At 37.0% G+C, this 72089-nt stretch overlaps 3 protein-coding genes and 1 non-coding gene across 4 annotated transcripts; 2 read left to right on the top strand and 2 right to left on the bottom strand.

Annotated features, from left to right (window-relative positions):
- Window positions 1–20025: 20025 nt before the first annotated feature.
- On the bottom strand, window positions 20026–20132 carry LOC133787416 (small nucleolar RNA R71). Its single transcript, XR_009872440.1, has one exon. It is a non-coding gene; the product is annotated as a small nucleolar RNA R71 (small nucleolar RNA).
- Window positions 20133–30486: 10354 nt separating this feature from the next.
- On the top strand, window positions 30487–32423 carry LOC133783223 (cytochrome P450 71D11-like). The gene is made up of 2 exons (XM_062222769.1): window positions 30487–31466; window positions 31593–32423. Exons 1-2 carry the CDS (start codon window positions 30573–30575, stop codon window positions 32226–32228), a joined length of 1530 nt encoding a protein of 509 aa, XP_062078753.1. The 5' UTR covers window positions 30487–30572; the 3' UTR covers window positions 32229–32423.
- A 3865-nt stretch (window positions 32424–36288) lies between these two features.
- LOC133783224 (cytochrome P450 71D11-like) lies at window positions 36289–38243 on the top strand. Its single transcript, XM_062222770.1, has 2 exons — window positions 36289–37320; window positions 37444–38243. Exons 1-2 carry the CDS (start codon window positions 36427–36429, stop codon window positions 38071–38073), a joined length of 1524 nt encoding a protein of 507 aa, XP_062078754.1. The 5' UTR covers window positions 36289–36426; the 3' UTR covers window positions 38074–38243.
- A 532-nt stretch (window positions 38244–38775) lies between these two features.
- On the bottom strand, window positions 38776–40644 carry LOC133783222 (cytochrome P450 71D11-like). Its single transcript, XM_062222768.1, has 2 exons — window positions 39672–40644; window positions 38776–39497 (listed from the first exon to the last, which is right to left on the bottom strand). The coding sequence occupies exons 1-2, from the start codon at window positions 40578–40580 to the stop codon at window positions 38859–38861; spliced, it is 1548 nt and encodes a 515-aa protein (XP_062078752.1). The 5' UTR covers window positions 40581–40644; the 3' UTR covers window positions 38776–38858.
- Between the last annotated feature and the right edge of the window lie 31445 nt (window positions 40645–72089).

Raw genomic sequence — 72089 nt, 5'->3', positions numbered from 1 at the left:
ATCTGAACATTAATTTGGACGAAGGACAAATAATGAAGCTGGACGCCGGAAGACATGATTTTCTATGACTTAAATTTCTGTCATGTAATTCTATTCATGAGGTTTTCTTTTTGGTAGTTAAGAAATAGACTAATTTAAATACCCACCCATAAAGTGCGTATGTAGTTCCAATCAATCTCTAAATAGAACTTTAATTTTTGGAATATTTTTATAAGGGTTATTAGTGACTAAATTCTTTAATCTTTTACAATTGTAGTATTTAAATTTATTATTATTATTTTTTGTCAAAAGTCCTTAATATTAAATAATTGTTGTATATTTTTTCCAAACTGTTATCCTTCCGTTAAATGGAGACTAAAGATGAATATTATGAACTATTGCTGTTAAAAAATAAAAGATAAATGACTTAAATGCTTTAATTTTGAAAGAATAAGGACTTTAGCCACTAATTTCTATATAATTTTTTCCTTTCAAGAAAATCAAATACTCTATAATTAACGTATAAAAAAAATATTTCTTTGATTTTTAAAGGACTATTGACTACCATAAATAAGTTGTGGTTCTGTCACTATATATTCTCATATTAATTTTTTTAAATATAAATTAAGACAATAATTTTTTTTTACAATATATCAATTTCTCTATTTTTTTATTTACATTATTTAAATATTATATCTTTAAACATTTTTATTAATTAAAATAATAAGAGAGAGAAAGAAAATTGAATAAATGATTTTAAAAAATTGTTTAAATGAGCTCTAATAATTCCTTATCTACATTTATAGATTGGTAGAGCTACTTTAAACATTTATTTTTTAAATTATTCAATTTTATCTCTTTCTCCCTCCAAATTTATTAGTTTTTATTTATTTATTTCTATTATTTCAAATAAAAAATATTTAAAGATATAATATTTAAATGATATAAAGAAAAAAAAATAGAAATATTGATATATTCTAAAAAAAATTATTTTGTCTCAATTTTGTTATTAAAAAAATTAATGTGAGAATATAGTTTTTTTTTATTATATCTTTAACAGAGGTAGAACCACAACTTATCTGAATAATCCCTTAAAAAATCTAAGAAATAGTTTTTTTTTTATGTTAACTATAGAGTATTTGTTCTTCTTGAAAAAAAAAAGTTACATGGAAATTGGCGGCTAAGGGCTTGATTGGTTCAGTGTTCAAAAACAATGTATTTGGATAGTTAAATTGATTTAAAAATACTCATTTTGAAAATAATATTTTCACTTTTCAAAATTTTGATTGGTTAGTCATTTTATATTAAAAATAATGTGGGCCCTTCTGAAATGTAAGAAAATGATAGGAAATGAGAAAAAATCGTTTTCAATTTTTATGTGTAAAAGCATACTCATTTTTCAAAACTTGTTTTGGATTTGTTTGTTAAAATAACCTACCAATCAAAGATTATGTGAGATTTTTATATTTTAAGGATTCAAAAACATAAAATTGCATTTGAATGACAAACCAATCACTCCCTAAGGTTCCCGTTCTTTCAAAATTGAAGCATTTAAGTCCCTAATATTTTATGTTTTAGTAGCAATAGTCTCTAACATTCATGTTTAGTCTACATTTTAATGGAGGGATAACAGTTTGGGAAAGATATGTCCAATAATTATGTAACATTAGGATTTTTGCGAGCAAAAAAAAAAAAAGATACGAGACTTAAATACTATACTTATAAAAAAAAATAAGGACTTTTGCCACTAATAACCCTTTTTATATCTCTTAGGTGACTTTCAACAAAAAAAAAAGTATGTATTTACATATACCATCCATACATATATATATGATAATTTTTTTATAGGGGCTTTACTTTAAGCCGTATCGCGGTAGAGCTCTCAGTGTTTCTTAACCTGTGAACAGTTTTCGACGCGACTTTTTTTATGACCGTGTATATTGTAGCTATTTAGAGCATCCTGCAAATTTTCAGAAAATTTCGAATAGTTTACAGTACCGAAAACTAGGTTCAAACATGTTGTTTTCCACTCGCATAAAAAAAATTAGTCACGCGTGCAACATGTTTGAACCTAGTTTTCGGTACTGTAAACTATTCGGATTTTTTTGAAAATTTGCAGGATGCTCTAAATAGCTACAATATGCATGGTCATTAAAAAAAATCGCGCCGAAAACTGTTGACGAATTGTAAACACTAAAAGCCCTACCGGTAGGACTTAAAGTGAAGCCCTATAAAAAAATTCTCTTATATATTTCCTTTTCCCCTTTTACAATTTATCTTGGTTTTCTTTCATTTTTACTGCACAAACTTTCATTTTTTGGGCAATAATTTATTGCCTTCAATACACTTTTACGAGGTCGTTGAAGTGGATCGGTGACGAAGATGGACTGTGAGCAATAATAGATGGATTGCTGATTAATTAGGACGTAGCGTATCATACAATCAATTTACACAAACAATCTTAATTAGTATTTATTTTGGGTTGGAAAAATCTTGTATGAACACAAATTCGACCAATGAGCCAAAAGTAACGAAGCTGGATCCCAAAAGACTCTACTTTCTATAGGACTTTTGTGACATGTTATTATTGCTACTCGTTTGGTCTTATGTTCACAAACATACTGTGGTGTTTTGGTCCAGTCAACTATGCTGACGTGGATTAGTTGACTGACTGCCTAACTGTCAAAGTTTACTATTTTTGTAATGTTTTAGTTTTATTACTCGGCTATAAAAATAGAGTAATACTCATATATAAAGACTGACGAAACGTACAAAATTGATTTAGTTCTGTACATGTTTTAAAACATTCCAGTAATAAAGATTGAGATTCATTTTTCATTCTTGTTCTTTTTGGAGTATTGTGATTGTTCAACAGTTCTTGCATGAAAGTTATAGTTTGATTGAATATAGTGTGACAAACTAAACTGTAAGTATTTGAGTTTCACAACAAGTGGTGCGGCAAGCGTGGAGGACAGTCTGAACCATGGCATCAGCAAAGTACGAAGTAGAAAAATTCACAAGCCAGAATGATTTTGGCTTATGGCGATTAAAGATGAGGGCTCTGCTTGTTCATCAGGGTCTTGAAGAGGCGTTACAAGGAGAGGCAGCTCTGGATTCAAAGCTGGATAAAAAGGAAAAGAAGATCTTGATGGACAAAGCTCACAGTGCGATAATCTTGAGTCTTGGAGACAAGGTTCTGAGGCAAGTCTCGAAGGAGAAGTCGGTAGCTGGTATTTGGTCAAAACTTGAAGGGTTGTATATGACCAAATCACTGGTAAATCGTCTTTATCTCAAGCAGGCCTTATATTCATTCAAGATGCAAGAAGACAGAACAGTGGAATCACAGGTAGACATTTTCAATAAACTGATTCTTGATTTAGAGAACATAGATGTGACGATTGATGATGAAGATCAAGCCTTGCTATTACTATGTGCTCTGCCAAAGTCGTTTTCTCATTTCAAGGAAACACTTTTGTATGGAAGAGAGACATTGTCTCTGGGTGAAGTACAATCAGCATTAAATTCAAAAGAACTAAATGATCGAAATGAGCAGAAGGCTTCTGCAAGTGGTGAAGGGTTACTAGTTCGAGGAAAATCAACCAAGAAAGACAAGAATCAGGAGAAAAGAAATACCAAGATGAAAACTGGAAGTAGTGGTGGCATGACTAATCTACGATGTTATCACTGTAAGAAGGAGGGGCACACTCGGAGGTTCTGTCCAGAAAGGCAAACCAGATCTAATTTCCAAAAATCATATGAAGGAGGAAAGGCAGCAATAGCACAGGATGGCTATGAATCAGCAGAGGCATTGATGATTGCTTTTGGGTAAACAGATGGAGAATGGATCATGGACTCGGGGTGCTCTTTTCATATGACACCTAATAAGTCCTTGTTTGATAAGTATACTGATCTTGAGGGAGGATCAGTATTACTTGGAAATGATGAACCATGCAAGATTCATGGTATTGGATCAATACGGTTCAAACTTCACGATGGAGCTGAAAGGATAATCCAGGAAGTGAGATATGTCCCTGACCTTAAGAGAAATTTGATTTCTCTTGGTGAATTAGATAAAAGGGGTTATCTGTTCAAAGGTGAAAAGGGTGCATTGGAAGTCATAAAGGATTCAAGGGTGGTCATGAGAGGAGTAATGAAGCAGGGTTTGTATTCATTAGAAGGAGAGGTGGTAATTGGGTCAGTAGCTTCAGTGACTGATAAGGAAATGTCAAAGACTGAGCTGTGGCATAGGCGATTGGGGCATGTAAGTGAAAGAGGTCTGGTGGAGCTCTGTAAACAAGGCCTTCTGGGTGGTGACAAAGTGGAGAAACTAGAGTTTTGTGAACACTGTGTCTATGGCAAGGCTTGTAGAGTGAAGTTTGGAGTTGGACAACAAAGAACAAAAGACATCTTGGATTTGATACATGCTGATCTATGGGGCCCTTCAAGGACATTATCACACTCGGGTGCAAGGTATTTCTTGTCCCTTGTAGATGATTTTTCAAGGAAATTGTAGATCCATATTCTCAAAACTAAAGATGAGGTGTATGAGAAGTTTAAGGATTGGAAGACAATGATTGAGAATCAAAAGGACAAGAAAATCAAGAGGTTTCGAACAGATAATGGCCTGGAATTCTGTTCAGATTTTTTCAATGATTATTGCAGAAAGGAGGGGATTGCAAGACAGAAAACAGTGGTGAATACACCCCAGCAAAATGGTTTGGCAGAGAGGTTCAATAGAACTATACTCGAAAGAGTAAGATGCATGCTCTTGAGTGCTGGGGTCCCAAAGATTTTTTGGGCAGAAGCTGTAACAACAGCTTGTTTCCTAATTAACAGATGCCCATCTAGAGCCTTGAATATGAAGACACCAGAGGAGATTTGGTCTGGTCATCCCCCCACTTATGACAGACTAAGGGTGTTCGGGTGTGTTGCCTATGCACATATAAGGCAAGATAAATTGGAACCAAGGGCATTGAAGTGCATGTTTATTGGTTATCCAGAAGGCATTAAAGGGTATAAACTGTGGTGTTTAGTAGATGGGCACAGGAAATGTATAATTAGTAGGGATGTGGTGTTCAATGAGTCTGAAATGGCTTATAAGACAACATCAAATACCAATAAGGAGCAATCAAGTTCAGTTCCAGAAAGTGCTATGTTTGAGGTAGAGCCTGCTGAAACTTCCCAAAGAAATTCAGATAGCAACAATGCACCTGAAGCAGAAGAGTTGGAAGGGATGCAATCTGAAGAAGAAGAAGAGAGAACTGACTATCTATTGGCTCGAGACAGAACCAGAAGACAAATTAAGCCTCCTGAAAAGTTTGGATATGCTGATCTTATGAGTTTTTCATTTGTAGCTGCCAGTGAGGTGTTCAATGATGAACCAAGGAGTTATAAGTCAGCAATGTCAAGCAATGATAAACTTAGATGGAAGGAAGCAATGGAGGAGGAAATGAAGTCACTTCTTGATAATCACACTTGGGAATTAGTCAAGAAACCAGCCTGTGCAAAACTGGTCAGTTGCAAGTGGATCTATAAGATCAAAGAAGGTATTCCAGGAGTTGAACAAGGCAGATTCAAGGCAAGGTTAGTGGCTAGAGGTTTCACACAGAGAGAGGGCATCGATTATAATGAGGTGTTTTCACCTGTAGTAAAGCATAGATCAATTAGAATACTGTTGGCAATGGCTGCAAAGTTTGATCTAGAGCTGGAACAGATGGATGTGAAAACAGCCTTCCTGTATGGAGAACTTGAAGAGGTTATCTACATGAGACAACCTGAAGGGTTTGAAGAGAAGGGAAAGGAAGACTATGTCTGCAAACTACACAAATCCTTGTACGGGCTGAAGCAATCCCCCAGGCAGTGGAATAAAAGATTCAATGATTTCATGTCAAGGATTCATTTCAGCAGGAGTAAGTTTGACAACTGTGTTTATTTTAAGTTTGTCAATTCAGATACTTTTGTAGTCTTGTTACTTTATGTGGATGATATATTGCTTACAAGCAATGACAAGGCTGAGATTGCAAAAGTGAAAGGAGAACTTAAAAGGGAGTTTGAAATGAAAGACTTAGGTGCTGCCAGGATGATTTTGGGGATTGAAATCAAAAGGGATAGGAAGAAGAAGTACCTGTTTCTGTCTCAAGAAAGGTACTTGAGGAAGGTGTTAGATAGATTTGGTATGACTGAAGCTAAACCAGTAACACTTCCTATGCCCCAGCAATACAAATTAAGTAAGGATTTGGTACCAAACTCAGAAGAAGATAAGGAAGTTATGGCTGAGATTCCTTATGCAAATGCAGTAGGCTCGTTAATGTATGCCATGGTTTGTACACGGCCTGATATAGCATACTCTGTAAGTTTGGTAAGCAGGTTTATGTCAAATCCAGGAAAGGTGCATTGGCAGGCTTTAAAATGGATACTCAGATACATTAAAGGCTCTCTTGGAAAGGGTCTATTGTATGGTGGAGCAGATTGGAATAAAGCAGATGCAATAGAGGGATTTGTGGATTCAGATTATGCTGGTTGTCTGGATACCAGGAAATCACTTACAGGGTACATATTTACTGCATTTGGAACAGGTATTAGCTGGAAAGCAAGCTTACAAAAGGTAGTGGCATTGTCCACGACAGAGGCAGAATATATAGCACTTACAGAGGCAATAAAGGAGGCACTGTGGCTTAAAGGAATAGCAAGGGAACTTAAGCTTCAAGATCAGATTATCACAGTTCATTGTGATAACCAAAGTGCCATACACCTATCAAAAAATCAAGTCTATCACGAGAGAACTAAGCACGTGGACATAAAGTTGCATTTTATTAGAGAAGTTATCTCAGAAGGAGGAGTACATGTTCAGAAGATTGCTACTAAGAACAACCCATCTGATATGATTACTAAAGTATTACCAAGTAGCAAGTTTTATTACTGCCTAGACTTGATTCAACTCAAGTAAAGATCTCATCTTACATAGTTACTGTACCAAGGTGGAGATTTGTGGTGTTTTGGTCCAGTCAACTATGCTGACGTGGATTAGTTGACTGACTGCCTAACTGTCAAAGTTTACTATTCTTGTAATGTTTTAGTTTTATTACTCGACTATAAAAATAGAGTAATACTCATATATAGAGACTGACGAAACGTACAAAATTGATTTAGTTCTGTACATGTTTTAAAACATTCCAGTAATAAAGATTGAGATTCATTTTTCATTCTTGTTCTTTTTGGAGTATTGTGATTGTTCAACAGTTCTTGCATGAAAGTTATAGTTTGATTGAATATAGTGTGACAAACTAAACTGTAAGTATTTGAGTTTCACAACACATACTAATTGATTGAAACACTGACCGATAAAGTAATCCAGAGAATCCAAATGGAATTTTTATCAAGGATGCGTGAAGACTTTTATGAATTCGTGTTAATAAGTGAGTGTAATATCTTATTTTACCACACATTTAATATCACTTATTCGTTTGTATATTTCATGTTGTGTAAACATTATTTTATTCATTTGATAAATATATAATTTTATTTACATTTTTGGAAAAATAAAACAAGCACTACTGCTTATTGTTTTTAAGAACTTACCAAGATTACTACAAGCTGGTGCAGATTTCCAATGTGTGGTTCTAAATATATGAACAATTTCTTCCACAAAGGTTCATGGTTGATCAATCAATGCCACATTAACTAAAATTAAATTGTTTAAAAAGGACAGAGAGGTGAAAAAGTGTACCGCTTTTTGTTTTTTGTTTTCACAGTTTCTAAGCTATATAAGTTCTTATTTAATGGCATTTATAAAATTGAAATAATATAAATTAGTTAATATATCTAAATGGTCTTCAAAGTTATATAAGCTTAACTGATTAAGAGATGAACTGCTTTAAGAATTTAAATGAAATAAAAATTCATATCATGAATAAAAATATATGGAAGCACTTTTTTCTTCTTGTTCTTTTTTTTTTTTTTGGTGTTTAATTTTTAGCCATACAACTATATACAGTGATATTGTAAGACAGAGAGTTAGAACTATTGCAGAAACAAACTGAGATTCATGAAATGAAATGGAAGGCCAGGACCGGCCGGTGAAGATAGAGTTTAAATTTGACAAGCATTGTCGTTTTGGCGGTGATTTCAAACACTGGGCCTTTCACAGATATGTAATGAAATGCCCTTAGCAATTAAGAGAGTTGAGTTGAGTTTAAGATTTATTACTTCAATACGATTTTATCATGAATTGTCGTTTTGCTATGATGTTATGTTTCTCCTGTTTAAAGAAGTCATGTATATATTTGTCGTTTTGTAGGAGGGGTCCTAGCTATGTTTGTGTTCTCACAAATTATTAGGTCTTGCAGATGTATCTTAAATTGCAAGGCTTTGTAAGAATCCAAACATGGACTAGGACCCATCTTACAAAAGGACAATAATATGTTCTATGACATTTTCTTTTGGGAACAAAAATAAGAAATACAACATAAACTATTAAAAACAACGTTATCACAACCAGAAGAAAATACGACAAAAATTATAAGCAACGATATTAATATAAACGACGTCTTTAGGCAAATATGACATTCAATATGCAACTGAACAGTCAGAAATACGTCATTAAATATGCTCGTTAGTGGAGACCAAGGAAAATATCTATTATTGTTGCCATCTAGCAAAGTAGAAACTATATAAGAATATTACCCAGAAAAATAACAAAGTGTTTGTTATTAGCATAAATTGTTCGAGCATAATAAGTAAGAAGAATGTTGTTCTTTTCACTTTAAACTATTCTAGTAGGACTATCATCAAACAAGTGGTGAACATATAATCAGAAATATCTGCTTTGATAGTACCTATAAAAACACACAAACATATAGAATGATAATGAGAAAAAGAACAAAGCATAAGAAATAGATTTGATTATTCCTTTTTCACAACCCATCTTGCAGCCAACCTATATATACAGAAACATTAAAATTCTCAAAACCTGCATGCAAACAAATTAACAACCCATTAGAAGAGAAACAAAAAAGGTACCCTAAGAATTGAGAGATTCACGAGAGCTCTATTCTAAGCAAAAGGACATTAATTCTTACATGGACATTTCTTCAAACATATGGTACACGTATAAACAAGGTAAACATTAGCGAATTGCATGCTTAATAAGGAGCTTAGTTGCTACATTGTCGGAGGAGTTAGAGGCTTGGAAGCCATCGATGGTGATGAGTTAACAACATAACTGTTCTTGTTGAACTTTTGAACCTCTCCTCATTGCCCTTTTTTAACAACATCCAAGAACTAGTTGTATTGTCATTGGCCGCCATCTCAAAGGAGTATAACAAGACCAGGGCTTTGGGGCAATATAACAGGACCAAGGTGAATACTTGATTTGCAAGGTTGGGTTTCAATTACAGATGGAGGCGTTGGAGGGTTGATGTGGTCTAATGACAAGCTTGTGGAGCAAGAAAGAGAATAGGGGGCGATGCAGTAAGTTGTGAAAAAAGGAAAAGATAGAAGAGGCTAGGGCATAAAATTTGCTAGGGCTAAATGTTGGTATTCAGTGATCAAATAAGAGATACGCAGCAAAATATGTGGGCCCATTTTTATATTTGTCAATACAGCCTGAATCATATACATATATAAACATTAAATCATATACAAAATAGATCATGGATTACATCTTGTAGCCTATCAAGTGTGATGAGGACATCAAGACTAATGATCCAATTCAAGTTCCAGTTGGTCCGGTGACGAGGGCGCGAGCTAGGAGATTCAAAGAAGAGCTTAACAACTTAGTCCGGAGAATTCTACAACAGGAAGAGATCGAGTTCACTACTGAGGGTGAACAAAGGCTTGTGCTGCTCATTCAAGTTGATTCAGTTTAGGAGCACTACTACAAATATAGGGTTTCTCTACGTTTTTTTTTCAATCTAAAATAAAAAGCGCAGAGAAAATGATGGAAGGACACTTAGGAACTATGCTACTGCGGTTTTTTAAAAAACGCAATGTAAAGTAGGAAAAGTGGGAAGTGAAAACTTTTTCTCTGCGGTTTTCTTAAAAAAAAACGCAGAGAAAAGTTGCACTACTTTTCTCCGCGGTTTTTTAAGAAAACCGCAGAGAAATAAAGACTTTTCTCTACGGTTTTATTGAAAAAACCGCAGAGAAAAATATTGTAATTTTTCAAAACTTTTACCAAGCATAACTTTGTGCTTGATTGTCCGTTTTGAGTATTTTTTTTTTAACTTTGATATTTTTTTCGAGATCTCTCCTAAGAAAATCGTGGAGAAAAGGTTCCAGACCTATATATAAACTCATTCTTCCCCACAAGGTTCGTAAACCTACTTCATTTCGCGAAAAACTTCTTCAACAGCGGCGGTATGTCTTTCAACCTTAATCTTACTATTTTTTTTCATCATTTTTAGCTAAATCTTAGTTAAAAACTGAAGTAGATGCTTGATATTTGTCTATTTTCAGGTTTTTGGTAGTAAAAATGGTTAGGATTTGGTCGAAAAATTGTCCATTTTCACTGTATTTTTTGGCATACATTGTGTTCTTGAGCTTCAAAATAGGTAATGATCTATATATCTTTGTGTTGTATAGTTTTTTGTTTTTTTTCATCATTATTTTTAGAGTTTATTTTGTGTGAAATAGACAAATAGAAATCAAAAATTTTGAGAGGTTTTTCATAAATCATTAATTTGGTTGCTGAATTTTTTTTTCTTCAGATTTTTCGGTGACAAAACCTGAAAATTTTGTTTTTTTTTCTTCAGGTTTTCAGATTTTCTTTGTATGCAGATAGATATATCTCGAAAAAATACCAAAGTTTAAAAAAAAACACCAAAAACAGACAACTGAGCACAAAGTTATGCTTTGTCAAAGTTTTGAAAAATTACAATACTTTCCTCTGCGGTTTTTTCAATAAAACCGCGGAGAAAAGTACATCTTTCTCTGCGGTTGGCTTATTACAACCGCAGAGAAAGATGTTCTTTCTCCGCGGTTGGCATACCACTTTTTTCTGCGGTCGAATACACTGCGTTTTTCAATACTCTCGAAAACCGTAGTGTATTAAGTAAAAAAACCGCAGAGAAAAGCTTTTTTTGTAGTAGTGGAGTTTGATTAAGATTTGGCTTATTTGTAACCTTACTTTAATTATTTGTTTTAGTTTGAACTATATTTTTCATGTTTTATTAGAGTCTTTGTTGGAGTCAAAGACATGTCTTCTGCCTAGGTTTTTTTTGGGCTTTTTCCTTAAGGGTATTTTAGGGTTATTATATGTCTAAAACCCTCATTGTAATTTTCGGCCATATTAGGTCTTGTGGACGGTTTTTGGAATTCAGATAGTTTTTGTTAATGAAAAAAAATTGTGAGTTTTCTTCTTGAGTTCTTGAAGAAACTTTCGAACTTATCAAGGATTTCCTTGTGGCGTTTAAGTCTAACTTATCAAACGGATAATCCATCCCCGTTTGTGGCGTCTTCACCATACCAAGGTTTGTGCTTTGCTAAGCATTGGGTCGCGGCTTCCATTCCAAATTCGAGCGTTCTTGAGTTGTTTTCTAGATTTGGTTCGGGTTTCGTCACAATTGTTGGCGTGGTTCGTATCAGTTGGTATCAGAGCCTAGGTTCATACGGTTTGGCCTATCCTTTTCCTTGTTTTTTTTTTCTTTTCGTTTCTTTGTTCAATCCGTGTGTTTGAATTAGGGTTTCTGAAAATCCGTCTAATTTTTTTTTCTAAAATCGTGAATTAGGGTTCTTATTGTGAAATCCGAATTTGCATTGCGTTTCTCTTGTTTCTTTTGTGAAATCCGAGTTGTTCTTGTTTTCGAATCGTTCTAGTTCCACAAATTCTGATTCTCTTGTTTCTTGTAACTGCGTTTGAGAAATCAAAAAAAGAAAGAAGAAGAAAAATCAAGGGGATCCGAAAAAAAAAAAAAAAAAAGTCTGGAAACCTCTCTTAAATTTTTTTGTTCTAATCTTGTTCCTTATGGCCTACAGGCTCTTTTTCCAAATCCTCATGCTAGTGTATCAAAAATCGTCAATTTTTTGCAAAAAAAAAAATATATTAATTTGGTTTGTTTTGGTTTGAATTGCTACTTAAATCCTCCATAATATCGTTTGATTAGTTTTGAAAGAGCTTAAAGAAGAATACGAGTGGAAAAAAGAAAGAGGTGCGAGCTTATTTGAGGGTAAAAGCCATTGAAATTGAGTGAAACACGAGTGGATTTGAGTGAAAATATTGTTCGAGTGAAACACGTGAGGGAGTGTGGTGACTCTTCTCCATATTGTTCTAACCTTATTTTGCAGATTTCCATCATGGCACAAAATCCAGAGGGAAATGTAAGCAATGAGATTCCACCACCTGTGGTTCTGAATCTACAAATTCAAGCATTAATGGGGGAGATACGAAGGATGATGAGGGTGGAGTGTGAACAAATACATGCGAGGTTGGATAGGGTAGAAGAGGGAACGCAATGGAGGCCACGGAGGAACAGGATGCAACAACGGGATGTTGAGGGTGAAGGAAAGTTTGAAGGGGAAGATTCAGATGAAGAGTTATTTGATAGGATGTCAGAGCGTAACCATAGGAGGTATGCCCGAGATAGAGAAGCTAGGAACTGGGTAGATAATAATTTGGGAGGTATCAAGATGAGAATCCCCGCATTTCAAAGGAAGAGTGATCCCGAAGCATACCTTATTGAGTGGGAAAAGAAGATGGAGTTAGTTTTCGATTGTCACAACTACTCTGAAGTGAAGAAGGTAAAACTTGCTGCAATTGAATTTACTGATTATGTTATTGTTTGGTGGGATCAGTTGTGCATCAACACGAGGCAAAATGGAGATCGTTCTATTGAGACTTGGGATGATATGAAGAGGGTGATGAGACGATGTTTTGTACCAGCTCATTACTATCATGATCTATACCTTAAGCTGCAGGGTCTTCGTCTACAAGAGTGTTGATGAGTATTACAAAGAGATGGATATGGCTATGATTAGAGCCAATGTGGAAGATCGCGAGGCAACAATGGCAAGGTTTTTGAATGGGTTGAACCGAGAGATTGCTAATACAATTGAGCTCCACCATTATGTGGAATTGGAATATTTGGTGCACATGACAATCAAAGTTGAGAGGCAACTCAAGAAGGGTAGTACAAGTTCAAATCCGAGACCAATCCCACAAAACCCAAGTGCAGCACCTTGGCGGTCAAACTATCCAAAGAAAGAAGAAAACCCTTTTACTCACAAGCCTAAAACCGAGCCAAAACCAACCACCACAACCTCAACCTCTCAAGGTTAAACAGCCCATACTTCGTCCCGTTCTAGTGAGATTAAGTGTTTCAAATGTTAGGGGAGAAGACACATAGCTAGCCAATGTCCAAACAAGCGAGTTATGGTAATTCGGGAAAATGGCGAGATAGATTCCGAAGATGAAGATGATCTTGATGACATGCCACCATTGGAGGACGCTTCTATGGATGATGAGGAGTTTAAGGCAGAATATGGTGAGATGCTTGCACTAGTCACACGATGAGCCTTAAATTTGCAAGCAAAAGAAGAGAAAGAAGAGGTGCAGCGGGAGAACATCTTTCACACTCATTGTCATGTGAAAGACAAGGTATGTAGTGTTATTATTGATGGTAGTAGTTGCACTAATGTTGCTAGTTCTTCCATGGTTGAGAAGCTGGGGCTTACAACACTTAGACATCCTCGTTTATACAAGTTGCAATGGTTGAATGATAGTGGTGAAGTAAGGGTTACAAAGCAGGTTGTTGTATCATTTCAAATTGGCAAATACGAGGATGAAGTACTGTACGATGTGGTTCCAATGCAAGCTGGACATCTCCTTCTAGGAAGACCTTGGCAATTTGATCGGTGGGTGCAGCATGATGGCTTCACCAACAAGTACTCATTCACCTTCCATCAACGGACAATCACTCTAGCTCCGTTGACACCAAAACAAGTATATGAAGATCAAGTGAGGTTGCAAAAATTGAGTGATAAAAAAAATTTGAGTGAGCAAAAGAAAGAAAGTGAAAAGATGAATGAGAGTGAGGGAAAGAGAGACAAAGAGAGAGCAGGGTCGAATCAAGTGAGAGAGAAAAGAGAGAGAAGAGTTCGGCCAAGGAGGGAAAATCAGAGAGAAAACAAAGAATTTTTTATGCAAAAACAAGTGAGGTTAAGCGAGCATTGATTGCAAAACGGTCGATGATTGTACTCATGTACACGCGCAAAAAAAATTAGTCACGCGTGCAACAACATGTTTGAACCTAGTTTTCGATACTGTAAACTATTTAGAATTTTCTGAAAATTTGCAGGATGCTCTAAATAGCTACAATATACACGGTCATAAAAAAATCGCGCCGAAAACTGTTCACAGGTTGTAAACACTGATAGCCCTACCAGTAGAGCTTAAAATAAAGTCCCTACAAGAAAATTCTCATATATATATACGCACTTTTCAATAGGATTCTCTACAATGATTGAAAATAATAACTTGGAAATCTTTAGCTACACACTCAATATGAGCAAAGTCAATACCAAGCGTGGCAAATGTTGCTGTTGACAATGGCCTTGCACACACGCAAGCAATCCAGCTCCATACTCTAGAGTAGCGACAAGTGGGCAATATCATCTTTTGTCGTTTTTGTTGGTTTATAATAATTGAGTTGAAAATAAAGAAAAAAAAAAATATTGTACAAAATTTTTTGGTCCACCAATTTGCATACTGTAAATGAAATGAAATGACATGGCCTATATTAATTTTTTTCTTTCTTCTTTAAAGGTTAAATGTGCCACGCCCTCGGCTCGATGTAACTCAGTGTAAATGAAAGACTCAATTATTGTGGAGTAATCCAACAAGTAGTACATATATAAAATTTGCATATTCAACCATAACATTAACACCACCAAGCAGAACAAATATCATTATAACGAGAGCAGTGACAATGAAAGTCTCTATTGCACTTTTCTTTATTTATGCATAATATATGTATATTATTTAATTTTTTTTATTTTAATATTTTATTAAATTATTAGTAAAATCTACATATTATTTATTAATTTAAAAAAATATAAAATAAAGTATAATATAGAGTGTATTTAATATTTCTCTTATAATTAATAGTCTGTTATCAAAAAGAAATTTCACTATTTATACTTAATAGTACCTAATATTACTAAAAAAAAATTAGCACTATTAATCTTTTCAATTTAATGCTAAACATTCTCATTATATCAAGATTCCTAAAATATTATCTTCCTCTCTCTTCTCACCCTCTCTCCCTCTCTCTCTCATTCTCACGAAATCCTCCCTAAAACTCACAGATTTGTATGATTTTCTTGTTGAAATCATTGTTAGTCATCTCCATTGTTTTAGTAAAGTCGCCAATATCAAATGATACATCCATTTTGAGGGATTTTGGAAGAGAAAAATCATGGGTAAGAAGATTGCTCATTTTACGTGTTGGGTATTATTTATTTACATTTTTTTGGCTATTTCGAATAGATCTGAGTCTTTTCTAGAGAAATTTCACGATCTGCGTTTTTCTGGGTTTTTTGCAACTTTTTTGCTCAATAGGAGCTCGATAACGGTTCGATAGGGGCTTGATGGTATGTACAAGAAGGTTCTTTTATGAGCTTGATGCTACTCGATATAGTTCGATTATAGCTCCATAGTTTTAGGCTTTTGTAGCGACTCGAATTTCCTAATAAGGTTTAGGACCTTGATTAGGAGGCCGATAGAGCCATAATTGATTTGTTATGCCATTAAATGATTATATGCATGTTTATGTGAATTATATTATAATATGAAGATAAATGCATGCATATGGGTCCACTTTTCATTATAAAGGGAATTTTGGTAATTTGGTCTGTTGATGGCATATTTGTATATTTTCATGCATGTTGGTGAATTATAAATAATACCACATTATAATGTGGATTTGTGAAAGTTATTCGGCATGAGACGATCTTTGAATGCAAGTTATCGATCTGGTCATACCACATTATAATATTGGACTATGTGCAATTTTCTTATCTCTGGTTCGAGCGTGAAATAACAAATGAATGACCCTTGAGAATGATCAATCATTTGATCCCTTAGCGGTCACGTAGTCATAACCAAATATAACTCCCATCAATAAAATCAATTGATAAAAGGTTCCTGGACCAAGACCTAACCTCCGGGACATCAAATCCCACTAAACCAGGTACTAAGAACGATCCCGAGGCCTAAGGTTTGTATTCCCATGATGAAAACACACTTCTGGACAAAAATTCCACTAAGGGCCGCGGCCCTACTCCACCATGTCGCGGCGCGCCTGCCTCCCAGCCATCAGCACGCGCCGCGGCTAGCTCTCCCCCATGCTGCAGCCCTATGGCCTTTCAGCACCACCCTTCATCTTCATCAAGATTGGGTTGCAGCGCTCTAGAACAAAGTCGCGACCCCACGTAAAACCCAGCCAAAAACCCCTGTTTTTTCTCTTCGAACTCAATCCAAAAACCTACTAAAACACTTTCAACTCCACAAAGCAAAATTCCCAACTATTACCACAACTTGTCCATCATATAACCAACAAAACCTAAGCCTTAAACCATTCAAAACCTCATCAAATTCCCATTCTTATGACCAAAACTACAATCTCAAAACTAACACAAAAACAGAACAAGGAACTAGAAAATTGAACTAAAACCTTACCTTAAACAAGAATTGAATTCTCTTCAATGGCTGATGATAACTCTACAAAATAGAGTTATTTTACCACTTTTTATGTGCTAATTGTTGCTTAATTCTTGAGTTTTTAAATAATTTATTAAGTTTTTGAGTAATTTTAAATTTATTAGTCTTATCATGATTTTATATACTTTTGTGTGTTTTTATAATTATTTTGTTGTAAAATGTTGTAGTTAATTATTTGAATCATTAGTGGTAAAAAAATGTTGTATTATTAAACTTAAATGTAAAATATAATTAAGTTATAATTAATATTTTCAAAGAATTAAATTGATTTATTTTATAATTGAAAATATTGTATTATGATTTATTTTATATTTATTTTGTAGGGAATTTATGGTCTTGAAAAGCAATGAAAATGATGAAAAAGATGGCATTTTTGTGAAGAATAGCAAAGGGAATTGGCATTTTTCCAAGCAATTCAGGCCCACCTGCCCAGGCCCAAGTAGCAAGCCCATTCCCATTCCCTCATCAATCACACCTCCACATGCCCCTCAATGCATCAGCCACGTGAGGACCATTTTTTTTCCTCATATATTCCAATTCCTTCTTCCAGCACTCATCAGCCGTGGACTCCCATCTCATCATCATAGCAAGGCTCCCTTCACTCCTGGCCCAAGCAATTCGGTCCATCATCACATGAAGCCTCCAACCGTGGGCCTGTCCTTCGGCCCAACAGTGTCCCAGCCGAGTCTCACTGCCCAGCCGCCTGGTGTGCCGTACACCATCCCCTTGAGCCCATCAATTTGCTCATTTGTCCCCTATGACAAAAATGTCAATTTTTTACCCTTTTGTCTACACATTTTCACCACTATATCATCATTACACCCTATAATTTAACTCTACATACCATATTTATTTTATTTAATTAATCTAATCAATTTAATTAATTTAAATTGATTATTTTAATAATCTCACTTTGGCTATAAATATGGACTTTCAAGACCATTTTAGGGTGCTTAATTTTGGTTACCATCTTTTTTCTCTCATTTTCTCTCTACCATTCTATCTTCCATTTGGGTTTTTAAAGAGCATTTTGCAAGTATGTATGTCTTTTATTTTGTAATTTCTACTCTAGTTATGTGCTTCTAATCTTTTTCATAAGATTATTAAGATCATGATGAAGCAACTTGTAACTAGGTAATATTTATGTTGTATGTTGATTTCCCTTGTAATACAACAAAGTTTATGGATTTTTCTTCTACATATATTTCTTTCATCTTAAATATCTTGTATTTTAGATTGTTAGAACATATTTACACTTTGTTCTTCATTAGTGCATAAACATAATATTCTTTGTGTAAGATGTGTCATTAAATTGTACACATCCATGCTTAGAACAAAAATATTATGTTTTGCCTTATAAATAATGTTCATTGATTTATTTGTTATTTCATTAGATTGATTTACACTAAATGCTTTGAAATTATAATTTTGAAAAGTGAAGAAAAATCCTATCTTTTTATAAGAAAATTGTGCTTAAAATTATAAATATTTTTGGAAAATGATAGTTTAAATTATTTTAACTATCACTAAAACTTGGGAATCAATATACTAATAAATATTATTAAACTTACATTTTGTGGATTCTAGTATCTTAATAATATTTTCTTTTAACACTTATTGTCAAATCATTATTGGTTTATTTTCATTCTCTTAAATAGCTTTATTTTTCAATCTTTTATTTCATGTTCATAATATTAAAACTCATCAATCTTTGGAACTAGGTTAGAATTTATTACTTTTGACTTAAAATAGTTTTCTTTTTTATTTTAGACAACTCCCTTGGATTCGATCTCGTGCTTACACGAAAACTATCCTATAAATACGATTCGTGCGCTTGCGAGTATAAATTTTTAAACATACCCGTTTTGGGTCCATCAAGTTTTTGGCGCCGTTGCCGGGGAGTTACAAGAAAAAAGAAACGAAAATTATCTCAAGGTTAGTAAATTCTTCTACTAGTTATTTTTATTTTTGCACTTAAAAAAAACTAAAAAATATATATACTATAAAAACTATAAAAAAAAAAAAGATAAGAAGAAAATTTGGGACGGTTCAACCACCCATAAAAAAAAATTATACTTGTACTTCTATATTTATTGTCTTTTTTTTAGTGACGGCACTTGTGCCTCCTATCTATCCTTTTAATTTGTATAGTCGATGGCACTTGTGCCTCCTAGTTTTGTTATAATTTTGTTGTAATTTTATTTCTTTTATATCTTTGTTAGTTGACGGCACTTGTGCCTCCTAACATTTGTTGTAATTTTCTTTATTTATTTTGTTGTAATTTTTATGTTATTTAATTTCCGCAAATTACTAGTTGATGGCAATTTTGCCTCCTAACTAGTTGATGGCAATTTTGCCTCCTAGTCTTCTATCTTATGTTTTAGTTGATGGCACTTGTGCCTCCTAGTTTTTACCTTAATTTTGTTATGGTTGATGGCATGCTATGCCTCCCTACTCTTGCCTAAATTTTAGTCTTATTTAATTTTTGCCTTATTTTTCTTTGTCTTCTTTAATATTTTAGTGTAATACTGTGAAAAATACTTGAAAAAAAAAAAGAGAAACCTAAATCTTGTCCTTTCACCATAAGCAATTTTTGCTTAAAGGAAATTTGAACAAAATTCCCAATCCGCCTCTACTAATTAACCTCAAGGAGTTGTTAGTAGTGCGCGAGTAAGTGGAATCAAATAGGCCTGGGGACAAGTAAACCATAAGAATTATATTGTTGTGAAATCTCTAAGAATTCTAAGTATGCTCTGTGGTTGCGGTTTTAACTGATCTTCCACATCAGAAAATTGCTTGTTTGAGATTATCATTGTTGCCTTGCTTTTGAAAATTGTATGCATCATTGGGAACGTAACTCTAAAAAACGATTAGTAAAAAGACGTTTATCTTTGTTTGAAATTGAAAGTGTTAGTAAAAATTTGAGCATCATGGAACCTATTGCTAATCCTATTGATGAAAATGTTGTGCCTGAAAAAACTTTGCTTGAATATTTTGCACCTATTTCATCTAATGCTCCTTCATGCATTGTTTTACCTACTACTTCTGCTACTCATTTTGAGCTTAAACCCGCAATCATTCAATTATTGCCATCTTTTTATGGGTTAGATAGAGAGGATCCTTACATGCATGTCAAAGATTTCTTAGAAATTTGCTCAACATTTAAATTTCAAAATTTTTCTGATGAGTCGGTCAAACTAAGATTGTTCCCTTTTTCATTAAAAGACAAATCAAAAGCTTGGTTAAATTCCCTTCCCACGGGGTCTATAACTACATGGGATCAACTTTATATTAAATTCTTGTTGAAATTTTTTCCAATGTCTAAAACTGATAGTCTAAGGAGAGAAATCTCCGAGTTTTTTCAAAAAGATAATGAAGAGTTTTATGAATGTTGGGAAAGATTTAAAGATTTATTATTAAAATGTCATCATCATGGTTTTGAAAAATGGAGACTTGTAAAATATTTTTATGATGGTTTGACTCCCTCTAATCGTCAAATGATTCAATCTATGCATACTGGAAAAAATTTAAAATTTCAAGGACAAGAGGCGTGGGACGCCCTTGAAGATTTATCTGTCAATTCACAACAATAGAATTATTTTGATCCTAGGTCTAGGTCAACTAATTCACCAAAAAGAGGAGGAAGGTATGAAGTAAAAGAAGAATTAGACTTAAGAACATCCTTAGACAAATTAGCGAGAAAAGTAGAAGCTTTAGCCATAAGCCAAACTATAAATTCTCCAATACAACCAAGAAAAGATGTTTGTTCTATATGTTCTAGTCCTTGCCATAATGCCCAATCATGTCCTTCCTACCAAGAAGCCTTTTCTGAGGAGGCCAATGCTCTTCATTCTTATGGGAAACCAAATGATAGCCCATTTTCGTCCACCTACAATCCAAATTGGAGAAACCATCCAAACTTTTCATGGAGACAAAACCAACCCCAAATGAATCAAGGGCACCAATACAACACACAAAACCAAGCTCATGCCCCACAAAATCAACCATATCTGCAACAAAGAAAACCTTCCTTAGAAGATACTTTACAACAATTTATGCAATCCACTCAACAAATCCTACAAAATCAATCTCAATCAATTACCAAACTCGAGACACAAGTAGGACAACTCGCCACTGCTTTAGCTGATAGAGAGAAAGGAACATTCCCTAGTCAACCTATCCCTAATCCAAAAGGTCAATATGAGATAGGAAAGTCTAGTCATAATGGAGAAGTCAAATCAATTTCAACTCTTAGGTCTGGAAAGAAAATTGTCAAACCCGATTACATACCCGAGGTTGAAAACGAAAAAGAAAAAGAAAAGAGTCAGCCTTCTAGTTCTAATGCCAATGACTTTTCAAACAAGGAAACTCCAATCCATCCTTTCATTCCAAAAGCCCCATTCCCACAAAGATTACTTCCAATTAAAAAAGGCGGCCAATACAATGACATCTTAGAAGTTTTTAAACAAGTTAGTATCAATATCCCTTTCTTAGATGCCATTAAACAAATTCCTGCCTACTCTAAATTTTTAAAGGATCTTTGTACTGTTAAAAGAAACACTAATGTTCCTAAAAAGGCGTTTTTAACTGAACAAGCTAGTTCCATTATCCAATATAAGAGTCTTGTTAAATATAAAGATCCTGGGTGTCCCACAATTTCATGCATTATTGGTGATCATTTTATTAACAAAGCTTTACTTGATTTGGGTGCTAGTGTGAATTTATTGCCTTATTCTGTTTATAAGCAACTTGGTCTTGGTGAGCTAAAACCTACCTCTATAACTCTTCAATTAGCCGATCGTTCCGTGAAAATTCCTAGAGGCATTATAGAGGATATTTTGATAAAAGTTGATAAATTTTATTTTCCTGTTGACTTTATTGTTCTTGATACTCAACCTGTGGAAAATATGCATGCTCAAATTCCTATCATTTTAGGTAGACCATTCTTAGCTACATCTAATGCAATCATAAATTGTCGTAATGGTGTTTTGAAATTATCTTTTGGAAATATGACTGTTGAATTGAATGTTTTTAATGTGGTTAAATCTGTTGAGTGTGAAGAAGTTCATGAAGTTAACATGATAGATAGTATTTGTGAAGATAATGGAAATGACTTATTTGATTTTTGTGAAAAATACTTTGGTATGAACTTGCATGTTGATGACTTTAATGATGATGTGAATGCTTTGCTAGAGCCTATGCCCTTAAATGAAACCAAAGTTGAAACTTTTTCACCCTTAGATCATGTTCAATCAATTTCTGAGTCTCCAAAGTTAGACCTTAAACCTTTGCCAGAAAATTTAAAATATGCTTTTCTAGGAGAATCTGAAACCTTACCTGTTATCATAGCATCCGCTTTAGATAAAGAACAAGAAGGTAAATTGTTAGATGTCCTTAGAAAACATAAAGAAGCCATAGGTTGGACCATTGGAGACATTAAAGGAATTAGCCCATCCATATGTATGCATAGAATCCATCTAGAAGAGAATGCTAAAACCTCTCGGGAATGTCAAAGAAGATTAAATCCAAATATGAAAGAAGTAGTAGAGAAGAGGTCATAAAATTGTTAGACGTAGGTATCATTTACCCTATTTCCGATAGTCAATGGGTTAGACCAGTTCAAGTTGTGCCTAAGAAGTCTGGGATCACAGTTGTTGAAAATGAGAAAAATGAATTAATCCCTACTAGAGTACAAACGGGGTGGAGAGTGTGCATAGATTATAGAAAGTTGAATAATGTTACTAGAAAAGATCATTTTCCATTACCTTTTATTGATCAAATGCTTGAACGATTAGCTGGCCATGCATATTATTGTTTTCTTGATGGGTATTCGGGGTATAACCAAATCCCCATCGCCCCAGAAGATCAAGAAAAGACTACTTTTACATGCCCTTTTGGAACTTTTGCATATCGTCGCATGCCCTTTGGATTATGCAATGCACCTGCGACTTTCCAAAGGTGTATGATTTCAATTTTTTCTGACATGGTTGAAAGATTTCTTGAAGTATTTATGGATGATTTTTCTGTGTTTGGTTCTTCCTTTGATGAATGTTTGCACCATCTTTCACTTGTGTTAATTCGTTGCAAAGAGAAAAACCTTGTGCTTAATTGGGAAAAATGTCATTTTATGGTTAAAAAAGGAATTGTTTTAGGTCATGTAATATCTTCTGAGGGAATAGAAGTTGATAAAGCTAAAGTTGATCTTATTTCAAAACTTCCCCCACCTAAAACTGTGAAAGAAATTAGATCATTCTTAGGCCATGCCGGTTTTTATAGAAGATTTATAAAAGACTTTAGCAAAATTTCTCGGCCTTTATGCCATTTACTTGGAAAAGACAATGCTTTTGTCTTTGATAATAATTGCCATGTTGCCTTTGAAAAATTAAAAGATTTGTTGACTACTACACCCATTATTCGACCTCCTGATTGGAAAATACCTTTTGAAATAATGTGTAATGCTTCTGATTATGCTATAGGTGCTGTCTTAGGACAAAGACTTAAAAAAATACCTCATGTAATTTACTATGCTAGCAAAACTTTAAATGATGCTCAATTAAATTATTCCACAACCGAAAAAGAATTGCTTGCTGTTGTTTTTGCATTGGAGAAATTTAGATCTTATTTGTTAGGATCTAAAATTATTGTCTATTCTGATCATGCTGCATTAAAATATCTCTTATCGAAAAAAGATGCTAAGTCTCATTTGATCCGTTGGATCCTGCTTTTACAAGAATTCGACTTAGAAATACGTGATAAAAAAGGATCTGAAAATGTTGTTGCTGATCATTTATCTAGACTAGTTGTTGAAACTATACACGATTCCACTCCTATCACTGAAACTTTTCCTGATGAACAATTAATGCATATTTCTTCATTGCCTTGGTATGCTGATATTGTTAATTATTTGGTCACTAAAGAAATACCATCTCATTGGTCTAAGCATGATAAATCTAAATTTTATTCTGAGGTGAAAAACTTTATATGGGATGATTCTTACTTGTTTAAATACTGCTCTGATCAAATAATTAGAAGATGCATTCCAAACTGTGATCAATCTAAAATCATATCTTTTTGTCATGATCATGCATGTGGAGGACATTTTAGTGGTAAGAAAACAGCTGCTAAAGTTTTACAATGTGGTTTTTATTGGCCTACTATCTTTCATGATACATATGTTTATTGTAAAGCTTGTGAACGTTGCCAAAAGTTAGGAAGTTTAACTAAAAGAAATATGATGCCTTTAAATCCTATTCTTATTATTGACATATTTGATGTTTGGGAAATTGATTTTATGGGACCATTTCCTAACTCTTTTGGTAATCTCTATATTCTTGTTGGAGTTGATTATGTGTCTAAATGGGTTGAAGCTATTGCATGCCACACTAATGACCACAAAGTTGTGCTTCGGTTTTTAAAAGAAAATATATTTTCCCGTTTTGGTTCACCACGTGCTATCATTAGTGATAACGGTACACACTTTTGTAATAGGCCATTTGAACATTTGATGAAACAATATGGCATTACGCATAAAGTCTCAACACCATATCACCCACAAACTAGTGGTCAAGTTGAAGTGTCTAATAGGGAAATTAAGCACATTTTAGAAAAAACTGTGAATCCAACTAGGAAAGATTGGTCCTTAAGACTCACTGATGCAATATGGGCATATCGTACCGCGTACAAAACACCCATTGGCATGTCACCCTACAAACTTGTGTATGGGAAGGCGTGTCATTTACCTGTTGAGTTAGAACATAGAGCCTTTTGGGCAATTAAGCAGTTAAACTTTTCTTTAGACAAGGCAGGTGAGAAACGAAAACTTCAACTAAATGAACTAGACGAAATTAGGAATGATGCATATGACTATTCAAAAAAGTATAAGGATCGCATGAAATTTTACCATGATAAAAATATTTTGAGAAAAGATTTTTATCCAGGTCAGAAAGTCCTTTTATACAACTCTCGTTTGCATTTATTCCCGGGAAAGTTACGCTCTATGTGGTCCGGTCCTTACATTGTTCGTATTGTTTTTCCACATGGAGCTATTGAAATTGAAAATCCTAAAAATGGTGATATATTTAAAGTTAATGGACAAAAATTAAAACCATTTTTAGAATTAAAAACTGATGAAGTGGATGAGATCCTCCTTGAGGACCCTGTTTACCATGCTCTTTGATTCCTATGTGATCTTGATAACTTGTGTTTTATTTATTTTGTTTGTTTTATGTGTGATTTAATTTTTGTTTGTTGTATCTTCTACTCTCTTAGCGATGCACCATATCGAGATACACCATTCTAAACTCTAAACTCTTCTCAATTTTAATTTATATTTATATTTTGACACATTGAGGACAATGCTTAAATTAAGTTTGGGGGTATCAAGTTTATATGGTTATTATCATTAAGGAGTATGATTTATTGTGTTTATGTTTTGTGTTGTTTTTATTTCTATATTTTGTGTTAATTTTTGTTTTTATTTATGTTTGTGTTTGAAAAAAAAAATTATTTGTTCTGTTGTCTTGTTAAAAAACAAAAAAAACAAAATTTTATTTATATGTTGTTGTTTTGTTAATTTGTTCATTTTCATAAATATTTAAAAAAAAAAAAAATTTGGTGATATTTTCATTTTCAATGATAAAAATTCTGATTGAGTTTGAAATTAATTCTCTTAAAAATATGAATAATTTTTAAGCTTTGTTTTTAATTATAGGGTCAATTTTGCTTGTAACAAAAATTACATTTTTCATAAACACTCTTATTTACTATAAGTTTAAGTGAAAAATAATTTTAATGAAAACCTATTTTCTAAAAGCAAAATTGACAATTTAATTAATTACATAAGCTTAACTTTTATTCATAATAATTTCAGAGATTTATTTTCATTGTGCAATATTTGAGAAAATCATTTTTATATCACCAGTAAAAAAAAAATGTGTGTTTTTAATTTTTCTTTTGCTCAAGGACTAGCAAAATATTAAGTTTGGGGGTGTGATAACTCTACAAAATAGAGTTATTTTACTACTTTTTATGTGCTAATTGTTGCTTAATTCTTGAGTTTTTAAATAATTTATTAAGTTTTTGAGTAATTTTGAATTTATTAGTCTTATCATGATTTTATATACTTTTGTGTGTTTTTATAATTATTTTGTTGTAAAATATTGTAGTTAATTATTTGAATCATTAGTGGTAAAAAAATGTTGTATTATTAAACTTAAATGTAAAATATAATTAAGTTATAATTAATATTTTCAAAGAATTAAATTGATTTAATTTATAATTGAAAATATTGTATTATGATTTATTTTATATTTATTTTGTAGGGAATTTATGGTCTTGAAAAGCAATGAAAATGATGAAAAAGATGGCATTTTTGTGAAGAATAGCAAAGGGAATTGGCATTTTTCCAAGCAATTCAGGCCCACCTGCCCAGGCCCAAGTAGCAAGCCCATTCCCATTCCCTCATCAATCACACCTCCACATGCCCCTCAATGCATCAGCCACGTGAGGACCATTTTTTTTCCTCATATATTCCAATTCCTTCTTCCAGCACTCATCAGCCGTGGACTCCCATCTCATCATCATAGCAAGGCTCCCTTCACTTCTGGCCCAAGCAATTCGGCCCATCATCACATGAAGCCTCCAACCGTGGGCCTGTCCTTCGGCCCAGCAGTGTCCCAGCCGAGTCTCACTGCCCAGCCGCCTGGTGTGCCGTACACCATCCCCTTGAGCCCATCAATTTGCTCATTTGTCCCCTATGACAAAAATGTCAATTTTTTACCCTTTTGTCTACACATTTTCACCACTATATCATCATTACACCCTATAATTTAACTCTACATACCATATTTATTTTATTTAATTAATCTAATCAATTTAATTAATTTAAATTGATTATTTTAATAATCTCACTTTGGCTATAAATATGGACTTTCAAGACCATTTTAGGGTGCTTAATTTTGGTTACCATCTTTTTTCTCTCATTTTCTCTCTACCATTCTATCTTCCATTTGGGTTTTTCAAGAGCATTTTGCAAGTATGTATGTCTTTTATTTTGTAATTTCTACTCTAGTTATGTGCTTCTAATCTTTTTCATAAGATTATTAAGATCATGATGAAGCAACTTGTAACTAGGTAATATTTATGTTGTATGTTGATTTCCCTTGTAATACAACAAAGTTTATGGATTTTTCTTCTACATATATTTCTTTCATCTTAAATATCTTGTATTTTAGATTGTTAGAACATATTTACACTTTGTTCTTCATTAGTGCATAAACATAATATTCTTTGTGTAAGATGTGTCATTAAATTGTACACATCCATGCTTAGAACAAAAATATTATGTTTTGCCTTATAAATAATGTTCATTGATTTATTTGTTATTTCATTAGATTGATTTACACTAAATGCTTTGAAATTATAATTTTGAAAAGTGAAGAAAAATCCTATCTTTTTATAAGAAAATTGTGCTTAAAATTATAAATATTTTTGGAAAATGATAGTTTAAATTATTTTAACTATCACTAAAACTTGGGAATCAATATACTAATAAATATTATTAAACTTACATTTTGTGGATTCTAGTATCTTAATAATATTTTCTTTTAACACTTATTGTCAAATCATTATTGGTTTATTTTCATTCTCTTAAATAGCTTTATTTTTCAATCTTTTATTTCATGTTCATAATATTAAAACTCATCAATCTTTGGAACTAGGTTAGAATTTATTACTTTTGACTTAAAATAGTTTTCTTTTTTATTTTAGACAACTCCCTTGGGTTCGATCTCGTGCTTACACGAAAACTATCCTATAAATACGATTCGTGCGCTTGCGAGTATAAATTTTTAAACATACCCGTTTTGGGTCCATCAGCTGAACACAAGCCTAAACCCTTAAGCCTCAATTCCCAAGCTTGAACCCTCAATTTGAGCTTCAAAAATTCAAGGGGAATGAGAAGGAGATGATCAGGGAGGGAGAGAAAGGAAATGCTCTGTTTTTCTTAAGCTTCTACAACCTTCTAACTCAGCATATATCCCTAAGGTAAAATGACCAAAATGCCCCTAGGCTTATCTTCTTTCCTTAACAGCCCCTTTAGTTAATGGTTGTCATTATGGAATAATGTTTATGATTATATTAGTCCATAACAATAATTCTAACATTCTCCCACTTGGACAATATAATCAAACCACCACAATATTGTCTAACACATATGTTAGTCAAATAAATCATACATAATATCATATCGACAGGATGCAAATATTACATATGACTTGACCCTCTAGACATTTAAATATCATACTAACCATTAACTATCAAACCAAACATGCACGAGGTACGACTGATTGAGACTATGTGCATTCATCTCCTTTTGTACATGTCACTTTGATGAACTATAATATATATATATATATATACATATATACGTAATAACAACAATAAGAAATGATTTCAATTATCATTATGCATGTTCAGAGCAAAATACAAGCTATAAGCAGTCCATACAAAATACTAGCATGTTCAATACATAAATAACAAAACTCCCACTGAGCTCAACGAGCTAGGCTCCTGACAATCCCATTCGGGTGCTCTAAACACACATATAGGTAAGTCTTTCGTTAGTAGGTCTGCTAACATGCTAGTGGTATGCATGTACTCAATAGAAATGAGGGACTTCACGAATTTCTCTTTAACAAAATAGTACTTTATATCAATATGCTTTGAGCGAGAAGTACTCCTAGTGTTCTTAGAGAAAGCTACTACTGCGGAGTTGTCACAATACAATTTCAGCGGCCTCGAAATAGAGTCTACAACACTCAATGCTGAAATGAAATTCCGCAGCCATATTGCTTGACAAGTAGCCTCATAACACGCCATATGCCCTGCCTCCATCGTAGAAGAAGCTGTGAGTGTCTGCTTAACACTTTTCCATGAAACAGCTCCTCCAGCCATCACATAAATGTAGCCTGAAGTGGACTTTTTATCATCCACGCATCCTGCACAATCGGCATCACTGAACCCAACTATATCAAGAGTGTCAGCTCGCCGGTAAGTCAACATATGATCCTTAGTACCCTGAAGATGTCTCATGGCTTTCTTAGTCGCTTTCCAATGGCTAAGTCCAGGATCACTCAAGTATCTACCCAACACGCCGACAACAAAAACAATAACAGGGCGTGTGCATACTTGAGTATACATCAAGCTACCAACCAGTAATGCATAAGGAACGACTTTCATTTCATCTCTCTCTTTATCATTTTGTGGACATTGAGCCTTTGAGAACTTGTCACCCTTCACTATTGGTGCCTTCCCAGGAGAACAAGCATGCATATTGAATCTTTTCAAGATTTGATCAATGCAAGTCTTCTGAGACAAAAGAAGAATACCATTAGCCCTATCCGAAAAAATATGAATCCCAAGCACATAGGAAGCCTCACCAAGATCATTTATATCAAAATGGCTAAACAAAATTTGTTTTGTCTCAGACAACAGGTCAGAATTATTAGATGCAAGTAGGATGACGTCAACATACAATACTAGAAAAATAAAACTGCTCCCACTGACCTTCATTGTAACGCCCTAAACTCCAGGGACCGTTACGGTGTGCCTTGTAAACAGTGCTAAACTCGCTAATCGAGTCATTTGGCCAAAATCGTGTAACTAAGTATGATTAGCGAGTTAGGGATTAAAAATTTTGGTTAAGATATAACGTTTTATTAGAACGTTTACTGTATACATTGAGATCCCAAAAACATAATTTAAAGGTCTATTACAAGAAAATATTTACAACCAGTCAATTTAAGCGGCAAAACATGGTTTAAACCTAGTTCCTCTTTCAACCCTCGGCCGTGGCGGTTGAGCAGTTGCATATGTACACATCGTCAACTAGGCTCTTCAACTCAAGGATGGTCCGGCTTTCTTTTGCCTTTACCCGTACTACATAGCACCTGTGAGCCGAAGCCCAGCAAGAAAACTCAATATGCTCATGATCAGTAATAACATGTCATTAAATCATAAGGCACATGCCTAGCAAATATAGCCATATTCAAGCAGGCAAATAAGTTCACGTAATGATGGATATCCAGGATAAGAAATCCTGCCCTCCTGAGTGGATGACTATCAAGTCAATCCTAATCAGATAAGTGATTTAACACTGGTGGTTCCGGTAACTGTAATGCCCTGAAATCCCTAATGCAGTTTTTTTTTTTAAATTTTGGTATTTTTTCGAGATATACAAGATTAGAATGAGAGAGTGAGAGAAAGAGCGATGTGAGAGAGAGAGAGTTCAGATTGAGAGAGAAAATAAGTATTTGAATGTTAGGGGTATTTTTATCTAAAAAATTGAAATTGTCATGTATTTAGAAAAATAACTTATGTTGATATATTAAAAAATTTTACTACGTTATTGTGTATATAATATAAAATTTCCCTATTCATATTTAAAAATATTACATAATAATGTAGAGTAGGTAGCCAAATTTGATAAAATTTATACCTTTGTCAGTAAGTTTCTCTAACAACCCTTGGATCTCAAAAACTTGTTTTTTTAAAAAAATAATCCAATGGATACTATTGCTTGAGGTATGTAATCCTCGAGGGATTAGATAGCCCCCAAGTAAGAAAGACTATTAAAGAATCATATCTTCCCTCTATACATCTCTTTCACCCACCTGCTTAAAAGATTTTATGGACCCATTCTCCAAAAGTATTGTGTCGTTACCTATCAAATTCAAAATTTTGTTTTTATTTTTCAAATTTATCCTCATGTCGAGGTGTCGGACACAGATATCAATACTCCACAGCTATATGAAAGCTCGTCCTTTTAACCATAATTATTAGTGCAACAAAATATTAGACCTTCAATCTCATTGCTTTCCAAATGGATCTCCAACTACCTTCTTTCCCAATCCTCTTCTCCTTCGTTTTTGTGTTTATGGTAGTGATTATAGTTTTGAAAAGAGATCAAACAAAGAACTCAGTTTCAAAGCTACCCCCAGGACCATGGAGACTACCATTAGTGGGAAATATGCACCAGCTTTTAGGCTCTTTACCCCATCTTACACTCAGAGACTTATCCAAGCAACATGGGCCACTCATGTACCTCAAAATTGGACAAGTTCCATTTCTAATAGTTTCATCATCAGAGTATGCCAAAGAGGTCATGAGAACCCATGATGTTGTTTTTGCATCTAGACCCCGAACTGTTGCTGCACAGATCATTACATATAATTGCACGGATATTGTATTTGCTCCATATGGTGAGTATTGGAGACAGCTCAGAAAGATTTGTGCGCAGGAGCTTCTAAGCCCAGCAAGAGTTCAAACTTTTCAACCTGTTAGAGAAGAAGAGCTGTTTAATCTTGTAGAAGGGATAGCTTCAAAAGTTGGGTCAGCTATCAATCTTACTGAAATGGTTAAAAAATCATCTTATGGCATCACATCTCGGGCTGCCTTTGGCAAGAAAAGTAGTGACCATGATGAGTTTATATCGATTGTGGAGGAAGATATCAAGGCAGCTGGAGGGTTTGAATTTGCAGAGATGTTTCCTTCTTTGAGTTTTCTTGATTGGAAAAGTCGTCCTAAGTTCGAGAGCATCAAACTAAGGTATTCGAGGATATTGGAAAATATCATCCAGGAGCACATAAAAGAGAATGAAATTTCAGCAGAGAAAGGTGGAAAACATGAAGACCTGGTTGATGTTCTTCTGAAGTTTCATAACAATGGAGATCTTGGGTTCACCATAACAAGTGACAATATTAAAGGAGTGATCTATGTAAGTTTCATCAATATCACCTTCTTTATATTATCAAAGTTATTATTATAGAATAAGTACTTCTTCTATAAGTTTGTGAAAATAAGCATGAAGAATAATGAAATGAAAAATGGTGACTTATTTCAGGACATCTTTGTGGCTGGAAGTGAAACATCGGCTTTATCTGTGGATTGGGCTATGGTAGAAATGATGAGAAATCCAAGAGTGATGAGAAAGGCTCAAGATGAGGTGAGAGAAGTCTTTGGCAGAAAAGGGTCAGTGGATGAAACCTCAATTGATGAGATGAAATATTTAAAATCAGTCGTTAAAGAAACTCTAAGGTTGCATCCTCCAGCTCCTTTGTTACTTCCAAGGGAAAGTAGAGAAAAATGTGACATAAATGGTTATGAGATACCTATGAAAACCAGAGTAATGGTAAATGTTTGGGCAATTGGAAGAGATCCCAAGTATTGGATTGAACCTGAGAATTTTCTGCCAGAGAGGTTTTTGGACAGTGCTATTGACTTCAAGGGCAATAATTTTGAGTACATTCCATTTGGTGCTGGAAGGAGAATATGTCCAGGGATGTCATTTGGTCTCATCAATGTTGAGCTTCCTCTAGCATATTTGCTATACCACTTTGATTGGAAACTCCCCAATGGAATGAAACATGAAAATTTGGATATGACAGAGTTATTTGGTGTTACAATGAGAAGAAAAGATGACTTGTACTTGATTCCTACTATTTATGATCAGTCTTCTATAGCAAAAAATCATATATGATCTGTCATCTATAGAAAAATCATATATTGAGTGAGAGATTTGGTGTATCAGTGAGAAGAAAAACAGAGCTACACTTAATTCCAGTTCCTTATAGTTCAACCCCTACTTTGTTGTAATTGTTCACTGCCTCTGTAGCTTATATGATGTTAATCTCCTTAGTTTGCTTAAAATAAAGTGGTTCTTGATATTTTTCTATTCACTTTAGTATTCTAATTTTTTCCCAATATATTCCACTAGCTTATTCTTAGGGAAATTTGATAAATCATGCTTATATTAGCTTAATAATTAAAATTTGAACCAAAATTAACTACCATATGATATCAATGCTCATCTTTCATTTAATACCAAAAATACCCCTCTCATAACACCTTTCCTCTCTATTCTCCTTCTTCCTCTCTACCTCTCTTCACCATACATTCTCTCTCACTCTCCCTTCACCATACGTTTTACACACAAAATTTTATACTAAAATCTTGCAAGAAAGATACACATTCGAACATTGTGGATTATTTGAGGAGAAACACCAAGCTATGTGTTATTTTTGCTCATAGTGAAGAGATTAAATGGGTAAGTGATTTTCTTTGATTCTTGTTGTTGTTGGTTGCTTTTATGATTCAGAATGCTGTTTAGATGTTGGATCTGTAGTTTGTTGGTATTTTTTGCTGTTTTTTTGGGTGAAAATCGTGTTATGTGAAAATCTGCATTTTCTTGGGTTCCCTGAGTTTTTTTCTAAATGTCCGATAGTGTTCGATAGAGGCCCGATACAGGCACGATAGTTGTTGAGTTTCAAGGTTAGGGATGAAGGTCCGATGGCAACCCGATGGTTGCCCGATAGTTTGTTTACCCTATGGTCATAAAGGTATGATGGCTACCCGATAGTTGCCCGATTATTATTTTAAATCTATACACCCTTTTAAGTACGATAATGGATCGATAGTAGTCCGATATATGCCCGATTGTTATTATTAAGTTACTGCGGACCTAATAGTACGATGGTACACAATGAGCCAGTAGAGCATCCTGGAACAAAGCAAAGTTAGAAAGAGTCCTAACTAAACAAGAAGAAGAAGAGAAAGAAGATGCAAAGCAAACTTACAGTGATGGCCTGATGGCGGAGGGCCTGGGAGATGAACAACATGTCCTGGCTGGCGATGGTGGCGTACCATTTTAACTCGAGGTTGGACATGGTATTCCCCACCTGGTCCAGTAAGTCCGTCGTGAACGGGGTTGTGTCCTGCCCCAATTTGGGGCAGAAACCCGTCTCGGCGATCAACCGATCCATGATTGGTTGGGGGGCACTAAATGCTGTCGGATGCTCAGCAAATTCAACCTGACGACGAATCGACAAGGCCTTGTAAACCTCCTCCATTTTTTCCCGACCACTCTCCCAAGTCTGGGTAACTAATTTGGCCTGCTCATCCTGCAGGACTGCCTCTCCCTCCTCAGGTAAGGCCGGATGGACAGGGAGAGGCGATGCCACCGTGAGTTCCTTGGCAGTAGAGCGACTCTCCCCGGATGACTCCCCGGCCGAACCAACGTGTCTAGTCCTGGCCCTCTTGGTTCTTGGTTCCGCCTCTGTCGCGTCCAAGTCTGCGGCTCGTTTCCCGGAGCTCCGGCTTGCCATTGGTTCCCGGTCCAGGTCAATCACTGGAGTGTGAGTGGGAAGGTCGGGGACAGTTGCGGGGTCAACTGTCGTGATCGGAACCGCTGCCAGGGCCACCTCGGTGGATTGAATCTTGGGTACTGGCGTCTGCTTAGGCGCGTTCCTAGCGGCTTTCCTGGGCGCGACCCTCTCCTTGGCGGCCTGGATCTCGAGGGCCTGCTTCATCTTGTCCACCGGGTTGGACATGTCAGAGTCTTCTGAAATATACACAAACAAAAAATAGTTAGTAAAATGAATGAGCGAACAAGGAAATCAAGATTAAAAGTGATCCGGGACGCACCCTTATCTGGTCCCCAGACCTGACTTAATTCTCCTAAGGCGAAAGAGTAGACTTGGTCCCCCATGTCAACCAGCAGGTCTATAAATAGCATGGGAAATTTCATTTTTATTCATGCAGAATATTATACAGAGAATACTCTGTTGAATTTCTCTGAGAAAGTTTTGAGAGTATTACGAATCAATAATATTGACTCGTGGACTAGGCAGATTTTAACTGCTGAAACATGTAAAAATCTTACTCTTCTTTTCTTAGTTTCTAAATTTGCGAAAAACGGCGTCAACATATATATAAATATATATAATAGATACAAGTACAAGTAACATGCAATGTACGTTTCTGTATTTTTATTTATAGAATTAATTAATTATTTTTATTAAATCTATACTAATGTCATATAAATTTCAAATAAATATCATGTTTTAATTAAATATATATTTTTTTAAAGTTTATGTTTGTTCTAATTTTTGAATTTGGGAGTGATAACAAAAGATTATATATTATATATTTAATGTAATATTAAATATTATACGTGGATTTAAAATATAAGTTTCGTGCTAGTTTTTTTTTTTTTTAAAAAAAATAAGTTGTTGCTAATTGACAGTAGATTATATTATATGTTTAATATAATATTATTCTAATAAGTGAGTTTAGGTTTAATTAAATTTTATTTAAGTTATGATTTTATTATTTTTAAATAATTATTATTGTAAAATATCTCAAAAATATCATATTTTAATTAATTTAATTATTTATTATTTTTAAATAATTATCATTGTAAAATATCTCAAAAATATTCTATTTTAATTTTTTAATTATTTATTTTATTTTATTTAAATTTATGTGATGTTTACACACTACCATTAAATATAAGAATATTTCATTAAAATTAACATTAAAAAATAAAAAAAAATATTAAAATAAAAAAAATTCATTATCTACACACTTATTATATAAAAAAGATATATTAAGTTGGCTACGGCTTGATTAATTCTTCTTCCGTAAAAAGTTACTTGTATAAATATTGATATTTGAAAATATAATATAATAATGTATAGCCGGTAGCCAATTTTGATAAAAAATTTACCCCTGTCAGTTAGTTACTCTAACAATACTTTGATCTTACAAAAACTTGTTTTTAAAAAAATAATCCAATGCATAATATGGCTTGAGGTATGTAATCCTCGAAATGAAGTGAGGGGTTAAATAAGCCCCCAAGTAAGAAAGACTATTAAAGAATCATATCTTCCCTATAAATAAATATTTATATATATATATAAAAGGGGTTAGATAAGCCCCCAAGTAAGAAAGACTATTAAAGAATCATATCTTCCCTATAAATATATATAAATGACAATTCTATTATACGACCTTCACTTTAAGTCTTACTGGTGAGGATTTCAGTGTTCTCGACTCTTGAATAATTTTCAGCGCGATTTTTTTTATGACTGTGTATATTGTAAATATTTAGAGCATCCTGCAAATTTTCAGAAAATTTCGAATAATTTACAGTACCAAAAACTAAGTTCAAACATGTTATTACACACATGACTAATTTATTTTATGTACGTGCAAAACAACATATTTGAACATAATTTTCGATAATGTAAATTATTCAGAATTTTCTGAAAATTTGCAAGAAGCTCTAAATAGCTACAATATACACGATCATCAAAAAAATTACGCCAAAAATTATTCACGAATCGAGAAATACTGAAAGTCTCACCGATATAACTTAAAATAAAACCCTATAAAGAAAATTATCCATGTAAGAAAATTATCCGGTGGAGCTTCACTTTTAAGCCATATATCTTTCACAGACCTGTTTAATATGTCTTTAAAAGTACAACCGAAACTGTTCAAAAAAGGCAAAAAGTTTTGTATTAAAGCGAAGATTTTATGGACCCATTCTCCAAATTATTGTGTCGTTACCTATCAAAGTCAAAATTTCGTTTTTTTTTTTCGAAGCTAAGACAAAACAGGTATAAATATAAATAGGCATGTGTATGGCTAAGGCATCTTCCACGTGGAATTTTCTTATTGGACATAACAAAAGCATAATCACAGTCCTGATCGAGGTGCAATCCAATATAGAGTTCTAGACGTCTTAACGTTGCCAAATAACAAGACTCATCCTTATCCCTGTCTAACTCCATAACTCCAAAGCTATATGAAAGCTCGTCCTTTTAACCATAATTATTAGTGCAACCAATCTTTATGACACAATACATTAGACCTTCATTCTCATTACTTTCCAAATGGATCTCCAACTACCTTCTTTCCCAATCCTCTTCTCCTTCGTTTTTGTGTTTATGGTAGTGATTATAGTTTTGAAAAGAGATCAAACAAAGAACTCAGTTTCAAAGCTACCCCCAGGACCATGGAGACTACCATTAGTGGGAAATATGCACCAGCTGTTCGGCTCTTTACCCCATCTTAAACTCAGAGACTTTTCCAAGCAACATGGGCCACTCATGTACCTCAAAATTGGACAAGTTCCAATTCTAATAGTTTCGTCATCAGAGTATGCTAAAGAGGTCATGAGAACTCATGATGTTGTTTTTGCATCTAGACCCCGAACTCTTGCTGCACAGATCATTGCATATAATTGTACGGATATTATATTTGCTCCAAATGGTGAGTATTGGAGACAGCTCAGAAAGATTTGTACGCAGGAGCTTCTAAGCCCAGCAAGAGTTCAATCTTTTCAACCCGTTAGAGAAGAAGAGCTTTTTAATCTTGTTGAAGGGATAGCTTCAAAAGTTGGGTCAGCTATCAATCTTACTGAAATGGTTAAAAAATCATCTTATGGCATCACATCTCGGGCTGCCTTTGGCAAGAAAAGTAGAGACCATGATGAGTTTATATCGATTATGGAGGAAACTATCAAGGCAGCTGGAGGGTTTGAATTTGCAGAGATGTTTCCTTCTTTGAGTTTTCTTGATTGGAAAAGTCGTCCTAAGTTCGAGAGCATCAAACTAAGGTCTTCGAGGATATTGGAAAATATCATCCAGGAGCACATAAAAGAGAATGAAATTTCAGCAGAGAAAGGTGGAAGACATGAAGACCTGGTTGATGTTCTTCTGAAGTTTCATAACAATGGAGATCTTGGGTTCACCATAACAAGGGACAATATTAAAGGAGTAATCTTGGTAAGTTTCATCAACATCACCTTCTTTATATTATCAAAGTTATTGTTATAGAATAAGTACTTCTTCTATAAGTTTGTGAAAATAAGCATGAATAATGAAATGAAAAATGGTGACTTATTTCAGGACATCTTTGTAGCTGGAGGTGAAACATCGGCTTTATCTGTGGATTGGGCTATGGTAGAAATGATGAGAAATCCAAGAGTGATGAGAAAGGCTCAAGATGAGGTGAGAGAAGTCTTTGGCAGAAAAGGGTCAGTGGATGAAACCTCAATTGATGAGATGAAATATTTAAAATCAGTTGTTAAAGAAACTCTAAGGTTGCATCCTCCAGCTCCTTTGTTACTTCCAAGGGAAAGTAGAGAAAAATGTGACATTAATGGTTATGAGATACCTATGAAAACCAGAGTAATGGTAAATGTTTGGGCAATTGGAAGAGATCCCAAGTATTGGATTGAACCTGAGAATTTTCTGCCAGAGAGGTTTTTGGACAGTGCTATTGACTTCAAGGGCAATAATTTTGAGTACATTCCATTTGGTGCTGGAAGGAGAATATGTCCAGGGATGTCATTTGGTCTCATCAATGTTGAGCTTCCTCTAGCATATTTGCTATACCACTTTGATTGGAAACTCCCCAATGGAATGAAACATGAAAATTTGGATATGACAGAGTTCTTTGGTGTTACAATGAGAAGAAAAGATGACTTGTACTTGATTCCTACTATTTATGATCAATCTTCGATAGCAAAATCATAGAGGATGATGATTTGTACTTGATTCCTACCAAAAATATATGATCTGTCATCCATAGAAAAATCACTGAAGTTATTAGATCTAATGTTAGACAATGTTGAACTTTGTTTTGAAGGTTATTAAAGTTCACAAATATTGTGATTGGAATAAAGCAAGAGTATATTTATAAATTACTACTACTACTGCTACTATTTTTTTTTTTTTATCAAGTATAGTACTATTTAAAAAATTTCTTATCACTTTACAAACTAATTTGTAGCAAATATGTATCCGCAATTGGTATAATATAGATTAAGTATAAATTCAAATGTATTTTTCAAATATGTATCCGCAATTGGTACAATATAGACTTGTAGTTCTACCCCTACTCTGTTATAATTGTTCACTGCCTCTGTAGCTTATATGATGTTAATCTCCTTAGCTTGCTTAAAATAAAGTGGTTCTTGATATTTTTCTATTCACTTTAGTATTCTAATGTTTTCCCAATATATTCCACTGGCTTATTCTTATTACAAATCAAGTTTGAAGAAGAAAATTAAGAAACATAAAACACTAATTATTGAAAATTGAATGCAGGGGATCCTGTATAACAGAGTCCTCTGTTTTTAACTACTTCAGTATTTTGGCTACTATAACAGTGAACAAAACAATCATTTTTAAAAAATAAATAAATAAAAAGAAGAGAAAAAGCATTGAATCCGTTAATACAGGCTTTAATTATTTATTTTCCATCTTTATTAAAATTTCCAATAAATAGTTACAACTTAAGAAACAATAAACCAGATACATCATCCACTTTTTGATTTTTCAACACATGAAATATCATGAACAATAGGAATCAAGACAAGATGATCTTTTCTCCTCACTGTTACTCCAAAACACTCAGTCATATCCAAATCTTCATGGCTCATTCCATTGGGGAGTTTCCAATCAAAATGGTACAACAAAATTGCAAGGGGAAGCTCAATGTTGATGAGACCAAATGACATGCCTGGACATATTCTCCTTCCTGCACCAAATGGGATATACTCAAAATTGCCCCCCTTGAAGTCAATGGTGCTGTCAAGGAACCTTTCTGGTATAAAACTCTCTGGTTCACTCCAATATTTAGGATCTCTTCCTATTGCCCATGCATTAACTATGATCCTGGTTTTCACAGGTATCTCATAACCATTAATCACACACTTCTCCCTACTTTCTCTTGGTAGTAACAATGGATTAGAAGGGTGCAATCTCAGTGTCTCTTTGACTAAAGATTTCAAGTATTTCATATCAGCAACTCCTTCTTCATCAACTGTACCTTTTCTGTTAAAGACTTCCCTCACCTCCTCTTGTGCTCTTTTCATTACTCTTGGGTTCCTTATAATTTCTACCATTGCCCAATCGACAGCTGTAGCCGATGTCTCACTCCCTGCAGAAAAGATGTCCTAAAATATATATGATGAAAATTAGTTTTTACTAACTCTACGAACTACAGAAAATTTTGACTAAAATGAAGGTGGCGTGGTTAAACTTTGAGATTTTAGCAATACAGACATATGTGCATACATCTCAATATATAAATAACTTCATAGAAAGCAGTAGAAAATTGAAAAACTTACCCAAATAATTGCTTTGACATTGTTACTTGTTAAGGAAAAACCAAGGTCATCCTTGTTATGAAACTTTAGAAGAACATCTACAAAATCTTCATGTGTTTCACTTTCAGCAGTTTCCACAGATGACTTGTTCTTCTCTTTGTGTTCTTGGATGATGTTTTCAATTATCCTCTCAGCCCTGTGCTTCTGTCTCTCAATTTTAGCCCTTGCATGACTGATCAAGGCCAGAAAATTGAAAGAAGGAAACAAGTCTGTAAGCTTAAAGCCTCCTCCTAACTTAATACTTTCCTCCACAATTGATATGAACTCTTCATGGTCTTTGCTTTTCTTACCAAAGGCAGCCCGAGCAGTGACTCCATATGTTGAAGTTTGAATCCTATCACTAAGATCGATAGCCGACCCAACATTTGAAGCAATCCATTCCTTGAGATTATGCATCTCTTCTTCTCTAATGTGTCTGAAAGATCGAACTCTAGCTGTGCTCAAAAGCTCTTTCATACATAGCTTTCTAAGCTGTCTCCAATACTCACCATAGGGAGCAAAGGCTATGTCAGAATTGCCATACAACATAATCTGTGAGAACAAACTCTGGGGTCTTGATGCAAAAGTGGCATCATGATTTCTCATCACCTCTTTGGCATACTCTGGGGAAGAGACTACTATGGTTGGAACTTCCCCAAATCTTAGGTACATAAATGGTCCATAGTTCTTGGCCAAGTCTCTGAGTGCATGGTGAGGTAAAGAGCCAAGAAGTTGGAGGATATTTCCCACAAAGGGTAGCTGCCATGGTCCGGGTGGGAGTGTTGAAGCTGTGCTTTTGGTTTTAGTTCTTTTCTTGAGTGTGCTTACCACAATAAACAAAAAAATGGAGGAAGAGAAAATTATTGGGAATGAGGGTAGTTGGAGTTCCATGTATGAAAAGTTTATATATATATTAGTGTCTTTTAGCTATAGTTTCTGGATCCTTGTCTCACCGCCGGCCATATATACAATTTTTTTTTCCAGATTCGTGGCATATTGTTTTGGTCGAAGTTCTTTAGGAACAGGTAGATATTAACTTGTTGTGTCATATCGAAATGGAAATAGTGATCAATTTTGCTTATTCAATATCCAGATATTATGATGGAAATGTCTTTGTCGTTTTTTTTTTTTTTTTTTGGGAAATCAGAAAAGTATATTCACCAAATAACCAATTACAAGCTAACAGCACCTCACTTCAAGGCCTGCACCAGACTATACACCAGACCACCAAAATAGAACAAAAAAGCAACCTATAATTCCTCAAACCATTTTATATCATCCTGACCAATATGCTTAGGCCAAACAAATATGATTCTATTTCTAACAGACTCAGCTATCCTTTTTACAATTAGATCTAATCTAGCTATTTTTAATGACCACAAGGCTTCATTTCTGGACTGCCAAAGATGATACACCAGAGCAGCAAGGCAGGAGGCATAACAGAGTTTTCTGAATTTGCTAAGCTTAGACCGATTGTTCCACCTAACCAACTGCTGCAAAGAAACAGATTTAGCTTGCCAATGGAGCCATCTTTTGACTTCCTGCAGACATCTTTTGCTGACATTACACTCAAAAAAACAAATGAGCAACAGATTCCTTCTCAACTCCACACAGGAGACAAGTACAATCCTGCAATATACCAAATTTGAACAGCCTATCTCTAGTCTTTGTCATTTTTTCAAGCAATAAAGCCAAATACAAGGCGGGACCACCGCACTTTGGCACTCTCTAAGGAGGACTAGTTTTGCAAGGGAGTGGGATACTGCATTAGTGTTAGTTTGTGATAAGTAAAAGTTTCATTTTAAAATTGACAGAAATAGAAAAGGTAAAATGATGAAATGAAATATTCTGGTATATTGTTAATGTTCTATTACACAGTAAGGGTTATATAACCCACGATAGAGAGGAAATAAGGACACCTGTCCATATACAGCTAGCTACTAGAAGGTCCTATAACTAATCATACAATTAGAGAATGTAATTATGGTTTAACATCCCCCGCAAACACATCGGGCTAGGCAGCACGGTGAGTTTGGTTCGCAGAGCTTGAAACCGAGAGGTGACCAGCGGCTTTATTAAACAGTCGGAAACTTGATCAGTAGAGGGAGTGTACGTAAGAAGCAGCGACTGAGCATTGACCCGCTCGCGGACAAAGTGATAATTAATTTCCACATGCTTCGTGCGAGCATGAAAAACAGGATTGGAGGCAAGATGCAAAGTGCTAACATTGTCACAGTGGAGCGTGGGAGGAGATGAGAGATTGATACCCAATTTAGCAAGTAAGGACTCAATCCAACAAACTTCAGAGGCGCCATTTGCAAGAGCACGATATTCAGATTCAGTACTGGAACGGGAGACGACTCGCTGTTTAGAGGATGACCAGGAAACCAGATTGAGACCCAGAAAAATGCAGTAAGCGCTGGTGCTACGACGATCATCAAGACAGGACGCCCAATCTGCATCAGTAAAACAATGAAGCTGTAATAGGGAATCACGTTGTAAATGAACACCAAGATGGGCCGTGCCTTTTAGATATCGCAAGACGCGCTTAGCTGCCTGAAAATGAGTCGTGGTGGGGGCATGCATAAATTGGCACAGCTTGTTTACAGTGAATGCGATATCAGGTCTCGTAATAGTGCAATATTGTAACGCACCAACAATACTTCGATAGGCAGTCGCATTAGATAAAGGGATACCATCATGGAGAGACAAGGAACCCAAAGTAATAGGAGTGGAAACCGGCTTAGAGTCTAGCATACCAGTCTTGTGCAGCAAGTCACGGATGTATTTGGACTGGGACATGTGAAGACCAGAGGAATTCCGAGAGACCTGGATGCCCAGAAAAAAATGTAACTGGCCGAGATCTTTGACATGGAATCGGCACTGTAAGTGAGCAAGGAGGCGCTGGATAGAAGCAGAGTAGGAACCTGTAATTACAATATCATCGACAGAAACCAACACAAGTAAGAGAACAGCACCAGACCGATATATAAACAAGGATGAATCTGCCCGAGAACCAGTGAATCCCCAATCCAGAAGAGTTGTACTAAGCTTGAGGAACCAAGCTCGTGGACTTTGCTTGAGGCCATACAGTGACTTAGAGAGCTTGCACACATGGTGAGGACGAGAAGAGTCAATAAAACCTTGGGGTTGAGCCATATAAACTGTCTCGGTCAAATCACCATGAAGAAAGGCATTTTGAATGTCGATTTGATGCAGGGGCCAATTGTAAGAGACAGCCAAGGAAAAAACAATGTGAATGGTGGTGAACTTGATGACAGGACTAAAAGTTTCATGAAAATCCAGGCCTGGGGTTTGATGAAAACCTTTGGCTACAAGGCGCGCCTTGAATCGGTCAACCGAACCATCAGAGTTGAGTTTAAGACGATAAACCCATTTACAACCGATAACTTTGCAATTTGGTGGTGGAGGAACTAAAGTCCAAGTGCCCTGAGATTGAAGAGCATCAAATTCAAGTTTCATAGCTTGCTGCCAGACTTCAAGCTTACTAGCTTCAGTAAAGTTGGACGACTCAACTGGAGTAGAATCCACAATATTATAAAAAAGCTTAGGCTTATGAATGCCATCTTTGGCGCGAGTGACCATGGGATGGGTGTTGAGAGGGGCGGTGTGAGTGGCTGGCAGAGGGGGTACAGGGGATGGGGACGGGGACGGGGCAGGGGAAGAGGAATGAGAGAGTGGAACATGAGAGGAAGAGTGCATGGGAGGCGGGGTAGAAGGGCGAGGGGAGTGATGTGGAGGAAAGGGAGGCACATGAGAAAACATGGAAGGGAGAGGAAGTGTGGGAGGAGAGGTGGATAATGGAGTTGGAAGGGAAGAGCTGGACACGGCAGAGAAGGGGAAAACATGTTCATTAAATACCACATGCCGAGTAGTGTAGATACGGCCCGAGGAAACATGTAGACATAGGTAGCCTTTATGTTTACTGCTATATCCCAGAAAAACACAAGGGGAGGAGCAAAACTGTAACTTATGAGGATTATATGGATGAAGGAATAGGAAACACTCACACCCAAAAATGCGAAAATAATCATAAGATGGTTGTTTGTGATATAGGCATTGAAATGGACTAAGAGACCCCAAAACCCGAGTGGGAAGCCTATTAATTAAATAGACGGCAGTAGCAAAAGCATAAGGCCAATAAGAAAGGGGCATACTCGCATGGGCAAGAAGAGTAAGGCCGAGTTCCACCACATGACGATTTTTACGCTCAACCCGACCGTTTTGTTGAGGGGTATAAGGGCAGGAAAGTTCGTGAGAAATGCCATGTTGAGTAAAAAAGGAAGACAAGGGACGAAACTCCCCACCCCAATCCGAACGAACCCGTTTAATAACCCCCTGAAATTGTGTATGAATCATAGTTTTGAACTGAATAAAAGCCTGAAACACTTCATCTTTGGTATGCAACAAATAGAACCAAGTAAACCGGGTATAATCATCAATAAATAATGCAAAATAACGAACTCCAGTAATAGCAAGAACAGGAGAGGCACCCCAAAGATCTGTATGTATTAACTCAAAAGGTCGGGAAGCCCGACTTACAGAAACAGTGAAAGGTAATCGATGAGATTTGCCAAGTTGACAAGAAGTACAAAAAGGAACATCATCATTCTTGGAAAGTTTAAAATTACAAAGAGATGAGACTTGAGCGACAACATCCCAAAAGGGGTGACCTAAACGAGAGTGCCAAACAGACGCTGGAGACTTTGACATCAAAAGAAGAGTGGCTGGAGCGGACAAGGACGGGGCAGGAACACGGTAAATGCCATCACTCAACAGGCCGGTTAGAAGAACTTTGTGACTGTCCTGATGTTTGACAAAAAAACAATGTGGATGAAATTCAACGAAGGCATGATTATCACGACACAGCTTTGAAACACTAAGCAAATTTTTAGATAGGTAAGGTGAGTGAAAAACTTGACATAAACGAAGGGGAGAGGAAGATACAGTAGCAGGTAAAGAGGCGTGGCCAACATGAGAAATAGGAATAGTCTTACCGTTACCCATAGTAATCTGATCGTCACCAGTGAAAGGCTGAACCGTGTCCAGAAGATTAAGATCGGGAGTGAAATGATGGGAGGCCCTGGAGTCCATATACCAATGGGAGTCAGTAACAGTGCCCGTAGTAACCATTGGAGAAGCAGAATGAGGGAACGGAGAAGAAGGCTGATGAGAGTAAAGGGCAGAATAAGGACGGGAAGGAGATGGGGAAGGACGGTAACTCAGATTAGCACGATGATAGCAAGATTGGGCAGTGTGACCTGTACGAAAACATATTTGACATTGGGGGCGGGTGGAAGGACGAGGGGAGGGCGAAGAGAAAGGGGAGGAGGGACGAAAGGAATATGGAGGTGGGGAAGAAGAAGGGCGAGGAGAGAAACAGGGAGGAATGGATTTCTGTTTGGGTCGGGGAAAGGAAAGATTAGAGAAATTGGCTTGAAGGGAGCTTAAAGAGGCAGTGGCTGTCTGTCTGTCTAAACGAGCATCAAAGCTCAAAAGAAGAGAATGGACCTCTTCAATGGTGGTTGGAGCAGAGCGGGCCTGAATGGATGTCATAAATGCATTGTATTCAGGGCCAAGGCCGTTCAACAGATAAATGAGATGATCCTTCAGAGAAACTAGGTCACCAACCGAAGCCAGAGTGTTGCACAAGGACTTGATCTTCTGTAAATACACCATAGCAGAGAGACCTTCTTTCTTGAGAGATTGAAGAGTAGTACGAACTTCTGAAATCTTAGCAAAAGATGCAGTAGTAAAAATTTGTTCCAGGGATGACCATATTTCAGCAGCAGTGGTAACACCAACAATCTGTCCAAGGAGAGCATCAGACAAAGAAGCATATAGCCAGCTCATGAGTAGGCGATTGTATCGTTGCCATGAGAGAAAATCTGGGTTGACGATTGTGGAAGCAGAATCAGAGAACTGAGCTGGGCAAGGAACCGAACCGTCGAGGTACCCCTCAAGACCATTTGCTATGATAATATTCTGCATCTGCATCTTCCATACTAAATAATTAGAGTCATCAAGTTTGACAGCAATTGATTGATTTACAGAGGGAAAGTCGGATGACTGAACGGAGGAGGAAACACCAGAAAATGACAGCGAAGCGCCGGCTGCTGGCACAGGGGAAGGTGGGTTTGTAGACCCAGAACTCATTTCGGATGCCATTAGGGCTGTAGGGCTCGTGATACCATGACAGAAATAGAAAAGGTAAAATGTTGAAATGAAATATTCTGGTATATTGTTAATGTTCTATTACACAGTAAGGGTTATATAACCCACGATAGAGAGGAAATAAAAGGAAATAAGGACACCTGTCCATATACAGCTAGCTACTAGAAGGTCCTATAACTAATCATACAATTAGAGAATGTAATTATGGTTTAACAAAAATTAATGGGTGATGAATGAATTAATTTATGCTCTTATAAATAGTAAGATGATCTTATACATTTTTTATGTGGGATTTTTAATATTCTCTCAAGATGGTGGTTATTTTTACTTATTAATCTTAGATGTATGGATCGCAAATGACTCTTTTTGCCTAATTATTGCAAAATCACAAGTGGTTCTGTTGGCTCTCCTTTTTTAACCAGTTGGTTTGGATTTAGATCGGATACTCATTTGAGTTTTCTTTAGCTCAAATACCATATTAGAATGTAAAATGTTATTTAGAAAGTAAAATATGATATATGAAATTACATATCAAATTATAGAAAAGGATATTGGTGTCATAAATATCTAAGTTCATGTTTATGTTGCACTTAAATATCTAATTTGTTTTTTTGACAACATAAATACTTAATGTTTATTTTTTGTTGCAACCGTTACTTTTTCCAATTAAGAGGCAAATGTCAAACATTTTAAATATATATATATTGATGGCATAAATACCTAAGTTTATGTAATTGTTGCACTTAAATACATAATTTTTAATTTTTGTAGCATAAATAATAAAAAAAATGTTTAGTTCTAAAAAAGAAAATATTTATTATTTATGCTATAAATATTAAAAGTTAGTTATTTAAGTACACCAATTACATAAATTTATGTATTAATATCGTCAATATCGCTAACTAAATAAAATTTCAAATATTTCATAATTAATATTTTATATAATTTATTTTAATTTGTGTATGAAAATTCTTACTCTTCACTATAAAAAAATAAATTAACATTGAAATTGATTAAAGATACAAAAGATAATTAAAATATTACAAATTTACATTCTAATATTAAAATCAAATACACTAAACATAAAACGGAAAATAACAATATATATTTATGAAATAAGTTTCATGCAATTAATAATAATATTTTTACTTAATTAATTAATTAAATAAATAAATAATAAAATAATATTCTATTTTATTATAATATAGTATAATAATAAAGAATATATTTTTTAGTGTAATTTTTAACGTTATGGTTGAAATAGAAAAAAATATATGTTACTAAGATCTCGTGTTGTTGCAATTATATATATATATATATAGAGCATAATTCGTCTATAGGAGCTTCACTTTAAGCCCTACCGATAGAGCTTTCAGTGTTTCTCGACCTGTGAACAGTTTTCGTCGCGACTTTTTTATGACCTTGTATATTGTAACTATTTAGAGCATCCTGCAAATTTTCAGAAAATTCCGAATAATTTACAGTACCGAAAACAAGGTTTAAACATGTTTTCTATGCACATAAAAAAAAATGAGTCACGCGTGCAACAACATGTTTGAACCTAGTTTTCGGTACTGTAAACTATTCGGAATTTTCTGAAAATTTGAAGGATGCTTTAAATAGCTACAATATACACGGTCATAAAAAAAATCGCACCGAAAACTATTCACGGGTTGTAAACACTAAGAGTCCTACCGGTAGGGATTAAAGTAAAACTCTTATTAAAAACAATAATATATATATATATATATTAAAACTCCTATTAAAAACATTCTCATATATATATATATAAATGATATTATAGATGGGAACAATAATCCGACGCACTTTTCAATAGGATTCTCTACAATGATAGAAAATAATAACTTGGAAATCTTTAGCTACACACTCAATATGAGCAAGGTCAATACCAAGCGTGGCAAATGTTGCTGTTGACAATGGCCTTGCACACACGCAAGCAATCCAGCTCCATAATAAGAGTCACTGCATGACTGCCACATTTGGTTCTGAAAGGCGTCTCCCGTCCCTATTCCTCAGGACAGCTCAATATCATCTTTTGTCGTTTTTGTTGGTTGATAATAATTGAGTTGAAAATAAAGAAAAAGATAATATTGTACAAAATTTTTTGGTCCACCAATTTGAATACTGTAAATGAAATGACATGACATGACATGACCTATATTAATTTTTTCTTTCTTCTTTAAAGGTTAAATTGGCCACGCCCTCGGCTAGATGTAGCTCAGTGTAAATGAAAGACTTAATTATTGTGGAGTAATCCAACCATAACATTAACACCACCATGCAGAACAAATATCATTATAACGAGAGGAGTGATAATGAAAGTCTCTACTGCACTCTTGTTTGTTAATCAACATATTATTTATTGATTAAAAAGAGTATAAAATAAAATATAATATAAAGTGTATTAAATATTTCTCTTATAATTAATAAACTGTTATCAAATTTTGTTTTTACTATTCATACTTAATAGTAGCTAATATTACTAAATTATTGGTCTGGTCATACCATATTATAATGTTGGACTGGGTGTAATTTTCTTAACTCTGGTTCGAGCGTGGAATAACAAATGAAAGACCCTTGAGAACGATCAATCATTTGATCCCTTAGTAGTCACCTAGTCATAACCAAATATAACTCCCATCAATAAAATCAATCAATAAAAGATTTCCGGACCAAGACCTAGCCCCCGGGATATCAAATCCCACTAAACTGGGTACTACGAACGATCCCGAGGCCTAAGGTTTGGATTCCCACGATGAAAACACACTTCTGGCCAAAAATTCCACTAAGGGTCGCGGCCCTACTCCACCACGCCGCGGTGCGCCTGTCTCCCAGCCATCAGCACGTGCCGCGGCCAGCTCTCCCCCATGTCGCGGCCCTATGGCCTTTTAGCACCACCCTTCATCTTCATCAAGCTTGGATCGCGGCGCTCTAGAACAAAGTCGCGACCCCACCTAAAACCCAGCCAAAAACCGCTATTTTTTCTTTTCGAACTCAATCCAAAAACCTACTAAAACACTTCAAACTCCACAAAGCAAAGTTCCCAACTATTACCACAACTTGTCCATCACATAACCAACAAAACCTAAGCCTTAAACCATTCTCAACCTCATCAAATTCTCATTCCTATGACTAAAACTCAAATCTCAAAACTAACACAAAAAAAGAGCAAGGACTAGAAAATTGAACTAAAACCTTACCTTAAACTCGAATTTAATCCTCTTCAATGGCTAACACACAAGCCTAAACCCTTAAGCCTCAATTCCCAAGCTTGAACCCTCAATTTGAGCTTCAAAAATTCAAAAGGAATGAGAAGGAGATGATCAGGGAAGGAGAGAAAGGAAACACTCTATTTTTCTTAAGCTTCTACAACCTTCTAACTCAGCATATATCCCCAAGGTAAAATGACCAAAATGCTCCTAGGCTTATCTTTTTTCCTTAACAGCCCCTTTAGTTAATGGTTGTGATTATGGAATAATGTTTATGATTATATTAGTCCATAACAATAATTCTAACATTCTCCCACTTGGACAATATAATCAAACCACTACAATATTGTCTAACACACATATGTTAGTCAAATAAATCATACATAATATCATACCGATAGGATACAAATATTACATATGACTTGGCCCTCTAGACATTTAAATATCATACTAACCATTAACTATCAAACCAAACATGCATGAGGTACGACAGATTGAGACTACGTGCATTCATCTCCTTTTGTACATGTCACTTCGATGAACAATAATATATATAAACATATATACGTAATAACAACAATAAGAAATGACTTCAATTATCATTATGCATGTTCAGAGCAAAATACAAGCTATAAGTAGTCCATACAAAATACTAGTATGTTCAATACATAAATAACAAAACTCCTTCTGAGCTCAACGAGCTAGGCTCCTGACAATATCATTCGGGCAACATGCTCTAAAAACACACATATAGGTAAGCCTCTCGTTAGTGGGTCTGCTAACATGCTAATGGTAGGCGTGTACTCAATAGAAATGAGGGACTTGGGGACTTTCTCTTTAACAAACTAGTTCTTTATATCAATATGCTTTTAGCGAGAAGTACTCCTAGTGTTCTTAGAGAAAGCTACTACTGCGGAGCTGTCACAATACAATTTCAGCGGCCTCGAAATAGAGTCTACAACACTCAATGCTGAAATAAAATTCTGCAGCCATATTTGTAATGCCCTACTACCTTAGAGCCGTTACTAAGTGAGTTTAAAATGTGCAATTAACTCGCTAAACGAGGTTTTTAGAATGAAAGTGCAATTAAACAAAAGTCAAGGTTGTAATCTTTGAAAATACCCTATTTCATTGAAAATTTCAAGTGTCTAACATTTGGGATCCCAAAAATACAGTTTATAAAATATTTACAACTGAAAATAGGTTTACAGATAATTAACCATCAAAATCACAGTTTTATACAGCCATTTCACAAAATGCCCCCAACCAATGCAGTCGGGCAGGCCAAACATGTACGCGCCGCCTCACGCTCTCCGTACTCATGGCTGCTTGACTTTCTCTTTGCCCTTACCTGCAACACAGAGCACCCGTGAACCGAAGCCCAGCAAGAAAACTCACACAACAGATAACATATGCATATCAGATAATCAACATAAACAGATAATCCTTCAGACTAAATATACGCGGTTGTGCCGTCCCAGAAGTGTTACTAAGGTCTGGGATCTCGGTCCTCACCGTAAGGATAACTCATGTATCCATTGGGGTCCCACCCTAGTGATATGCACTCCGCGTGCTAAAAGTTACTCTCGGCCCCACTGCCGTTCTCGGCTCCTTGCCATTCCCGGCTCCTTTGCCGTTCACTCAACTATAATCACATATAGCATAACTCAAACAACATTAAAACATATAGCAGTTCAATCAAGGGCTACGCCCTAACATATAATTCGATCTAGGGTCGTGCCCTGCATCAACACTATGGGCCCATGCCCTGCTACTACAGTTTTCTTACCTGCATCCCGAGCTTCCCAATGCACCAAAGGCACGAGCACGGTCCTTGTAATGCCCCGGATTCCCTATTATGGTTAATGGCTGGATTAGAAGTCCGGGAGGGCCATAACTGTTTAATTACGCCATTAAATGTGTTTATGCGTGTATATGTGAATTATATTATGATATGGTGTTATATGCGTGCATGTAGGTCCACATTTAAATAATTATGCTAATTTGATAATTTGGCCCATTGAGGGTAAATTTGTGTATCTGGTTGCATAACTTGATTTGTGAATGAGATCCCATTATTATGGAGATATATTCGAGCTATACGGCATGAGACGGTCATATATGATGGATTAGCGGTTTTGTCATAACGGGGTCAATTATGGGGTAATAGAAATGCTTATTGGATGAAAAATTGGGAATATTTGAGATCAGGGTGAAATTTCGGAGGTTTTGACTATAATGTCCCCAGGGTGATTTTGGGACCCCGAGCACTAGGTTTTATTTGAGGTTACTTAAGTTTGAAGTAGTTGTCAGATAGAACGTACGTTAAGAAAACCTCTCGTTCTTCCTTTTGTTAGCCCGTTTTACCGTTTGAGCATATTCGAAGATATCTCGAGTTCTGGGAATCGGAATCAAGCAAGGATTGAGGCGTGGCGATCCTAGGAAAGATTAGAAGCTTCTTAACTGAAGGATTTGACGGAAAACAACCCAATCGAAGGTAATCGAGGTTTAAGTATTGAGTTTTCTGAGTTTCTAAGCTTTGAATTGATTTTGTGAATTGTTGAGTTTCCGATTCGTTTGAACCTTGGGTTTTGAGGGTTTTGATGCATGGGGGAAGCTTGGGAACTTTGTTTTGATGATTTGGGAATGTTTAGGTATGATTTTGGAGGCTTTGGAGTGATAAAATCACGTTTGGGAATGGCCCAAGGTGGAGAGCCGCGGCCCTTCTTTGAAGAAGCAGGTGGAGGATTGTGCCTGCTGGGTGCCGCGGCCCTTGATGGAGGGCGCCATGGCCCTTGCCTCTGGGAACCCTGGGGGCCGCGGCCCAAGGTGCTAGGGCCGCAGCCCTTGCCCTGTTTGCTCGTTTTGACCCCGGGAACTTAGTTTTAGGCCTCGAGAGTGTTCCTACTACTTGGAATAGTTGGGATTGGTCTTCTGGAGGCTAGATACTGGTGTGGGAACCTATGTTGATCATTATTATTAATGATGTTTCATTTTTGGTTTTAATTAGGTGACCGCTAAAGGACTAAAGGTTGATCGTTCTCACGGGTCGTTCTTCTAATCTTTCTAGCTCGAATATGAGGTAAGAAAACAGTGTATGAATACAGTTGCACCCTGTATAGGTATATGACATGCATGGTTTGATATTGAGGCATGTTGGTTGATTTATGTGGACATGGATTGCATGTTAAATGCTAGTGAACGCTGATTACCTGTTTGAGACACTGACTAGTCAGGGACCGACTCTAAAGTCGATGATCACGCATTGAATGGCTCTATGGCATTAATGCGAGACCGACCCTAAGGTCGAAGAACTTATAAGCGCTTGCCTGGTCTACGACCAGATGACTATAGCCAAGGTATATGACCCCGGTGACCGTTTGTCACGTGGCTAGGGGACGTTGTCCATAGTTTCGACTCTAGAGTCGTGAGGAAGGTTATGTTGGTGACCAATCACCATGCACCTGCCCTGAACAAACTTATGAAAGAATCACCTATCAGTTAAGCCCTGGTGACCCTATCATCACATGGCTAAAGGGAGCGATGCTCATTATTGTGACTTTTGACTATTATCACCTATTTGTTGGACTAATAGTCCTGAATGGTTATTACGACCGTTGTTGATATTATATCATGCTATATTGTGTTTTCTTGCTGGGCCTTGGCTCATGGGTGCTTTGTGGTGCAGGTAAAGGGAAGGAAAAAGCTTAACCAACCCTGAGTGGAAAGTTTGGGCGATGTGATGTACATACAGGGCCGCTTGACCGCCACGGTCAAGGAGTTCTCAGAGGGACTAGGGGTTTACCCTATTTTTGCCGCTTAGGCCAGCGGGGATTGTACATCTGGAACTGTAGCAACTCTTTTGTATTATGAACATCTTGTAAACATTTTAAAAGGCTCATGAGCAGTTTATTTACTTAATGAAATGTACCCTTTCCTTTTACTGGTTTTCACCTTAACCTGGTAACAACACTTAGATCACGTTTTTAACCAAAGGACTCGAGTAACGAGTCAAATTTCCGGTTCACCGTTCACTGTAACTGTTCTGGGGTAGCCAGGGCGTTACAGTCCTCTATCCCGAGCCTCTTCGAAAACCTAGTCACAAAACATATAAAACACTCTTTAATACTAACCAATCCGAAACCACTCCCCGGGACCAATCCCGTACCCTCGGAGCCTCCAATTTCCTAAAACAATGTAACGAGAACATCCCTCGAGCCCCCGGTGAAAAAACCCTAAAATGCAAAAATTCCCTGCCTAGAAAATAGCCTAGCACTGCGGCACTACCCTTTGAGGGCCGCGGCGCCCAGAATGTCCTCTGCTCCTGATGCAGCCTTGCGCCGCGGCGCCAAAGAACAGGGCCGCGGCGCCCCTAAGCAAACCCAGAATTTTGGGTTTTCCCCGAGCCAAAACACCTCCAATTCAACCCAAACACATACCTAAACCCCAAAATCAATTTAAAACCCCAAATGAACCATCTTTTAACCTATAAACACCAACAACAAGCTCAAACACATAATCACACCCATAGTCCACTCTTTGGTTTCAAATTTCAGAAACTTAAACCAGTAGGCCAAAAACTTAAACCAAAGCTTGAAAAACTTAAACCATGCCTCAATATTCTTAAACCACACCAGAAACGAAAATTCAAAGATTCTTAGAACCCTTACCTCAATCAAGAATTCGACTTTGAACTCTCTCCAATTCCAGCTTCAAGTCATTCCCTCTTGATTACCAAGTTAAATTCCCATGCAAACCAGCCACAACTATCTTTCACTTTTCATACTCACTCTCTAGAAATCAAGATTGAAACTTAAATAAAACAGGGATAAACTCTTACCTCTGAAAAATCTTGATTTATGTTCCACTTTAATTGCCTCAAGCCACTTGATTCTCCTCCTAAGTTTCCCAATTTCAGCTCCCCTCTTTTCTTCTTTCCTTCTAGTTTTCTCCTCAAGTTTTCAGCCAAAACAGATTATGCCCAAGTGTTAAAACGTGAATCATCATTTCCCTCAGCTGAAGCTATCTAAACCCCTGCCAAAAGACTATTTTACCCATCCAAGTAATTCCTTTCCTAACTAGACCTCAAGGGCATTTTTTTGACATTTCATCTTTCTTACAAATCTACCATTTTTCTCATCTAAAGTAACTATCTTAATGGTTACCACTGGTCACTCAAGTTACTAAATTACCATCAACCATTAACTATTAATTCTCAAACTCAATTTATAAAATTCCCAAAATACCCTTAGGCTCCTCCCGAGCCGGGTATTTAATCCCGTTGTGACTTTTAAATTACTAAGCTCCCTAGGACCGTCTCGACACGTGCATCACAATTATATCACCACTCACACGTGGTACTAATCATATTACACAATTATTACATTTATGCCCTCAACAGGCTAAAATTACCAATTTACCTCTAACAAACAAACGGGGCCCACATGCATATTTATTCCACTTAAACATGCATTCAAATCACATATTCATTTAAACTCATATATTAACTTGTTAATTCATTTATTGTCCTCCAGGCAAGCTAATCAAGGTCCTAAACCTTATTAGCAAATTGGGGATGTTACAATATTGCTTGACAAGTAGCCTCATAACACGCCATATACCCTCCCTCCCTCGTAGAAGAAGTTGTGAGTGTCTGCTTAACACTTTTCCATGAAACAACTCCTCCAACCATCACATAAATGTAGCCTGAAGTGGAATTTTTATCATCCACGCATACTGCATAATCGGCATCACTGAACCCAACTATATCAAGAGTGTCAGCTCGCCTGTAAGTCAACATATGATCCTTAGTACCCTAAAGATGCCTCATGGCTTTCTTTGCCGTTTTCCAATAGCTAAGTCCAGGATCACTCAAGTATCTACCCAACACGCCGACAACAAAAGCAATAATAGGGTGTGTGCATACTTGAGCATTCATCAAGCTACCAACCAGTAATGCATAAGGAACGACTTTCATTTCATCTCTCTCTTTATCATTTTGTGGACATTGAGCCTTTGAGAACTTGTCACCCTTCACTATTGGTACCTTCCCAGGAGAATAAGCATGCATATTAAATCTTTTCAAGATCCGATCAATGTAAGTCTTCTGAGACAAACGAAGAATACCATTAGCCCTATCCCAAAGAATCTGAATACCAAGCACATAGGAAGCCTCACCAAGATCATTCATATCAAAATGGCTAAACAAAAGTTGTTTTGTCTCAGTGAACAGGTCAGAATTATTAGATGCAAGCAAGATGTCGTCAACATACAATACTCGAAAAATAAAACTGCTCCCACTGACCTTCATTGTAACGCCCTAAACTCCAGGGACCGTTACGGTGTGCCTTATAAACAATGCTAAACTTGCTAATAGAATCATTTGGCCAAAATCGTGTAACTAAGTGTGATTAGCAATTTAGGGATTAAAAATTTTGGTTAAGATATAACATTTCATTAGAACGTTTACTGTATACATTGGGATCCCAAAAATATAATTTAAAAGTTTATTACAAGAAATTTACAACCAGCCAATCTAAGCGGCAAAACAGGGTTTAAACCTAGTTCCTCTTTCAACCCTCGGTCGTGGCGGTCGAGTAGCTGCATATGTACACATCGTCACCTAAGCTCTCCAACTCAAGGATGATCTAACTTTCTTTTGCCTTTACCCGTACCACATAGCACCTGTGAGCTGAAGCCCAGCAAGAAAACTCAATATGCTCATGAACAGTAATAACATGTCATTAAATAATAAGACACATGCCTAGCAAATATAGTCATATTCAGGCAGGCAAATAAGTTCATGTAATGATGGGTATCCAGGATAAGGAATTCTGCTGTCCTGAGTGGATGACTATTAAGTCAATCCTAATCAGATAAGTGATTTAATATTGGTGGTTCCGGTAACTGTAATGCCCCGAAATCCCTAATGCAGTTTTTTTTTTTAATTTTGGTATTTTTTCGAGGTCTACAATATTAGAATGAAAGAGTGAGAGAGTGAGAGAAAGAGCGATGTGTGAGAGAGAGAGAGTTCAGATTGAGAGAAAAAATGAGTGTTTGAATGTTAGGGGTATTTTTGTCTAAAAAATTGAAATCGTCATATATTTGGAATAATAACTTATATTAGTATATTAAAAAATTTCACTAAGTTATCATACATATAGCATGAAATTTCTGTAGTGATATTTGAAAATATTACAGAATAATGTAGCATCGGTAGTAGGGCTGACAATTCGTGTAAACATGTCAGATTCGCGTCGACACGATTATGACACGACACGATTAAGGTAAACACGACACGATTATTAAACGTGTCAAAAATACGAACACGAACGCGACACGATTATTAAACGGGTCAACACGACACGAACACGATAAAACAATTATGACACGATTAATGATAACTATACGAAAAAAAAATCATAAAACCTATGTAAAGTATTCGTGTTATCGTGTCTGACACGATTATGACATGACACGATTATTAAATGGGTCAACATGATTATGACACGACACGATTAAGGTAAACACGAAAACGACACGATTATTAAACATGTCAAAAACTCAAACACGAACACGACACGATTATTAAACGTGTCGTGTTCGTGTTTACCTTAATCGTGTCGTGTCGTATCATCGTGTCGTGTTCGTGTGCAATTTTCTTACCTCTGGTTTGAGCATGGAATAACAAATGAATGACCCTTGAGAACGATCAATCCTTTGATCCCTTAGCGGTCACGTAGTCATAACCAAATATAACTCCCATCAATAAAATCAATCAATAAAAGGTTCCTGGACCAAGACCTAGCCACCGGGACATCAAATCCCACTAAACCAGGTTCTAGGAACGATCTCGAGGCCTAAGGTTTGGATTCCCATGATGAAAACACACTTCTGGACAAAAATTCCACTAAGGGCCGCAGCCCTACTCCACCACGCCACGGCGCGCCTACCTCCCAGCCATCAGCACGCGCCGCGGCCAACTCTCCCCCATGCTGCGGCCCTATGGACTTTCAGCACCACCCTCCATCTTCATCAAGCTTGGGTCGCAGCGCTCTAGAACAAAGTCGCGACCCCACCTAAAACCCAGCCAAAAACCCCTATTTTTTCTCTTCGAACTCAATCCAAAATCCTACTAAAACACTTCCAACTCCACAAAGCAAAGTTCCCAACTATTACCACAACTTGTCCATCATATAACCAACAAAACCTAGGCCTTAAACCATTCAAAATCTCATCAAATTCCCATTCCTATGACCAAAACTACAATCTCAATACTAACACAAAAACAGAGCAAGGAACTAGAAAATTGAACTGAAACATTACCTTAAACTCGAATTTAATCCTCTTCAATGGCTGAACACAAGCCTAAACCCTTAAGCCTCAATTCCCAAGCTTGAACCCTCAATTTGAGCTTCAAAAATTCAAAGGGAATGAGAAGGAGATGATTAGGGAGGGAGAGAAAGGAAACACTCTGTTTTTCTTAAGCTTCTAAAACCTTCTAACTCAGCATATATCCCCAAGGTAAAATGACCAAAATGCCCCTAGGCTTATCTTCTTTGCTTAACAGCCCCTTTAGTTAATGGTTGTGATTATGGAATAATATTTATGATTATATTAGTCCATAACAATAATTCTAACATTCTCCCACTTGGACAATATAATCAAACCACCACAATATTGTCTAACACACATATGTTAGTCAAATAAATCATACATAATATCATACCGATAGGATACAAATATTACATACGACTTGGCCCTCTAGACATTTAAATATCATACTAACCATTAACTATTAAACCAAACATGCATGAGGTACGAGAGATTGAGACTTTGTGCATTCATCTCCTTTTGTACATGTCACTTCGATGAACAATAATATATATAAACATATATACGTAATAACAACAATAAGAAATGACTTCAATTATCATTATGCATGTTCAGAGAAAAATACAAGCTATAAGCAGTCCATACAAAATACTAGCATGTTCAATACATAAATAACAAAAATCTCACTAAGGTCAACGAGCTAGGCTCCTGACAATTCCATTCGGGCAACGTGCTCTGAAAACACACATATAGGTAAGCCTTTCGTTAGTGGGTATGCTAACATGCTAGTGGTAGGCGTGTACTCAATAGAAATGAGGGACTTAACGAATTTCTCTTTAACAAAATAGTACTTTGTATCAATATGCTTTGTGCGAGAAGTACTCCTAGTGTTCTTAGAGAAAGCTACTACTACGGAGTTGTCACAATACAATTTCAGCGGCCTCGAAATAGAGTCTACAACACTCAATTCTGAAATGAAATTCCACAGCCATATTGCTTGACAAGTAGCCTCATAACACGCCATATGCCCTGCCTCCATCGTAGGAGAAGCTGTGAGTGTCTGCTTAACACTTTTCCATGAAACAGCTCCTCCAGCCATCACATAAATGTAGCCTGAAGTGGACTTTTTATCACCCACGCATCCTGCACAATTGGCATCACTAAACCCAACTATATCAAGAGTGTCAGCTCGCCGGTAAGTCAACATATGTTCCTTAGTACCCTGAGATGTCTCATGGCTTTCTTAGTCGCTTTCCAATGGCTAAGTCCAGGATCGCTCAAGTATCTACCCAACACGTGGACAACAAAAGAAATAACAGGGCGTGTGCATACTTAAGCATACATCAAGCTATCAACCAGTAATGCATAAGGAACGACTTTCATTTCATCTCTCTCTTTATCATTTTGTGGACGTTGAGCCTTTGAGAACTTGTCACCCTTCATTATTGGTGCCTTCCTAGGAGAACAAGCATGCATATTGAATCTTTTCAAGATCCGATCAATGTAAGTCTCCTGAGACAAACAAAGAATACCATTAGCCCTATCCGAAAAAATATGAATCCCAAGCACATAGGAAGCTTCACCAAGATCATTCATATCAAAATGGCTAAACAAAATTTGTTTTGTCTCAGACAACAGGTCAGAATTATTAGATGCAAGTAGGATGTCGTCAACATACAATACTAGAAAAATAAAACTGCTCCCACTGACCTTCACTGTAACGCCCTAAACTCCAGTGACCGTTACAGTGTGCCTTGTAAACAGTGCTAAACTCGCTAATCGAGTCATTTGGCCAAAATCGTGTAACTACGTATGATTAGCGATTTAGGGATTAAAAATTTTGGTTAAGATATAACGTTTCATTAGAACGTTTACTGTATACATTGAGATCCCAAAAATAAATTTAATGGTCCATTACAAGAAAATATTTTCAACCAGTCGATCTAAGCGGCAAAACAGGGTTTAAACCTAGTTCCTCTTTTGTTATCCAAAATCAGGCATAGGTGACGTGGCAGACGTTTTTAACATGTGGCTGACACTTGGCAGAAGTTCTGTTCGACCATCGACCAGTGAGATTTCCTTGACATAACAATTGGATTTTATATACGACCAGCCTGGTCGTATACTCCATATATTTTGAGATAATCTTGTACAATTGTAATCATATCTGAGATTATCTCCCATGATCCATGATGATCCGATTATTTAGGAAAGAATATATGTAACTAATTCATGTAATCCTCATTGAGCCTATAAATAGAGAGAAATAGCTCAAGGAAGGGACTTTTTGGCTGATTTAAGTTTATACTTTACAAGAAAATTAGAGCTATTATATTACGATTGTATTATTCATCTCTCTAAGGTCTGTGAAACTCGGAGAACCCTAGTTCTTTGATCACTCCTTTGAGATTCAATATCAATAATAGCTTAAGTGGACGTAGGTCATTACTAATTCTTGGGGTCGAACCACTATAATATCTTTGTGTCGTTTACTGTTCTTTCCATTAGATCTGTTTCAATACCTTCTGTCACATCAAGTATTTGACTCCGTGTCAGTTGACCAAAATGAGGGTCAACATTCTGGTGCTTTCATTGAGAGCTTGAGACGAGGTTGTTGAAGCACTAATGGCAAAAACAACAAAGAAGACTGGGCAGGCGGCTGGCGCTGCACCATCTCTGTAATGACCCACTAATCTAGACTATTTGGACCATTAACGAAACTATACATAAAACTTACAATTTTGCGAAAATACCATAATTTTATTGAGTAACTTGTGAAAATAAGAGTTACTTACAAAATAGAATACTAAGAAGGATATGGGATCCCATTGTCTTTAAAAACAAAAACATGATTTAAATGAAAAGAATTACATAAGAAATGCGGAAAATACATATAAAACCATAAAGAGGTAAAATGAGACTACATCCTCGAATCGAATAACGCTCGGCCCCTTGACTCCATTCACCATCGATACACATCCTCTAAGCGTCACGAATCTTACCGCCTCTAAAGCTATTTTCCTGCACATAAAACAAAAAGGAATGAGCCTAATGCCCAGCAAGGAAAATCTAACACATAGTCATAAACATAAATTTCATAATAACCATAAAGACATATCATAACACTTAATACATACACTTATTATAATGGCCATTATTACTTGGGGTCCCATAGACTAAACAAGCTTATGCCCATGAGATTAGTGGGGTCCTACTAGCTAAGTAGGCATATGCCCATAATCTTTTTGGGGTCTTGCTAGTCAAATAGGGCATAAGCCCAAGCCTACAAACATACACATTCATAACATATTCATAACATATCATATTTCATAACATAACACATAAGATAACATAAGCAATACACATATAGATTCTATCCTATTTTCCTTACCAAAGTTACCGGGATATGATGGACTGAGTTGGGACTTTTGGAACACTCCTAAACCATATGAGAAAGAGTGAGTCTTAAGAAGAAGAAATGAAAATGAATAGGAAGACTAAACCATTGAGAAATATGCTTACCACAACTTATGTGCTTAAGAACTTGGATTCCCTAACCAAAATAAGAATGAGGTTAGGGGACTGAGTAGAAGGCTTTGAGAAAGAAAATAACATGAAACAAATGAAATAGAGTTTTGGGTTTACCTCAAAGACTTGTAAGACCAATCTACACCTCAAACCGAAATACCATAAAACCTTACTTCCCAAAGTGTTTGATAAGCTTATGATGATCAAGCTTATGATTCCCCAACCCAGGTGTTTAACTCTCACACTCTCCTAGCAATCTTGCAGCCTCTGAACTTAGAGTAAAAGGTGAATAATGGCTGGGTACTAGGTCCTATTTATAGAGTTCTAGGAATAAAAATCTTCTTTTTAGCTTTGAATAAAAATAATAAATTTAATTGAAAATATTTGAATATCCTTAAGCTAAAGGCTTAGGAATTGTTCAAATTTTTCAGAGAGATTTAAGGATTCAAAGCTTGATTTTTAAAATAATAAAAACAAATATAATCCTAACTTCTAACTCCCTAAATCTCGTAACTCTAAACTCCCCTTCAGTAAAATCAACATATCTGACGTTGTAGAACTCCGATTTGGACTCTCTTTATACCGTTAGAAATCTCATTAAATTATCTACAAATTTTAAGAAATACTATTTTTCGAAATTCCTAATATAACTAGGTCAAAAACAGGTTGAAAGTTACAGTACCCTAAAGTTACGAAAAATCTATTTACAACCTAATTCACAAATAAATAAAATTGTGACAATTATCATGCTCCTATCAGATTTTGGTGAATACTAAGTCTTATATTTCTCTTATTTTATCATTAAAATAATAATTCCTTAATAATCATACATAAGACAAGTGTTACTATCTTATTGGGTTTATCTAAACCTTATAATATAATAAATATCATCATCAATATCAGTCATATTAATCAAACCTTAGGTTAAAATTAATATTCTTAAACTGTAGGTTAAACTTAGAAAATCTACAAGTACTACTATGAGTGTTCAAATAATTCCCGGTCTGAACCAAAAACCCACAGTAACAAAGATAATACTATACATACTATAATACTACTAAATAATTAGCTAAGTAAAGTTCTTGGACTCTACAATCTCAACCTCCTTCTCCGAACATGGCTGAAAATAAGCCGCACTTGGAATTTGATGAGGAGGAACTGGATTCTGAAACGCTGAGAAATACCCTGGGGGTATTGCAAGATGAATTGGCCAATCTGAGGGCCAGTCAAGAAAGTGCTGCGGAGATTATGGCGCGACAGCAGCAAGCAATAAAGCACCAGCGCCAAGAGCTGAGTGAAAGACAGGCGGAGATGGACCGTCGTCAGAGGGAGGCCATGGCAACCCTCGAAGCAGCCCTGCAATTGGCTAGGAATCAGGCTGCACCTGCCTCACAGCCTAATCAACCCTCGAATGGGCCACCTCAAAGGGGTCCCAATGCTAGCCTTCTGATCCAGCCAACGAGCCCTCAAAGGCCTGAGCAACCACCAATGCATCAAGATGATGTCCCACCAAGGGATCCTGAGATGCAACCTCCATCTCAGGCTGGTCGAGGCAATCCCCCACAGCCAAGGCAGAATAGGGCCGGGCAGCAGCCCCACAGTCCTAGATGCCAAGGGGGTGAAGAGCCGAACTGTAATGCCTCGGGTTCCCTTATATGGTTTAATGGCCGGATCAGTAGGCCGGGAGGGCCATAACTGTTTAATTATGCCATTAAATGAGTTTATGCATGGTTATGTGAATTATATTACAATATGATGTTAAATGCATGCATGTGGGTCCACATTTCACGACAGGGGTATTTTGGTAATTTGGCCGTTGAGGGCGTAATTGTATAATTGTATGCATGTTGGTGATATATTGTTGAGACCACATTATAATGTGGATTTGTTCGAGCTATTCGGCATGAGACGATCTTTGAATATTAAGTAGTGGTTTAGTCATAACGGGATTAAGTTCGAGGCTCGGGGTGAGTCTCAGGGTGATTTTAATGATTAGAGCGTTACCGGGAATTAAAGGGTAACGGGACATAAATTATTGGTGTTTGAGATTATCGGGAGTAGCGGGAATTGGAGAGAATTAATTATGTTTAACAAAATAGGTTGGGAAGGACGATTTTACCCTTGGGAGTTTTTAGAAACTTTTAAATGACCTAGGGGCAAAATAGTCATTTCACCCCTAAGATATATATCAGTATTTGGGCTGTAGAAGCTTACCCGAAACAGAGCATTCTTCTCCTTCAACCGTTCATCATTCTCTCTCCTTCTTCCTTTGAAGTTTTTGGTCCCAATTTGAAGATACAAGCTAGGAAATCAAAGCTTGGAAGTTGTAGACTTGGTTCATCCATTAAAAAGGACTTAAATTCCATTTGAGGTAAGAATTCATCCATGAAAAACAAGCCATACTCTGTTTTTCTTTATAGTTTTCAGCTTATAGTTTTGGTGTGGATAGTTGGAATCAATGGGAGTTTTTGTGTAAGATTGATTGGGTTTTGATGAGGGTATGATGTAGATGAAGTTTAGGGGTTGAATTGGGTGTTTTGGTAAGGTTTTGGATTGGTTTGGAGGGTTTGGTTTCAAGAGAAATCGCAAGGAAGAAGAACCAGAAAGTTTCTGGTCTGTAATTGGCGTAGCAGCTCCATTCAGGGCGCAGCAGCGCTAGGCAGGGCAGAGAGCTGGGCTCTCTGACTTGGAAATAGGGCTGCAACGCCATTTAATAGGGCTGCATCGCTGGTCCATTTTTCAGCAAACCTATTTTAGGGCTCGGAATGATCCTTAAGGCTCAGGGGTTGGTTCCTTTGCCCCGTTTGAGTATATTAAGATTCCCGAGAGTGGGGGATTGATCCCGGGAGTGTGGTTTTAGATTGTGAACCATTTGTTAATTTATTTTATTAATGGATTATAATTGGTTATGATTAGGTAACCGCTAAGGAAATCTAAAGGTTGATCGTTCTCAAGGGTCGTTCTTATATTATTTCTCGCTTGAACCTGAGGTAAGAAAACAATGTATGAATATAGTTGCACCCTGTATATGTGTATGACATGCGTGGTTTGTTATTGAAGCATGTTGGTTGATATATGTGGACATGGATTGCATATTAAATGCTAGTGACTGTTGATTACCTGCATATGGCACTAACTAGTCAGGGACACTAACCTAAAGGTTAGAAATGACATAAGCACTCTAAATGAAGGGCCGAATGAAGATTAGATCTAATCAATATCAGCACTGAATGACTCTATGGCATTAATGATGGACCGACCCTAAGGTCGATGAACTTATAAGCGCTTGACTAGTCTAAGACTAGTACTCAGAGCCAGGGCATAAGGCCCCGGTGACTGTTGTCACATGGCTAGGGAACGATGTTCCAATGTTATGACTCTATGGTCATGAGGAAGGTTATGTTGGTGACTATTCATCATACACCTATCCTGATCAAACTTATGAAAGGATAACTTATCAGTTAAGCCCTGGTGACCCTATCGTCACATGGCTAAAGGGAGCTGTACCCACTTTTATGACTTTTGCTACTGTCACCTATCTATTTTGGACTGGTAGTTCTGGATGAATATTACGATCTTTGTTGATATTATATCATGCTTTATTGTGTTTTCTTGCTGGACCTTGGCTCATGGGTGCTATGTGGTGCAGGTAAAGGGAAAGAGAAGCTCACCCAACCTTGAGTGGAGAGCTGAGGTGGTGTTGTGTACATATTTGGTTGCTTGACCACCACGGCCAAGGAGTTCTCAGAGGGACTAGGGGTTTACCCTATTTTTGCCACTTAGGTTGGCGGGGATTGTAAATTTGAAACAATAGCGACCATTTTGTATTGTAAACAACTTATAAACATTTTGAATGGCTCATGAGCAGTTTGTTTACTTAATGAAATGTATCCTTTCCTTTTTACTGGTTTTTCACCTTAACCTGATAATAACACTTAGATCACGTTTTTAACCAAAGGACTCGGGTAGCGGGTCAAATTTCCGGTTCACTGTTCACCGTAACTGTTCTGGGGTAACCAGGGCGTTACACGAACCCACCGAGCATGGGGACAGCATCATTCTGGCAACATAAGGAACTCAGAGATAAGCTCTGCAGTTAGGGCCCCCCCACGGCATGATAATGCACGGGGACCTACCTACCAGCGCAGGCCTCCCCCTAACGCTCGGGAAGTTCCAGCCCGAGGAGGCAACCGAGGGGATAGTCGGTACCGCCATAGCTAATCGAGGTTCAGAGATGGCCATGGATACAATGAGGCCGACTCAGGTAGAGGGAATTCTTGTTGGAGAAATGAAGAGAGAGGTGGAGGCAGAAGCCCACCACCTAGAGAAGACCAACAAGCGAGACGTAATGCTGGGAGGCAGCCCAGAAAAAACAACATCTTTAACTAGCTCGGAGCAAGCGAGCAACGGCGAGGAGACAAAGACTTAAGGGATGTACTCAATGATCGCCGGGAACGGCACGACGAGTACATTCCTCCGGCAGCAGAGGCCCCGGCGATTCTTGAAGCCGTGCAAGCCCAGATAGATGCCCTGAACCAAGCAGTGCAACAGCTGGTCGGGGGAAGAACGTCTCACATCGAGTACGACAGGAGAAGGGGCATTCCTTTCGTTCAGAGGATAGCTGTGACAGAGTCTCCTAGTAAGTTTAAGATGCCCACACTTCCAAACTTTGACGGGTATGGTGACCCGGTATCTCATGTCAACAAGTTTGAGATACAGATGGACATTCAGAAGGTGTCCGAAGACGCTCGGTGCAGGATCTTCCCTGCAACACTTTCTGATGCTGCACAGGAGTGGTTTTTTAAATTCCCTCCTGCAAGTATTGTATCTTGGGAGATGTTCGTAAATGAGTTTTACGAACAGTTCTATGCGGGTCGTGTGCACCCAATTGAGGCAAACCAGCTGGTTGAGATACGCCAGCAAGAAGGAGAACCACTGAAAGATTATGTCCAGGGCTTTATGGGAGCAGCTGCTAGAGCCAAAATAGTGGGGGACGAAGGCAAAATGATGGCCCTAACTGCAGGAGTTAGGCATCGTACGCCTCTTTGGAGTAGCCTCAGGAAGCATGGGGTTAAGACTACCCAAGAATTCTTGGATCGAGCTGACCGATACATAAAGCTCGAGGATGCCATTGCCAGCGAGGGAAAGACCCCAAACAAAGGTAAGGGGACTGAAGACCCCGCCAAAGCCACCAATGGGTCAAAACCCAACGGCAACGGTAAAGGCAACGGGAACAGCAACGGCAAAAATGGGGAAAAGAGACCCCATAACGAACCTTCTACCTCCGAGAGTAAGCGCGCTAAGGGCAACCGTTATGAGCCACGGTTCACTAACTACACTGCCTTTGTCGAGTCTCGAATAGAGGTGTATCAGGCCACAAGTTCCAGTGTGCCTTACAAAAGACCCGCTGCCATTCGAAAGGATATTTCGAAAAGGGATACCACCAAGTTCTGTCATTTTCATAACGACTACGAACACGATACGAACGAGTGTAACCAGCTGAAAGATGAAATTGAGTTCCTTATTAGACAAGGACACTTGAGGAGACACGTACGGGCCTCGGGGGATACCTAACGAGAGGTTCCAGGTGGCAACGAGCAGGCGCCTACACGCCAACGCTCGCCACCTTTGCAGCCTGATCCTGTAGCTGGCACTTTACTCACCATCTGCGGAGGCCCGTACCTTGCGAGAAACAGCGGGAAGGCAAGGGAACGATATGCTTGGTCCCTACGCCACGACCAGGACATCAAGATGATGACTGTGGAGGACCGGGCATCAAAGAAGGCTCGGTCAGAGGATGGTGAAATAACCTTCTCTGACTGCGATGCCCAGCATGTCCGATTCCCGCATTCTGATCCGCTGGTCATGGATGTTCAAATTGCCAACATGATGGTAAAGAAAGTGCTGGTCGATACAGGAAGTTCAGTTAACATCCTGTATAAATCTTCGCTGGAAAGAATGAAATTGTCCGTCAAGGACTTGGAGCCCTGCAACCAAACAATTTACTGTTTCTCTGGCGAGGGACTCGCTCCAACAGGGTCAATCAGGCTTCTGGTAACAGCAGGTACAGCGCCCGCTACCAGGACATTACTCACTACTTTCATAGTGGTCGATTGTCCTTCAGCTTACAATGCTGTAATTGGAAGACCTATACTGGTTGACCTTCAGGCCTTCACCTCAATATGGCCCTTCGCCATGAAATTCCCAACAGACGCAGGGGTAGGACGCGTGTTGGGAAATCAGAGGGAAGCAAGTGAGTGCTATAATGCCTCAATTACTAAGGCCAAGAAGGGAATGTCGAGGAACGCTCCCCCAGAAAGGTTGCAGATGGCCATTGATATACAAACCCAATCAGGTGATGAAGTCACCAAATAGGGTGTTGCCCAAAGTGAGGATAGAGACTTAGATCCTCGCTTTGGGGATTTTGAGGAAGATGTTGGACCTGTCGAGGACCTTGAGGAGGTCTAGCTTGACGAAGAGTTTCCGACCAGGGTTGTAAAGGTCGGAAAAAATTTAAAAGCAACGAACAAAGCACACACTGGTGGAATTTTTAAGGAAGAACCAGGAAGTTTTCGCCTGGTCACATAAAGACATGGCTAGGATAGATCCTGCAGTCATCAGCCATGTCCTGAACGTCGACAAAAGCTTTCCACCCGTGCAATAGAAAAGAAGGTTGCTTGATAAAGATAGATCGAAAGCCTTAAAAGAAGAAGTTGAAAAACTAAAGGAGAATGGGTTCATCAGGGTGGAATTTTATCCATTGCGGGTCTCTAATCCAGTACTGGTTCCCAAGCCTAACGGCAAATGGTGAACCTATGTGGATTTCACAGACCTTAATAAAGCCTACCCTAAGGATTGCTTCCCACTCCCAAGGATCGACCAGCTTGTCGATGCAACTGCAAGACATGAGATCCTCTATTTCATGGATGCATACTCAGGATACAATCAAATCAGTATGCATCCCCCTAACGAGGATCACACTAGCTTTCGGACCGATACATGGTTATACTGTTATAAAGTAATGCCCTTCGGATTGAAAAACGCTGGTGCGACTTACCAGCAGCTAGTTAACCACATGTTTAAGGAGTTGATCGGAGTAAACATGGAGGTATACGTAGATGACATGCTGGTAAAGTAAAAAAAGGCAGAAGGACATGTGAAGGATTTACAAGAGTGTTTCAATGTCTTGAATAAGTATCAAATGAAGCTAAATCCTCTCAAGTGTTCCTTCGGAGTAGGATCAGGGAAATTTTTGGGGTTCATTGTCAATTCGAGGGGAATCGAAGCCAATCCCGAAAAGATCAAAGCCCTGATAGATATGAAATCACCAGAAAAAATCAAAGATGTGCGAAGTTTGACTGGGAGGATTGCCGCCCTCAGTAGATTTATTTCAAACTCGACGGATAAATGCGTCCCTTTCTTTAATCTACTTAGGGGCAACAAGAAGTTCGAGTGGACTGACGACTGCGAACAGGCTTTCCAAGCCTTAAAAGTCCACATGGAATAACCTCATGTCTTATCAAAGCCTATAGATGGAGAAACTTTGTTCATTTACCTGGCGATCACCGAATATTCTGCTAGTGTGGTGCTGGTGAGAGAAGAAGAAGGTGTACAAAAGGCGGTGTATTATGTAAGCAAGAGGTTAATCAGGGCCGAATTGAGGTATCCCCCCATTGAAAGATTAGCCTATTGCCTAATTTTGGCTTCGTGAAAGTTACGTCCTTACTTCCAAGCCCATCCAATCACAATCTTAACTGATCAGCCCCTTTGGCAAGTTCTACAAAAGCTAAAGGCTGCTGGTCGTTTGTTGAAATGGGCAGTCGAACTTGGGCAGTTCGATATAACATACTCACCACGAGTAGCAGTAAAAGGACAAGTCTTGGCTGATTTCATCGCTGAATTTATTGAACTCCCAAATAGCGAGCAGAGCGAAAAGCCTAGTGCGCCTGAGCCTCAAGACGTAGCTCCTTTGTGGAAGCTTTTCACTGACGGATCGTCCAACAAATCTCACGCAGGAGCAGGAGTGATATTGATAACGCCAGAAGGGCATCGATTTCACTGCGCAATTAGGTTTGATTTCTTCGTTTCAAACAACGAAGCCGAGTATGAAGCCCTACTCGCTGGGTTAAGGTTGGCCAAGGACATGAGAATAAAAGTGTTGGATTTATACAGTGATTCACAGTTGGTAGTGAATCAGGTCTCAGGGGAGTATCAAGCACGAGGTCTGAAAATGGTGGCCTATCTGAACAAAACAAAAGATCTATTGGCACAATTTGAGAAATATACCCTCCAGCAAATACCTCGAGATCAGAATTCAAACGCAAATGCCTTAGCCAAACTCGCGAGTGCGAAGGATGCTGACACTTTAAATATAGTGCCTGTTGAGCGGCTACGCGAGCCGAGCATACGAGCAGATGAAACCAATATGGAGGTCTAGTTAGCAGATACATGGATGGCACCATACTGGGAGTATCTCACGAGTGGTGTGCTACCAGCAGATAGAAACAAAGCCAGGACCCTTCAAAGACAGGCTACTCGGTACATACTGGTCGATGGTGTTCTATACCGAAGAGGATACTCCATGCCACTGCTCAGGTGTGTTACGCCAGAAAAGGCTAAAGAATTGATGAAGGAGGTACATGAAGGCTTCTGTGGAGATCACGCTGGGGGGCAGAGCTTATCAAAGAAGATTTTGAGGCAGGGTTATTTCTGGCCGACCATGAACGAAGACTCGATGGAGTTTGTGCGAAAGTGTGATAAGTGTCAGAGGTTTTCCAAGATCCCACCCGCAGCTCCTAATGAGTTAAAGCAGATGCAAAGTCTGTGGCCTTTCACAGTGTGGGTTATAGATTTAATCGGATCCTTGCCAACAGGAAAAGGTGGAGTAAAATACGCAGTTGTAGCAGTCGACTACTTCACCAAATGGGCCGAGGCCAAGCCACTTGCAACCATAACAATAAAGAAAGTACTTGATTTTGTCATCAAAAACATTATTTGTCAATATGGATTGCTCAGAAAGATTGTCTTGGACAATGGCACCCAGTTTGACAGCGACCTATTCACAGACTTCTGCGAGAGGCATGGAATCATCAAGAGCTTTTCTTCAGCTGCACATCCACAAGAAAATGGTCAAGTCAAAGCAATAAATAAGACATTGAAGGATACCCTAAAGAAAAGGCTTGAGGAAGCCAAAGGGGCATGGCCAGAACAGCTGCCTGAAGTACTTTGGTCGTATAGAACTTCTCATCGAACAACAACAGGTCATACACCGTTTTCCTTAGCATACGGGTATGAAGCTATGTTGCCAGTCGAGTTAGATTCGCCCTCACATCGAAGAATCACATACGACCAAGACCAGAATAACCAACTGTTGGTGGAGTCCCTAGACTTGATTGAGGAGAAACGAGAGAAAGCCCAACTCTGGGTAGCTGCGTACCAGCAAAAAGTCACTTGATATTTTAACTCCAAAGTAAAAGAGAGAAAATTCAACGTCAGAGATTTAGTACTTCGAAGAGTTTTCTTAAACACCCGTGACCCGGCTGCTGGAGTACTCGGACCAAACTGGGAAGGACCTTACCAGATTGAAGAAGTCCTTCATCCAGGCACATACAAACTTGCACGCTTAAATGGAGATCTCGTTTCGCGCTATTGGAATGGAGAACACTTGCGCAAGTATTATCAGTAAACAGTCCTTCTTAAAGGACTGACTTGTATTAATTGTCACTTTTTACACGTTTTGAAAAAGGGTTAGTCATGTTATATGGCTAATCGCTTATAAGTGTAAGATCTGTCAAAGATCACTCGTAAAGACATGTTTAGCCCATTTAAATACGAGATTTATAAGGGACTGTGCGCAGCCAGTCATTCTTGCCAAACTTTGTAATTTTTTACAAGTACTTGTTCATTACGTGTGTTGTTTTGCTGTATAATAAGTTTTGCATTTGATACCGAGCAGTAATGTTCGTACAGGTCGTTGTCAAGGAAAGTGACCAAGGACCTAAAGCTCCTCACTCACTTGGGGGGCAAAGCATACCAAGAGGTATGTAAACACATGAACAAAATAAGTGAAAGCATGCTACGGTACTTAGAGTATTTTTCAAAATTTATGCCTTGTTAAAACAAGCCAAAGTACTATGCTAAGTTCGGTCATGCAGACATATATTATAATAAAACATAAATATTATAATGTCATAGGAATCCTTTTACACCGCGAGCAGTATTGCTCGGATGTAAATGTTAAACTAAAAGGTAAAGCTGCCCATGCAGCAATAAAAAAGAAAAAAATGTCTTAACATCATGACCCGAGGGCCATGCATGGAAAAAAAAATAAAATAAGTAAAAATAAAACAGGCTAAGAAGCAGCAGGAGGATCCCGGGGAGCATTCTGGTCGACTGCAGCTTCCCCTCCTTCGATCCCCGTGGCCAGCGAAATCTCTGGGGAGGCAGGAACTCTGGCCCTTTCTTCAGCAGCCAATCGAGTAGTATAGCGAGCCAACTCAGCCTTCCTGGCGTCCTCTGGAAGGTAGTCAAAATTGGCACTTTGATTGTGTTTCTAGAACTCATAGAAACATCGAAGTGTTGCATTCTTGTACCTTTCCAGATCTTTGGCATTTGTAAGCCTGAGCGGCTCCACCTGGCTCTGGAGGACAGCAATGCTTCTATCCTTAGTAAGATTCTCCTCCTGAAGTCTTTTGACTTCACGCCAGTGGGTTCGGCCAACATCTTGGTATTCATCTCTCTGTTTTTTGGCATTTTCCAGAGAAGCTTGCTTTTCTGCCAACTCCGCAACCAAGGAATCCTTCTACTGGGTCACCACCTCCAGCTCCCCCGCGTGCCTAGCCTCCGCGGCTTGAAGCTCTTCAGTTAGTTTCGCTCGGATCTGCTCAATGCTCGCACCCGCACATGCACGAGCAGCAGTCATGGTTAGCATGGCCTGCAATCAAAGAATAAGAGTTAGACCAACTTCAAAAAAGGAAAAGTCAAGACCATTATCACAAAAGAAAAGGAAGAGTGCTTACACTGGCCACTTCATTGAGGGCCCTATTGAGGATCTGGTCGACCCCCATGGTTTCAACGTCAGCAATGGCCTCTCTGCAACGGTCATGCTTAAGGA

Source organism: Humulus lupulus, chromosome 6 (genome assembly GCF_963169125.1).
Source record: "Humulus lupulus chromosome 6, drHumLupu1.1, whole genome shotgun sequence".
In the NCBI taxonomy this organism is placed as follows: domain Eukaryota; kingdom Viridiplantae; phylum Streptophyta; class Magnoliopsida; order Rosales; family Cannabaceae; genus Humulus; species Humulus lupulus.
Note: the sequence above shows the minus strand (reverse complement) of the source record. Positions and strands in the feature narration are given on the sequence as shown.

Excerpts from the sequence above, each read along its gene's own strand:
- LOC133783223 (XM_062222769.1), top strand. The coding sequence starts at position 30,573 with ATGGATCTCCAACTACCTTCTTTCCCAATCCTCTTCTCCTTCGTTTTT. Across the intron at positions 31,467-31,592 it reads ATATTAAAGGAGTGATCTAT|GACATCTTTGTGGCTGGAAG; the intron begins GTAAGTTTCATC and ends GACTTATTTCAG.
- LOC133783224 (XM_062222770.1), top strand. The coding sequence starts at position 36,427 with ATGGATCTCCAACTACCTTCTTTCCCAATCCTCTTCTCCTTCGTTTTT. Across the intron at positions 37,321-37,443 it reads ATATTAAAGGAGTAATCTTG|GACATCTTTGTAGCTGGAGG; the intron begins GTAAGTTTCATC and ends GACTTATTTCAG.
- LOC133783222 (XM_062222768.1), bottom strand. The coding sequence starts at position 40,580 with ATGGAACTCCAACTACCCTCATTCCCAATAATTTTCTCTTCCTCCATT. Across the intron at positions 39,498-39,671 it reads ATGTCAAAGCAATTATTTGG|GACATCTTTTCTGCAGGGAG; the intron begins GTAAGTTTTTCA and ends TATATATTTTAG.